At 42.1% G+C, this 70,040-nt stretch overlaps 1 pseudogene; it reads left to right on the top strand.

Annotated features, from left to right (window-relative positions):
* The first annotated feature begins 56,988 nt into the window (after positions 1–56,988).
* Positions 56,989–57,107, top strand: LOC133364637 (5S ribosomal RNA; annotated as a pseudogene).
* Positions 57,108–70,040: the final 12,933 nt, after the last annotated feature.

Below are 70,040 nucleotides of genomic sequence, written 5' to 3'. Positions count from 1 at the left end.
GAAAAGACTATTGCCTGGAATCATGGACAGCCAATACTAGTCCATGTCATCAGTACTGAGCTAGATTAGCTAGATGGTATCAAATGGCCTGAGTCAGTATAAGGTAGATTCCTTTGTTCCTAAAAGTGGAACGAGACCCAAGGGCCACAGTGACTCCAAAATTTATTTATGTATTTTATTTATGTTTATATACCGCTTTATTGTAAAAAAAGAAAAACCTAAAAGGGGTTTACAGAAGAAATTAAAACAATAAAATTATTGGCAAAAACAGTTTAAGAAAGGTATTTAAAACATTCAAAATAATAAAACCAATAATGAGTTAAAAACATAAAAAACACAATAGCTTCTACCTGCCTGGGTAGGCTTGCCTAAACAAGAATGTTTTAGCAGGTGCAGAAAACAGTACAATGAAGGTGTCTGCCTAATGTCAATAGGCAGGGAATTCCAAAGCAAAGGTGCTGCCACACTGAAGGACTGATTTCTTAGAAGAGCAGAACAAGTATTATGTGGCACCCGTAGCATGGAAAGCACACCTTCAACTTGGCCTGGTAGTAAATTGACAACCAGTGCAGATTTCAGAGCAAAGGTATTATGTGCTGATAGGGTCTCACTCCTGTCAGCAATCATGCCACAGCATTCTGCACTAACGTCAGTCCCTGGGTCAGGCTGTGCTGCATGGGGATTTCTGTGACCATGGCTGACTGGCTTCCAGGACTTTTTAGTTTTGTTTTTTGGTTAGGAATCCTGACTGGTTGTGGGATACTCAGTTTTCTGCCTGACTCGTAGGAATGTTGTTGTTAGTATGTTATTGCATTTAGGAAATAATCACTGTCTTTTATTTTTATTTTTCTGTTTGCATTTCATTTACCTTTAACCTCACCCCCTTACATCCATAGAAGCAACAACAGTGGTTCCATGCGCTCAGCTCAACCCCTTTAATCCCACTGATGATGCACTTTGGTTGCATGATGATTTGTTTCTTGCCCAATAGTGGCAAAAGAGATTCACATACTGGAAAGTGTGGCTGCAATTGTTGTTGTTCCCAAGCTGCTGTCTGTGAAGGTAAATCAAACCATGTGTGTTTTCTTTATTACACACTGGAATTGGATTGGCAGTCAAGTGAGTTTATAGCAATCCACAAGGTAGACAGAAAAGGGTACAGAATCGTCTTACTCATTTCTCAGTCCTCTTTCAGAAGTGAAGGGTCAAATCTGTAAAGAAGTTTGGAGCAGCTTTATTAAAAGGTAAGCACAGCATTGCAGGCAGGGGGTTGCCAGCCCTGCTGGGATATGGATGACTTTGCAGAGGATCCCTAGTAAAGCTTTACCAACAGTACAATCCAAACCATATCTACTCAGAAGTAAGTTCTATTGAGTTCTATGGGGCTTAGTAAGTGTGTTTAGAATTGCAGCCTTCAGGGGCAGCCATCTTTACACCTGAGTGCTCCTATCTAACATCTCCACAACACTTTTCTTCCTACAGTGGCCTTCTGGTGACTGGGCTGGCCTGAGAGCATTTAAATCCTTCTTGCCAGAATCAAGTAGGCTAGGTTAAATGTTCCCTACCCAGACTCTATCTTTCAGCTAAGATTTCTATCTACCAATCAGATAAATGTTTTTGTTTGAATTGTATGCTCCAAGCAACTGTGGTTGATGCTTAATGTATTGTGCATAATGACATCACTTGGGCCTGCCCCTGTGACATCACTAGGGCCCATCCCCATGATATCATTATGACCTGCCCCGTGACATCACTATGACCTCCCCCCGTGACATCACTAGGGCTCGCCCCTGAAATCTCAGGCTTTGGGATGCTTCTGACCTGGCAACCCTAGTAGATACAATTCCCAGTGACCCCATCCTCTGGGTCCTAACATCTGATGTAGTCTTATGCTAAGCCAGTGCTAAGCCTACTCAGGTTGGAGCACCTTGATGAGGCCTCAGACCAGAGGTCTTTCCTGGCCCCAGTACCTTTTTAACTGGAGTTGCCAGGGATTGAAGCTGGGGGGCTCCTGTGTCCAAAGCAGGTGCTCTACGACTGAGCTATGGTCATAGTGAGTGAGCGGTGCTCATGGACTGCCTCTACTTATGGCCTTTATAGTTAGTTATTAACCTACACCCACATCCATCAAGATTTACACAATGCATGGCACTGACATTTGGGCTGAGGCCCATTTTACCAAACAAAAATCAGCAGAGCCTCGAGTTACTCACTTTCTTTCTCTTACTGCTCCTGGGTATCATGTGGATGGCTAAGGCAGGGCCAGCTCCAGGATGGAGGAGGCCAGTTAAACAGCGAAAGAGCAACAATGAGTCATCATTTTAAATTTCTCAGGGAGGCATGCCTGGTACCATCACTATCTGTTTTTAGGCGCCAGATAAAAACGTTTTTATTCACCCAGCCTAGGGATGGGAAGATCTGTCCGTTTAGCTTCTCTCAGTTTCTCACTGTTCTAATCTTAAATTTGGTTCTCCACATTTCTGCAGCCACTTGTAATTTTTTTTAAATTCTTCAGCATTTTAGTGCAAATTTTCCTAATAAATACATTTTTATATTGCAGTTTTGACTAATGTACATATTTGTACAAGCAATGTATCCTAATATTAAGAATCTTTGTATGTTACCTTCACCAATATATTCATTTTGTGCACACTTGTCCCTAATATATACATATTTGTAAACATTGCTTGGTTGGAAAACTCCATTGCAATATTTGGATAAGTGTGAATTTCGAAGGATGGCTGTGTTTCGGTTCTCATATTGTTGGAAAGTGCAAATTTGATAAATTCGCTTTAAATGTGAACAGGCCTTTGGAGTTTAATTTTATGCATATTTTTAGTGGGGTGGAAATGAGTTGGATTTTGCTTTTTATTTTGCTTTTTATGCATAGTATTGTGAGTATATTAGGTTGTTTTTATATCTGTTTTTAATGTCTATAAGTGGCTTTGATAATAATAGTTTTCCATAATGCCCTTGGGGACTCCAGTAGGTGGGCACCATTTTAAATTCTTGCAATTAAATTCCCAGAGCAGTGCTATGTCTTTGGGGCATTGTGGGAAATTTAAATTGGTGGTTTATTGTTGCCTGACACTTTATGAGGATGGCCCAAGGCAGGCATCATTCCCAGCAGGGTATTGGGACTCTGGAAGCTGTTCAAGAATGCCAGGGGCTGATGCTATCCCTGGGCTTTGGGTGGGGTAGTTTAGGACCAGAATTAGTGATAGAGGATGTGCTAGTTGCTCACAGTTCCTTTCTCACCATTTTGGAAGAACATCTGAAGTCAATTGATATAATTGCACAATTATACAATTATGGCAAGCAGTTATACAGCCTTTACATGGAGGCACCAGTTCATCCAAGCTTTGCTCTTCCATGCAGTTCTGACTCTGCCATGAGTCTCCTGGTAGCTTCATGCACTCTCAGAGGGGAGTGCTTGTGGGACACCTGACGTACCAAGTCCACTTAAATCTTTAACTGTCACTTTTTCCTCATGCCTGAAAATTGGATCAAGGCTATGTGATGTAGAGAAAGCTTGATTAGGTCGTCTGACGTAATCATATATTCTTGGATTAACTCACAAAAAGTATTAATTTTCTTCCAAAGGAAAAGTCAAGATTATATGATCTCATATTGGATTTTTTCTTTTTTTGCTTCAAAGCTTTTGGGAACATGGATCAGATAATCACAGAAGGCATCAATTCCAGAAGGGAAGCTGTGATACTCTATATATTGTCAGTAACTAATGTGCTCAAAACTAGGAACTTTACTGAGGCATAAATACTTTTGTTGCCTAGAGTTCACTTTGACAGATGTACTCTGTAGTCAAGAAAGTACATAGTAAGAAAAATAGGCCACCCTGCTGAAAAATCCAGCGTTGGCTTTCACATTGTCAACAACTTGCCCATATAGTTAGGTCACGTGCACCAGAAGTGCCAGGAGCTTACCTGAGGGCTTGCTTTCCTTTTGAAGGAGAAATTACTGTGGAGTTTATGGAATATAAGGGTCTAATTTATAAACATACACGTTGAACTTTTTTATTTTATTTAACAAGATGAATATACTGCTTAATCAAAAAGAATATGTAAGCGGTTTTATAAAACTGTATAAAGTATTAATTAAAAATAGCAATAAAAACAGACTGAAAACAGTAGACATATCATTATAAACACAGAGATAAAAACAAGCAGATTTTTAAAACAAATGGACATTTAAAAATTACATGTCTGTAGGCTTGCTTAAATAAAGCTGTGTTAGCAGGTATAGAAAACCGTACAACAGGTATGGGGAACCTTTGGCCCTCCAGATATTGCTGAACTACAACTCCCATCAGCCCCAGCAATCATGGCCAGTGACCAGGCATGATGGGAGTTGTAGTTCAGCAACATCTGGAAGGCCAAATGTTCACCACAGCTGCCATACAATGAAGGCTTCCTTATTCCTTCATATCGGGGTGGGCAAACTAACAGCCCTCAGCCTAATTTCAGAAGCTCTCTGCAAGTGATCAGTTCAGGCATCTAGGAAGAATGATCTGTCCTTGGTAGCCTGCTGGATAGGGAGGAAGAAAGGAAGAAGGCAGTGTCCAGAAAGAGAGAGAGAGAAAAAACAGGTGGCCCCACCCACCACTGACTTCTCTACTCTCTACCAGCATGTGACTCCTGTCAGATTCCCCCAGAGGGAATGAGGCCCTCAAAGTTTCCTCACCCCAGCTTTATATACACAGAGATCTAGATCAGTGCTCTTCAACCTTAGGTACCCAGATGTTGATGGACTACAACTCCCATCATCCCTGACCATTCACCATGCTGTCTTGGGATGATAGGAGTTATCCAACAACATCTGGGGACCCAAGGTTGAAGAACAGTGATCCAGATTACCATCAACTATGAAATCTCCATCTCTCTGAAATATTCCTTCCCAGCTGACCATGGTTTTGATTATGTCTGGGATTGCAGAATGAGATTTGATTTATTCTATTTCCATCATCTTGCTTTGGCCAAGATAGTTTCCAGCTGAGGAGTCATGATGGACAGGGCAGGTGCACCATGAACTCATAATAACTCAGTGGAGAGCAGGTGGTGCTCTATCGGTGACAATGATAAGCATCCACCCAGAGTAGAAGTCAAAATAACAGATGATGGAAGAAACGTCATCTGGGAAGTTGAGAAGAAAGCACCATTAATAGAGAAGGCACTGTTAATTGCATCACCTGCAGAAGTTCACTGGATGATGGTATGGAAGAGAACCTCCTCTATGGTGGCATCTACTGTATGGAATGAGCTCTCCTTGGAGATTAGTTAGGCACCAACTGTTGAGTGCTGCAGGCATCCTTTAAAAATTTGTTTATTTGCTGAGGCATTCCCAGGCTGTGAATGTCAGTTTTAAGCACCTTGATTACTCTAATTGATGCTAATATTTTAGTGATGTTTTTATGGATATGTTTTATGGTTTATTGTTATTTGTGGCTTTGTAAGAGTTGGAAACTGCTTTGGCACTCACTGGAGTGAAAGAAATAGTTTTATTAAATAAATACATACATAGATTTGCATCATCCTCACTTGGTGGAAGACTCATCTTCGCCAAAAAGGCTATCCTTCTAGTATCTCCAAGTAATACCTAGCCATTCTGGGGCATTTATCTATCATTTCCCTGGCATCAGATGTGGCTATCTACCAGAGCTTGGAAAAGTTACTTTTTTGAACTACAACTCCCATCAGCCCCAGCCCCAGCCCCAGCCCCAGATGAAGGAACGCCTCCAGAATCACCGATTGTGCCGCCTGATGAGATCAGCCTCGCAAGACCTTCTCTCGGTCCCACCGGTGAGAACAGCTAGGCTGGTACGGACCAGAGAGAGGGCATTCTCTGTTGTGGCCCCCACCCTCTGGAACTCCCTCCCTTTTGATTTCAGACATGCTCCCTCCCTGTCCAGCTATCGCCAAGCCTTGAAGACCTGGCTGTTCATGCAGGCCTACAAGATTGGGACAGATTAATTTTATGTTATAACTGAATTTAACGGATGGTTTCTTTAGCTTAAAATTTGATTATGTTGATGTATATGGATTGTTTTTATTCTTGTTGTTCGTCGCCTAGAGTGTCCCTAACCCGGACAGATAGGCGGCTGAAAAAAAAATTATTATTATTATTATTATTGTAGTTCAAAAAAGTAACTTTTCCAAGCTCTGCTGTCTACCCAGCCACTGGCTATTAAAGAACTTTAAGTAGTCATAAAGCCCCCTTAAGCCCCTCTCATCCATATCTCAGACTCCGTCACAGCAATTCAGTATGACACTCTGGTCTAAAATGTTTGTAGAACGAATATATCAGCTACTGAAAAACAAATCTTTAGCTTTCAATGTCAACAGCTATTGTATATGAATCAATGCAATAATGATTCCAAACAAAATAGTAAATAAAGGTTCATTCATTTTATTATACCAGAGTGCTCTGATTGTTCCAAAATAAGTACAAGCAATCAGAACCTTGCATCATTCTAAATTAATAGAGGTGATCATCAGCTGAGAGCTTTTCTGCTGTTCTGAAATAGTGTGATGTTCTTCCGGTAGAAAATAGGTCACAATCTGACCTGTTTTAAAATATAGTGATCTCTTCTTAACTAGGTTCTTCAGGGTCCATACATTCTGTCTTCATAGTGGAGTCCTTAGAGGGCTTAAACTGAGGCAGATCTACCTTGACCTGCTCTCAGATCTACCCAGGACTGATTTAAAATGCTAAATCTCAGCCTTGAAATTAAAGGATTATTAAACATTTTATTGGCCTCTGCTCCTTTAAGAGTTGCTTGACCTGCAAACAATAGCCTGCTGAATTCCATATATTGACCACTGTAGTAGGTAACCTTGAGGCTGGATTACTGGCTATGCTTCTCCAATCAAGATTCAGCAGATGTCTTCTATTTTAACTTTTAAATGTTTCCTGAGAATATTTATAGAAAACATCTTCTATAATAGCTGAAATCATGAAACATATAAAATCATATGTTCTGTGATTTTTAGCATGTTTTTAACTGTAATGTATAGATATAATTGTTGTAAACTGCTTTGCTTTTTTTTAGGAAATTGCAGTATACAAATAGTTTTATAAATAAACAAAAATATATTCATGCCATGGAAAGCTTCACCTGCTGATACTTACAGGTCAAGCTGTTATTAATGTGCATGTGTGTTTATCTGTTCAGATGGCAACCATTCCTGGAAATAGTAAAATCAAGAGCAAGAGTTCTTACCAAGGGGATTACTTCCATGAAAATATTATTCATGGAACTCCATACAATACACAGCAGCTATATTAATCAATGAGGTGCTATAAGAACCCTATGACATCACCTCCTCAAGCCACTTTGCATGTGATGACCTTAGAGGCTGGCTGCTGGAAATGTTATCTCAATACCAGGACATCCAAGATAATAATAAGGAGGCTATCTGCAGACATAAGCAGAGTGTCTTTTTCTCACCAATAAGGAAACCAAAACTAACTTGTTCTGATCTGAAATTAAGAAAGATTCCTGATCAGACTATAAATTTCCAAACATGTCTGAATCCTTTTTTCTTTTTTTTACTAATTAAGCAGTGTGTGAGATTGAGATGAGGTAGGATTGCTAGTGACTAGATCACCAATTAGCTAATCAAAGTCATTATGAAGTTCAGTTACATGTTGTTGTTTATCAAGACTTCAAGAGCATATGCATATAATTATATCTATTTATATTTCTACTGCTTTCTTTTAATGGTCTTTGGAGGATATTAGCGAATGGCTTGGAAGCTCTGCCACCCACTCTGCTATGAGGTTACTGCTTTTTAATGAGCGGTGGTTCTGTGCCTTTTATTATTCTTAATTTTTTATCCCACCCTTCCTCCAAAAAATAGCTCAACAACAAGCTGAGCTCAACAAATACTTTTTTTATTACTTCACCTTCTTAGGGCAGAAAAGCTTCATCTGCTGAATACGTACCTACCATATAGTTGTTAAAGATTACAGAGGCCCTGCAGAGACAGAAGTAGCAATACCATCCGGATGTACAGAACACACATCAAGTATGAAATAAAACCACAGTAAACTATCTAGCCTTCATTTGCTAGTCATGTAGTTGGGTTTTTAATGGTCTACAGACATTAATCAAGGGCAGGACTGTGGCAGGTATTTCCAGTGGAAACAGTCAGGAGATGAATGTTTTTTCAAGGAGTTCCTAATCCTCCCAATAACTTTTACTGAATTGTTATCAAAATATATATTTTAAAATCACATAGGTAAGTGAAACATATCCAAAGGAAAAGAAATACTCTGATAATATTTAACATTAAAAATAAAAACTTATTTAAAGACTACTAAAATCTTAGAGGGTATGATAGGAAATGGTGCATCCTCATTAGGAGAGTAGGTACAAAGCTAGACAGGTTTTCCATCCTTTTTTTGCTTCTTTCCTTTGTTACAGGTTGCTTATTGAAAGACCAGCCACTTTTCCAAGCACTGACCCCATCTTCCTTCATTTTACAAGACACAAGCCAATGTTCAGACCATCTATAGGTCCAGCTACAATGGCCAAATGCCCAAGAGGACAGGCTCCTGGGAATTTAATAGCTGTGTAGAAAAGGGAATTTCACTAATCTGCACCTGCTTAACATTTCCTCTTTTACTCAACTATTTAAAGGTGCAGGAGCCCTATTCTGTTTTGTATCTGACCACCCTCGAACCAATATCTGACTTCTTGATTAAGTTTGCCAAATGAGGGATAGTGTAACTGAGTCTTTGTGGGAGCATATTGAGTGTACTTAAGAATATTATGAATAATTAAGCTGACATAGGTGAGGCTGTCTCCAAACATCTAACGAAGAGGCTCCATCTCATGTCCATGGTCTTGTTTAGGATATGCTTTAGGCTGAAATCGTCATCCCACGAAACACTGTGGGGCTTGATTCAGAGCAAACTTGGATAAGATTGGGCTTATGGTATTTTGATCTCTCCCTAGACGAGCCTCTGTGTTTGAACTTATCTCCTTTGCCCACAGTTAGTCTCTTATTGCTCATTTAGGTATGGCTAAAATAAGACAGGTTAGAAAGATACCTGGCAGTTAGGGATGGGAGAGAAATTCACACTTCTCTGAATTTTGCAATGCCGTTCTCTAGCCAAGCAGTGTGTTTGCAAATAAGTATACTGGGAAACTGAAACTAACATATTTGCCAGTCCCTACTAGCAGTATAGCATTAGTTGCATGCAGAAAATGGATTTTTGGCAGATTTTTTTCACACAGCAATTTTTAAAAAGCTACTACAATTTCCTCTTCTGTAATCTATTTGTTTAACTATGAAAAGTACAGCAACACTTTCTTATTTTTCATCTGGTTATCCTAAACCAAAAGCATAGCATAACATCTGATTGACAACCCCCTTGTGTTTGCCGCTACAAAATTGCAAAACATCCACCACAACCAGGAGGATCATTGTGTCCCTTGAGGGATAGGTCCATCTGCATGAAGCTAAGAAACAGAATTAGCCAGCAACATGTACAAATTCTAGAGCTGGGCGATGGAGGTGGAGTAATTGCCATCCCAACTCTTCTCAAAGTTCTCTGTGAATTTTGATGGCAAATATTCTCTGGATGCAGAAATAATGGTCATGTGCCCTGACAATGAAATCTACAATTGTAACCCGTTCTGTCAATGTACAATGATCCATTCAATACTGAACACATGAGAATATTTCTAAGTGTTGTTTTTGGTCACACAGGTGACGTAGTTAAACCATAATTCTGTATTGAGTATCCAAACTGATAGAAAATAGTCCCAAATGGTACTCTTTTGCATCAGATCACCCTACTAGAGGCATACTGAAATGGTCCCAAGCAGACCACTATAAATTTTCCCCAGACAAATTCTTTCTGCTTATACCATCGCTGCATGTCTAAGAAGCGAGCATTTCCAATTTTTACTTTAGTACATATCCAGTGGCTTCCTATATCTTTTGTGATTCCAGTGTAAAAAAACTGCACCTGCTGAAATGATCTCATCTGTGCAACTATTAAAAAGTACAAAGTCTTGGTGGCCACATTGCAACACAGAGGCGAACATGCCTATGTCCACTGAAGTCAATGAGCTTTTGTGTTCTTAACTCTGTATTGAATTTTGATTCCTGCTCATATGATAGTGTACCTACATTTTGGAATTTGCTCATAACATAGATGACAGATATTTTGTTTTTTGAAAAAATGCTTGTAATATAGACCACATCAGTTAATGGCCATTGTTCGAGTGCTTACAAGCACATTGATTTGAACTTATTTGTTTTTCAAAGAAAAGTACTTATCAGATCAATAACACCTAATTCCATATGCATTGATCCTATAATGAACGGAAGGATCAGAGTGTCCCAATAGTAGGAGCATCTTCTTGACTTCACCATGTGTCTTAGGTAAGATCCTGCCACGAGGAGGCAGTCTCTACCAGTGTGAAACAAAAAGCAACAGAGAGCCTTAGAAGAAACACATCTGCGGGAAATTTGATAGCTGGTGAAACAAAGTCCATGTGGTTTGTTTAAGACAATGTATCTAACCTATTTTGGAAACTTCTGTGTTTATTTATTTAGATTTATAAACCTGCTGCTCATCATACATGTCATAAGGAAATCAACATTCCCATTCCACAACCATGGGTATATTTATTTGGAAATAAATTCCGTTTATTTCCATGAAATTTACATCCAAGTCATCTCTTTGAGATCAGTCAGGAGCCAAAATGGGATGTGGTTTTTGTGAATGTTTGCTCTCCCTCCCACCCCATTAAGGCACCCCATTTGCCAATTTTTCAGGGGCATTAATATGGTAAACACATACCTCCATGGCTACTCTTCAGCTTCAGCTTCAGCTTCCTCCCCAGCACACACCTATGCTCCCCTTTGTGCTGCTTCCTCCCCAATACCTTTTTAAAAAAATCTGTTTGCAGCCCCCATTAATTGCTGTGTTAACAACACCGTTAAAAATGCTCTTCTTTCTAAATATCATATAGCCATCATAATTATAACCAATAAGGTGTGATATCTCATTGGACTAGATGTCAATGTCCCAATGCAATCTTCTTAATACTCCCAGCCAAATGTGTGAAATCTAAACAGTACCCAATTCTGTTTGTACTGTTTTTCTTGTTTCTCAATTGTTCCTGTTCATCCATTATATTCCCTAAAGGTGATAATATATGTGGGGGGGGGTAGTAAAGACCTTTATGGGACAGATAGCTAATTTGTTAAATCAGGGGCTCCCTGTGTTCCAAGGGCTTAATTCGTGTGGTCTGTGGCATGTCTGTAAAAATACAATGAAAAATCACACAGCATCTAGCACAGTGCATTACAATTGCTACAACAGGTGGAAAAAACATTAAGCGGTCCACCAAGACTCTCAGAAATTTTCAAGTGATCTATGGGGGGAAAAGTTTGAAACCACTGTATTAAATGGTAATCTTGAGTGCAATTTCTCTTTAAACGGAAATTGACTAACTTGTCAGTTTCACTTGAGGTGCATTGGATGATGGCTGTTGTAATATCAGAGAGGCAATAAAATGTTATTTATTCTTATATAATAAATAAAATAGCCATTCTTTCCTACATTGAAAAGAAATACAGATGTTGCTCATATTAATATAAAAATGATGTTGGAGAACTGAATGGTATTCAGTGACCCCTATAAAAGGCTATACATCTGCAAAACTGTATTATCTCTATATGGACACTTCCCCCATCCATAATTTCTTCCTTCTCCATTTAACCAAGTTAGGTGTTCACCCTGTAAAACTTGAACCTAAATAATTTATTTTGCATGTTGGGCTACTGATGTGTCCCCAGTGGCTCCACAATACAATCAGTGTAAAGACAGCCAGCCCAAGAGTGATGCTCTGGTTTCAGTGCCACCCCACTGCATCAGCCACCTCAAAAGCCATAGCTGCAGAAGGAGTGGAGGGCAGTGAGGACAAGAGTCAGGCAAGCAGAATTCACCGGATACCAGGAGCTGATGAGTACAGCTGATCAGAGAATTCTATAGTTCCAACAACAGGTTCCATGGCCCAAAGGTCACAGACACAGAGGTAGAGAAGCAGAGCACACAGGGAGACTCTAGAGTAGCTAGGGAGACTTTGATAAGAGCCTCACTGAATCGGACCAAAGGGCCATCTAGTTCAGCATTCTGTTCCCTCAGTAGTCAATGAGGTGCCTCTGGGAAGCCCCACAAACAGAGCATGAGCTTGAGTGAGTAGTCCTTTCCCACTCACATTCACCAGCAACTGGTATTAAGTGGCACACTTACAGAGAAGGTAATATATATCTGTCATGACTAGTAGCCAGCAGCAGCCTTGTCCTCCATGAATTTGTCTGTAGCCATCACCACCACACCTTGAGGGAGCAAATTATGTAACCATGCAGTGTGTGATGTGTTACTTCTTCTTGTCTGTCCTAAATCCCCCCTCTCACACACATATACACTACTTGCCTTTTCTTCTAAGCTAAAAAGCCACCACACAAAAGAAGAATGGAACACCTGATGCTCCTGCAACTGGCAAGCGCTGGATGGAGATGGGAATCTATACCAGCCAAAGATGACATGAATCCCAGAGATACTCTAAAGCCACTTCAGACTCTGAGAGTTCCAGAGCCTCTACTCTGTGAGCCCAGCTTTCCAAAGGCCTTGACACCACAGTATCTATGAGGTCAGTGAGAAAGTGGATAGGGGAACATATATCTAAATCCACATGGAGCTCCAAGATTTTAGCTAGCATCAGACTAGGCTCATCATGTGGGATGTTATTGCATAATGCTGCTATGTCCATTGTTAGTAAAATGATATCTTCTAAGAAGTTCAGTCCCCCCTATCTTATGAGTGAAATTGTCAAGTACAACATATGGATGAAATCAGAAATAATCAATATATTTTGAGAAACATTCTAAAATTATCCTGGACCCAAGGCTAGTGGTGGTATACCCAACAGCCAGGGCACTGATGAAGGAAAATATTGATTTGGTCTTGACCAATCTTCTAATTTTCTTTTCATTTTTTAAATGAAACCTGTGTGGCTACAACTGCAATAGTGCCCCGTTTGTCTGCTGCTTTTTTTTGTACAATGGAGGCATCATTTTGTAAATCTGTACTAACAAGAGTGTTTCCCAGCTGGTCATTTTGTGCCTGAACAATCTTGCTTGTCATTCAAGATCCCTCAGAACAAAGCATTTAAATATGCTAATATTAGTGTTGCAGCAAGGAGAAACCAGTTAAAAGGATTTCCAACAGAATCTGGAAAAGTTCTCTAGATGCAACAGTTTAGCAAATTAAATATTTTATTTATGCAAATGTTCGCACTGGAACAAAGAGAAATCAGAAAGCTCAATGGTTTAGTATAACAACCCCCCTTCTCCATTTCATGTTATAATGGGAACTGTGTATTCTGAATTAAAGTTAAGCTCAGGAAGGGCACCTGTTGTCTGAACACCTATTAAGGGGTGATTTGACAAAATATGTCAATTGTTTATAATGGACAATATATCTGTGTAAATTAGGGATGCTTTGCACCCTAATTTCAAGTATGATTTCTACGGGAAATGGTTCCCATTTCTGGTATATGTTGACTCTAAACAGGGGATGTATTAAAGGCTTCAATCACTGATTATATATACAGTGATTTTTTAAATATATTGTGTGTTAAACTTTCAGTGAATAAGATCGATGGTGACTCTGAAAATATAAAATTATTATTATTATTATTTATTGCATTTTTTTTACATCCCCATAGCCAAAGCTCTCTGGGCAGTTTACAATTAAAAATATTAAAAACAAATATACAAATTTAAAAATTTCCATAAAAGTGAAAATTGGTGATTATGTTTGAAATGAGATCATAATATAACATTGCTTAGTGAAATGATTAATGCTCTTTAGTAAGAAAACTCTTCAAATTAAGTTGTTATATGTAAATCCTTTTTTTTAAAAAATGTAGCAAGAACTGAGAAGTCCTTAGAATATTATTATTATTATTTATTATATTTGTATACCGCCCCATAGCCGAAGCTCTCTTTACAACAATTAAAAACATTAAAAACAAATACACAAATTTAAAAACACTTTAAAAAAACAATTTAAAAACACATGCTAAAATGCCTGGGAGAAGAGGAAAGTCTTGACCTGGTGCTGAAAAGATAACAGGGTTGGCGCCAGGCGCACCTCATCAAAAAAATCATTCCATAATTTGGGAGCCACCACTGAGAAAGCCCTCTCCCTTGTTGCCAGCCCTCCCAGCTTCCCTCGGAGGAGGCACCCAGAGGAGGGCCTTTGATGTTGAGAATAGTGTACGGGTGGGTTCGTGTCGGGAGAGGCGTTCCATCGGGTATTGTGGTCCCAAGCCATGGGAGGCTTTATAGGTTAAAACCAGCACTTTGAATTGAGCTTGGAAACATACAGGCAGCCAATGCAAGCGGGCCAGAATTGGTTTTATATGTTCAAACCATCTGGTCCCTGTTACCAATCTAGCTGCTGCATTTTGCACAAGCTGCAGTTTCCAAACCGTCTTCAAAGGCAGCCCCACGTAGTGTGCATTGCAGTAATCTAACTTGTAACCACATATTTGTCAGTCCATTATGTCTCCTTGATATGTAATACAACTATGAGTCAAAATATCAGTTAACATAGAAGGAAAAACAAACCACTCTTTTCATTTCACTAGTACTGAATCATTTGTATAGTTATTTCTTCAATTTCTATCCTGCCCTTCCTTCCATAAACTCAGACATGATCCAAAGGACTCAAACAGAGGCTTAGGAACTCTCTAATTTACTCTAGTTCAGAAGTACACCCCTAGTTTAGATGAACTCTGTTTATAGGTACAAACCAATCATGTGGATGGCAACATCCTCATGAACCACACGGGAACTGAGTTGGTCTATTGCAACTAAAATAAGAGAATATTTTATTCCCCATAACTCCATTTAGGTTGTGGTCCTATACCTACTTACCTGGGATTCAGCGCCACTGAACTCAGTGAGACTTACTACTGAGTACTTACTTCTGGGTACACATGCCTAAGATTGCACTGTATGTCTCTGTCCATTGGTTAGTTACTTGTGTGACACAGAATAGGCAGGTATCAGACTGGAGAGCATGCCTGGTTCCGAGCAGTGAGAGGTGATGCTTCAGGCTGAGATAGGCTGAGTACTTTGGTACTTACCAAGAAACTGTAGCAGGAAAGAACAAATATGGTCAACTGTTCACTTGTAGGCCAAACACAACCTGGAAAGTGAATTAATTTGATCCCCAAAGTTTTAGTCAAGATGTGGTATAAATTATGCCCACAGTTTCAGTCCTAAGGAAAAGAAAAATGACCAGGCAGAGATTTTCCATACTTTTAATATTATGTGTCTTTTTGAGATTTGCATATAACTAATACACTAGTCAATAGCTACTGGAAGACTTATCATAGAACTTGATCACTGAGGACGGGGGATGGCTTGTGAGGAAAGATACACTCAGGACTGGTTCTAAAGGGCGGCCAGGTGGGGCACTGGTCCAAGGGCCCCTGGAGCTACAGGGCACCCTCTGCTCTCCTTCCGTGATCCGAGGAAGCATCCGCAATCCCCCCGCTATCTCCCCACTTTACCTACCTTTCCATTGTTTTTTGCGGTGCACAGATTTGCCATCAATCAAGATGGCGGCCGAGGTTTCCTTAAGAGGCTAAAGCTTCTGCTGCCATCTTGGTTGACGGCAAGCATGCATACTACATGTGCACATTGCTGCCATCAACCAAGATGGCGGCAGAGGTTTCAGCCCCTTAGGCAAACCTCAGCCGCCATCTTGATTGATGGCAAACCTGAGTGTGCCGCAAAAAACAACTGAAAGGTAGGTAAAGTGGAGGGATAGTGGGGGGATGGCGGGCGGTGCAGAAGCTTCTGTCTTGTGGTCCACGGATGCTTAAGTTCTGCGGATCGCAGAAGGGGAGTGGAGGGGCCCAGGGCAGGCTGGTACCCAAGGGCCCCAGCATGCCTGGGGACGGCCCTGGATACACTTCTGGTCCTTCTGCATGTGTGGGTCCACTAGGGCAGCCTTTGGCAGCCTGGTGTCTGCCAGGAGTTTTGGACTACAACTCCCATCAGCCGCAACCAGTGCTGGGCAAAGCCTGTCCTAGAATCAAGAAGTTAATCATCCCTCGTTTACATGTTTCCCATGGTTTAGTTAAGTACTAAACATCAGGGCCTGTGTCTTATTTTATTTTTAAATTTACACTCAGGAAGAATAACAATACTTTTTGTTTTTAGTGATATTGTTTAATGATTAAACATATACAGTCATGCACTTTTTCTTTTAATGGGAACTCAGCGGTATTCATGAGGGGTGGGGGGAAGCCTTAGAATTCCACCTGCAAACCAGGATGTTTTTTTCTATGCATATAATTGTATCAATGAGGTTTATACATTGTTTTCCAACAAACAAGGAACAGTCTGAACGCTGATGTCCACTGATTAAAAGAAGAAGAAAAAAATAGGTAAATAAATTCGCATACAAATTATCCCTCTCAGCAAACACCAGCTGCACAGGAAAAGGAAAACTGTTAGCCATCTCTCACTGATGTGCTGTGCGGATCCAGTTGATGCCTCTTAAGTAACCAGATTGCGGCTGCAAGCTATGCTGTCCGACCCTCTACAGGAAAGGACTATGCAGGAAACAAAGGAGGCGAAACAATGGTGTGAATTTAACCTCCTCTTCATAGTGGCAACATCTGGCCTCCCAAATTTCATTCATGCCTTTATTTATTTATTTGCTTCAAACCAGGCCAATAGGCCGCCAAGCTGCTAGAATGTTGTTAATGGGGGGGAGGGGGGCGGAATGTGGTGGAATTCAGCTGCTGTGCTGGTTTTTAAATTAAGTTGTTGAATACTGGGGGATTATAGCCAGAGAGAGGATGCGTCAGTCGGGACGAACCAGGACAAACAAAACAGCAGCCTTGACTTGCTCTTGACTGTCCTGTGCCTTTAATGGCAGTGAAGTCTGCAGAAATCAGCAGGTGAAGTTTTTTGTAGCATAGAGATAAGCATTATCACGTGCTAATTTTTTTTTCTATGTACATAATTATATGAATTAGACTCATTCATTCCTTCAGAAAGGACAAGGAACAGTTAGGGCACTGGTAGCCATTTTCTCTCAGAGGTGCATTTGTAGTTTTAAACCAGTATCTGGAACAATTTAAGATTAACAAGCTTAAAGTTAAATCCAGACAACATGGAGGTTGGGGATTCTGATAGCCTAAGAGTAGGTATTCAGCTTGTTTTGGATAACACAACTGACAGAGGCAAATGGACCTGTTTGGGGAATAGGCAGGCTTCAAACAATGTAGAATTTATCTGCAGTCCCTTACTCGTTCTGGCTGAGTACTTCCTCATACTGGGTAGCCACATTGTTAATATAAGTGATATTAACCTGCCTATGAAAGAGCCCTGTGTACCTTGAAAACTTGCCATCATCCACCATCAGCAGTTACTTATTATATGATTCCCATATCTTTGGAGTTAATTCAATATGGCACCAGTTTCTTTTACTGACCTATCCCATTCTTGAGGCATTTGTAACTTTGGACTTCAATCAAAGCGAGAGAATTTTGTAGACTGGATAATTCAGAATACTCTGAGCATATCTGTGCCACAAACCTTTTACAACAGTTGAACTGTCCCCTCAAACCATTCTGGGAATTGTAGTTAAGTGGCTGAGAGTTCTCCGTTGCGATTCCTACACAGGGAGAGGGAACCTGTGGTCCTCCAGTTGCTGTTGGACTCCAGCTGCATTCAGCCCCAGACAGCATGGCCAGTGGTTAGGGATGATGGGACTTGGGAGTCCAACAAAATCCAGAGGGCCACAGGTTTCTCATCCCTGCCCTAACAATCCCAGGGCTCCTTGGGGAGAGGAAAATTCTGTAAAGCCTTTAGCACAGATACACTAAAAGTACTGAAAATGACTGCAGAGCTTTGTGAAACTGGGCATCCCTCCTAGGAATTTGTTCTTGCTGATAGACAGATGCAAAAGCTTTCTTTGCTGAGGGGTTAATCAGCTGACTTCCCTAAGAAAGACTGATTCATTTTCTGTAGATAACATAACAAAGCCTGGAAATGCAACCATATTCAGATAAAAAAAAATCCTTTGACTGAAAACTTTTCTGAAAACTATTATGTTACTGAGGCTTAAGAAAAGCCTGTGCTGTGTATTATAAAAGTGTTTATCACCACAGATGTCGATGAATGGCTGACAAGTTTATTTTAAAGATTCCGGACGGTACATTTTCCCAGTTGTTGCTTCTCCTGCTCAGTTGTTTCCACATTGCAAAGGAAAGGGATTACAGCAATTAATTTTTGAGCATGCGGTGGGTTAACCCCTGGCCAGAGGTGGTTGGGAAAACAATATTGGCCTGCAGAAATTAATATGACAGCTCATCAAAGTCAATTGGCTGCCATTGTACTCCACTTTGGCTCTGACAGGCCATTTGGGTTAAGTAGGCAAGTGAAACAGTGTTGAATTTCAGAGTGCTTTTTTTAAAATATAAAGATTAGCTGTTAGCAGAGTCACTCTGCGTAATCTCATCTTCAATCCAATTGAACTGTATCTGTTGTTTTTACCTGCAAAACATCGTAAGAGAGAAACATTTGAATGTTTCCTGAGGGCAGCTGCCAGACATTATGTGGCAATTCTCATTGATTGCATGTGCTCCACTATGGTTTCCTACAGCAAACTCATATTGGAATGTGACTCCAAATGTTTAGGAGTGTGCGTCTACCCTTCATGCAACGGCTGCCTAAAGTATGAAGTGGGGCTTAGTTGTTTGTTCCTAAGCAACAGCTTAAAGACAGGAAGCTGCCTTACACTGAGTCAGACCATTGATACATCTCGCTCAGTATTGTCTCTACACTGATGGCAATGACCAGTCCTTGGGCTCTCCCCAGGCCACACCCCTCTCCAAGCCACACCCACTCTGAATGCTTTGGCTTTGCTCCAATATATTCTTGAGCTGTAATAATGCCTCCTGCTTGCCTAGAAGTATGATGGCTTTTGACTTTTGCAAGGTTGATGTAACTGTACAAAGGTAAGGGTCTCACCTGTTGCTCTGCTCACTTCTGCAGTCTGGCCTGCCCACTACCGGCAAGTGGCCCCCAGAAGGGAATGATGCTCTCAGGCTGAAGAAGTCCCCCCTCCCCACTCTAGGGCTTCAGGGTCTTTTCCAGCACCACTCGAAGATGCCAGCGATTCATCCTGTGAGTTTTTGCTTGCTAAGTATGCACTTTCACATCTTCTTTACCATGCTTGCCCATCTGTTACTCAGATGGGTAATATGCATAAAAACAGATAGAAGAAAATGGTCACAATACAGGACAAATATTAGTTGTGACTAAATTGCAACTAACCATCAGGGCTGGTCCAAGTCACTTTACTGTCATGTACAGATGGGGGGAAATTGGTTCAGTTCAGCTCAGGCTCCCCCTTCAGACCTGACTAAGCCTTCCTCCCTTCCACCCCTTTAGATCATCCTTTCATGAATGTTCCTCTGTATCCTGCCTGAGCCACTCCCCTCACCTTGTCCCTCCTCTGCTGCTCTGATGAGTCACGGAAGCTTCCCAAGGGCCCCCCAGACAGGTGCCCCCCATGGCCTGGAGGAAATGGACACCTTGCAGCAGTGACACCAAGGCCTCCCATGGACCAGCTCTGCAGCTCACCCAGGCGGTGTGCACGACTGCCTGCTCACGCATTTGCCCACCTGCCTTCCCCTCACCACATGGCCTGGAGGAAAGGGAGGTATGATAGCTTGGTCACACTGTAGTTTGCAGTGCCACCTGTCTGTGGCCAAGCAAACTGTAGCATGACAGTTCAGGGCTTACAAAAATATTATATAGGATTAGATTAGATAGATAGATATTAAATAGTTGTGTGCAGGTAAATTAATGTGCGGTTGTGCATGCATTCACCTCTGGGAAAAAAGTGGGGAAAAGAAAAACCAAAATCTATCCTGAAATGACAGTCTGTTTGATGCACATGCATTTACCTGAGTGAAGCAAAGACGTGACCTTTCAAACACCACCCACTTCCTGCTCAATTGCAACTAATTAAACTGATGTGTGATGGATAAGGAAAGATGAGCCCCCACATTTTATTACACAACATACAGCAGTGTGTAGCACAGAAATGTATTATAATCAAGGGAGATCCCTTTGAGTGACAATTGTGTTTATAAAAAAAGACAGTACAGTGATGCTTTGCAAATGAGAAAAGTGTTCATTTTGTGAAAGGCATCAGGGAAGGTCAGAGATAGCTAGATAGATAGCACTAGCTGACCCTCAGTGACATGACTGAAGTGAAAATTGTTGCAATCTCAATTCAGTGGGCTTCAATACTGGCTACTGGGCACCCCCCATCTTGCTGACTAGCTCTACTCATGTAAACATGAATACTCTGACAGCAATTGTAACTGTTTTACTGAATATGTTTCAAAGGCATAATCCCTCCTGCAAAGTACTTTGTATTTCTGGCAATACAAAGAGCTGATGCAACTCCCACTAAAGCCATTGGGAGTCTTTCCAAGACATTCAGTAGGACTTGGACTGAACCTGAAGTGAGTGATTATCACTGGGCACCAAAGAGGGTGTTGTGTGCCAAGCCTAGACAGGCTAGGCAACAAATACCTGATGTCAGTCTTGGAGTACAATTCTGCTGTAATGCATATCCCTCAAGGAATAGCCTCTTTCCACAGTTGTAAGTGAATGCCAGTGCACTTAGGAGTATGAAATTACATTTATGTTCAGACATGAAAGTGAACTGTAGCTGCCTGCCACCATGAACTAAAGTGGTGGAACAAAAGGGATTAACTGCCAGATGTCATTTCATCACGACAGAGCCCAACAGAATATCGATAAGAATGGGAGTTCTCGATAGTACAGACCAGTGGCATAGAAGTACACTGTGCTATCGGGGTGTGTGCACCAATTGTAGGCTTTTCTCAGCACTCATCCTCAGAAAGCTAATATTAAGAATCTTTTCCATGTTAAATAGGGCTGGGGAAGACATTCAGTTCAGTTCACATTTAAAGGCAAATCAACTTAATTTGCATTTGCTAAAACAATATGCAAACCAAGATGCAGCCATTCACAGTACTTCAAATTTTGTTTTGCGGTTATCCAGCTAAGTAATGTGTACTAAAATGCATATACTAGGGAAATGTGTGCATAAAAATGTAGATATTAGTGAAAATAACACACAAAAATGAATTATATAATGGAAATTTGCTTGCAAAATGGGTATACTAGGCCAAATCTAAATAAAAATGTGCACGTTAGGAGAAATTCACACTAAAATGCTGATGAATTTTCATGAGCCCCACCCCCCAAAACCTGATGTGGAAATGTGAAGAACTGAACTTAAGACTGGAAAAATTAGAAACAGAGAAACTGAAATTGGCATATTCACTCACCATTAATTTTAAAAGATACCCTTTATTTGGATCACAAACAGGAAAAAATAATTAATTAGGCAGCCACATTTTAAAATCGTGATTCAGTGGGTGTCTCTAGTAAAGTTATTTCAAACCCAAATCCATCAGTGTATTTGAGTACTGAGGAATTATGAAAATTATGCTAGCCACTTTTCACTGAACAGGGCTATTTTAACAGCTTTTTGGCAGGGCAGTCATTCAACAGGTGAAGTGTTTTCCATCATCGTAATGCCAAGAGAAGAATGGCTGCACCTGTTTTATTTCTATTTGTGGACTTATTCATTTATTTGTGGACTGTTAAAAACACAGGAGTTCTGACGTAAAACATGGCGGATTACAATGTTTCAAGGTCCTGTGAAGCGCCACGCTTCTCTGATTCAGAGAACATGACCATTATTGCAGGAAACAAGTCAGACATATCTCTCCTGCTAGCCAGCCCATCTGCACAAGCAACCTGAGCAGTCGCTTGGGGCAGCAACCTTTTGAACAGCAGCAGTGAATGCAATTCAAGACAAATTTCCCAAAAGTTGCAGCACAGGTCTCAGAAGGTGCACCACTAGTATGCTTGCAAATCCTCTGCAACATTACAAGGCATGCTGGAAGACATGGACCACATTCACACCATATAGTTATTCAACTATTCTTCTTCTTTAAACAGTCATGCCTACCCCCAAAGAATCCTGGGAAGTGTAGTTTGTGAAGGGTGTGGAGAATTGTTAGGGAATCCCGATTCCCTTCACTGAGCTACAATTCTCAGAGTTCTCTGGGAAGAGGGACTGACTGTTAAACCATTCTGACAACTGTAGCTCTGTAAGGTGAATAGGGATCTCCTAACAACTCTTGGCATCCTTCACAGACTACGCTTCCCAGGTTTCTTTGGGGGAAGCCATGACTGTTTAAAGTGGAATAGTGGAATAAATGTGTGGTATGAATGTGGCCACTGTTTAGGTTTTATTCTGCAAGGGCTGGGAGAGGGAAAATATCTAGGGCCAACCCTGAATACCCTTTTATTTCATAGGAAGAGGCAGCTTTTATTTGAGAACTGCAAGGAAAAGCACCCCTCCTTATTCTGCTGTCTTACCTTTGATAACCATGGGAAGAAGTATGTTGTAAGGCTGTAGACACATAGACAGACACAGTCTAAGTAGTGATCCCACTGTGGATTTGCTTTGGTACTCATCCTTTTTTAGTCAAATGTATAGCATCCTTCAGAGAATCAAATTCATCCGCAGCAACTGGTTCTTCCTGTCTGTAGCAGGAGCTAGATGTGCAGGGTCCTGATTGGCTGGCTGTCGGGACAGTCATGAAGCCACCTCTCTGGAGCAAGATTTAATTTTTTTTTAAGGATTAACTTAAAAAAAACAAAACCAGTGGTCCAATAAACATTTTACCAGATAAAAATGCCAGGCCCCTAATTTTTATTTTATTTTTTAGCTGAAAGCCTGCTGGAGAATGGGTAAAGGGTAAAGAATAGCACTGGATTCAGAGTCATTCGGTGCACTGAGTGTTGCACTGCAGTAGGAAATGAGCTCCTGTTTCCTGCAGGTAGCTACTTCTATGTGCTCTCTAACTACTTAGATGAGGTGAAGTAGGGAGTAGATGCATGGGCCTGAAAATGCCCCCTTATACTGATACCACTGGTCCATCAAGGTCAGTCTTGTTAAGGGTGGCTAGATACAAAAGAAGGCAGGGCTCTTACACCTTTAATAATTGGGGAGAAGAGGGGATTTCAGCACCTGGAGCTGGTCTCAGTGGCGGCTGGTCCATTAGCACTATTGGGGCACTGTCCCATCAACTTCAGTGTGGCTTCAGCCAGGCTGCTTTCCTACTGGCAACCAGTCCAGGGGATGGCACTCTGGGTAGGCTGCCTCCTTCTTAGTCTCAGTGTTGCCCTTGTCAAAGTCAGCAGAAAGGAGGATGGGGACGAAAGTAGACTCTGTTTGTCATTGGCTCTGCCTCCACCGACTCCCTGGAAGGGATGGAACGATGTGTCAGTTTCGGGTCTCTCCTTTTCTTATTCTCCAATCTTAAATTCGCTTCTCCACATTTCTGCAGCAATGTGAGCTTTTAAAAAACAAGCCTCATGAAAATTCTTCAGCATTTTATTGCAAATGTATCCTAATAAATACATTTTTTGTATGCCGTTTTGACTAATGTACACACTTTTGCAAGCACGTTTCGGGGCCCCCAATTAGCGTAGTGACGGGAAATGGGAGGTACGGCGTTGTGAGGAGAACATGCCAGGTAAGGGGAACTCGTCCCAGACAAGTAGTGTCTGTGACTTGTTCCGGTTCTCCTCACATCCCCAGGACTGCTGGTTGTTCTATCAGTCAGCCTTCGGATCTCCATGTGCTGTTGTTAAACGCCAGGTCGGTTCACCATAAGATCTCCCTTGTTCATGATTTAATTATGGAGGAGGCTGCCGACCTGGCGTGTATAACTGAGACCTGAGTGGGCGATCAGGGAGGCGTTGCTCTTTCCCAGCTCTGCCCACCTGGGTATACGGTTCAGCATCATGGTAGAACTGAAGGACGGGGAGGTGGGGTTGCTGTGGTCTATAGGAGTTCTTTCTAACTCATCAAGCACCCTGTCCAGGTGACGACTGGTTTGGAGTGTCTCCACCTTGTGCTGGGCCAGAGAGACAGACTGGGAATTTTGTTGGTGTACCGCCCGCCCTGCTGCCCAACAAATTTCCTAACTGAGCTGACAAAGGTAGTCTCGGAGGTATTGTTGCGGTCCCCTAGACTATTGGTACTGGGGGACTTCAACGTCCATGCCGAGACTGCTTTATCTGGGGCAGCTCAGGACTTCATGGCCTCCATGACAACCATGGGGCTGTCTCAGGTTGTTACTGGTCCAACGCATGTGTCGGGACATACTCTTGATTTGATCTTCGCCACTGGGCATGGAGATGGTGATCTGGTGATCGGGGATTTTTCATCTACCCCATTGTCATGGACAGATCACCGCTTGCTGAAGTTTAGGCTCACAGCGACCCTTTCCCTCTGCAAGGGTGGGGGACCTATTAAATTGGTCCGCCCCCAGAGACTAATGGATCCCGAGGGTTTCCAAATGGCTCTGGAGGATTTTCCGACTGAGAAGACTGGCGCTCCTGTCGAAGCCCTGGTTGGATTGTGGAATACGGAGATGACCCGTGCGGTTGACACGATCGCTCCCATGCGCCCCCTCCTATGTAGAGCTCATACAGCTCCATGGTATACCGTGGAGCTGAGAGTGATGAAGCAAGAGAGGAGGAGGCTTGAGTGCAGATGGAGGTGAACTCCTGACGAATGCAATTATGCTTTGGTAAGTGCCTCTTCTAAGCGGTATATAGTAGCAGTGAGGGCAGCAAAAAAGAGATATTTTGCTGCCACAATTAAGGCATCTCTCTCCCACCCGGCGGAGCTCTTTAAAATTGTACGAGGGCTTTTACATTCTGGCCCTCGGGATATTATGGACTCATCTGTAGCCCGCTGTGATGAGTCCGCGAGGCACTTCCAGGATAAGATCGCATGCATTCGTCAGGACTTAGACTCCAATGTTATGGCAGTGAGATCTAATGAAGCATCCAGAACACGGTCTTGTCCTTATTTATTGGATGAGTTTCAGTCTGTACAGCTTGAGGATGTTGACAAGATCCTTGGACTGGTGCGGGCGACCACATCTGTGCTGGACCCTTGCCCCTCTTGGCTGGTGAAAGCTGGCAGGACCGGAACCGCCGGCTGGGCAAAGCAGATAACACCTCTTTGAGAGAGGGAGTGGTCCCTGACTGCCTAAAAGAGGCGGTAGTGAGACCGCTCCTGAAGAAACCCTCCTTTGACCCAGATAACCTGAACAATTATAGACCAGTGGCGAATGTTCCGTTCTTGGGCAAGGTACTGGAATGGGTGGTTGCCGGCCAGCTTCAGGGGCTCTTGGATGACACTGATTATCTTGATCCATTTCAATCCGGTTTTAGGCCCGGTTTTGGCACCGAAACAGCCTTGGTCTGACAAACAGCCAAAGGTATGATGACCTTTGTCGGGAGAGGGACAGAGGGAGTGTGACTCTGTTTATTCTCCTTGATCTCTCAGCTGCTTTTGATACCATCGACCATGGCATCCTTCTGGGAAGACTCACGGAGTTGGGAGTTGGGGGTACTGCTTGGCAGTGGCTCCGCTCCTACTTGGTGGGTCATCACCAGAAGGTAGTGCTTGGGGAACATTGCTCGATACCCTGGACTCTCCATTGTGGAGTCCCGCAGGGATCGGTACTGTCCCCCATGCTTTTTAACATCTACATGAAGCCGCTGGGTGCGGTCATCAGGAGTTTTGGGGTGCATTGTCATCAGTACACTGATGACACGCAGCTCTATTTCTCCTTTTCATCCTCTTCAGGAGAAATAGAGGCAGCATGCTTCTGAAAACCAGTTGCCGGAAGCCTCAGGAGGGGAGAGTGTTCTTGCACTCGGGTCCTGCTTGCGGGCTTCCCCCAGGCACCTGGTTGGCCACTGTGAGAACAGGATGCTGGACTAGATGGGCCACTGGCCTGATCCAGCAGGCTCTTCTTATGTTCTTATGTTCTTATGTTCTAGCTGCCCAACTGGTTGCACGTCTCCAATATATAGACACAGATCTTTATTCATTCCTTCATTCAAAAGCATTTATAAATCACTTTAATATTTAAACATCTCTAAGCAGTGTACAACATAAAAGCAATAAAAAGTGTACAACATAAAAGCATATAAAAACAGGAATTCAGAGAAATCAAATGAATAAAAAACAAGGTCCCATCATATGGATCAGGGAAAACCTGGGCAAGTCATCTGAAGCAACTGATGGCTGCTGCTTCATGTCTGGCTGAGGGAAGGACATTCCACAGTACAGGGGCAATAGCAGAAAATGCCTGTTTTCAAGACATCGCTCTATGATTTTCTGTAGAGGGTCTTTCAAGTCCCAATCTTCCCTGATTGTGTTTCTTTAATAGAGATGTAGGGGACCGAATCAGGGAGGAGCCCTGTACATGCATAGCACAGGCATTGCACTCAGGTATTGCCTGAGACTTTTTTAAACATTAAAATTACATCTCCTTGCTTAAAGACCTTTTTGAAAAAACTGCTGAAATGAGCAAACCTTGCAACTCATCTGGAAGTTCTAGAGGCTCAGACTCTGATGGCCTTCAACACAAAGTTCCACATAAAGGACCACAATATTAACTAGAGGAACCTGCCCTATGTTGTCAGACCATTGGTCCATCCAGTTCGGTCTCTCATCCACACTGATTGGCAGCAGCTATCTAGGGTTTTAGATTGGAGTCTTTCCCAGCCCTATCTGGAGATATCACAAATCGAACCTGGACTTTCGGCTCGCAAAGTGTGTGCTCTGCCACAATGTTGCAGTTCTTGCCTAAAAAAATCTAGCCCTGAGAGAAAAATCACTGCTATTAGGGTGTGAAGAAAGCATATACAGGAAGCCCTGATTTTTTTTTTGACTGAAACTGGTAGTTGCAATGCTTTAGAAAAAGGTGATTCCTCTATATGAATCACTGGTCATGTAGGGCTTTAGCAGGGCAATCCAAATATTCCAACTTTTGCAAGCAATTGCTTGTCATATAATGCATTTTTGTATGTTATTTTTGCTCATATATTCCTTTTTTGCAAGCTTTCCCCTAACATATGCATTTTTATAAACATTGGTTGGCAAACAAATTGCAAAAGTTGAATAAATGTGAATTTTGAAGGACGGCTGTGTTTCACTTCTATATTGTTTTGGAAAGTGTGAATTTGATAGACTTGACTTGAAATGCAAACTGAACGGCATTTTTCACCCATCCCTCGTCAAAAGTGATAACAATGAAGGTATATTCATTGTGGCAAAGGAGACAAGAAGTCATAAAAAGCACATAACTGGCCCAACTCCACAGTATTTAAAGCTGAAATGTTATAAGTTTGCTAGCTGCATTTGGATTTGAATAGTGACAAGTCTTCTTATGAAGTATGCAACAGATTCAAAGAAAGAGACCCAAGGGGATTCTTCAAGGCCAGGCAAGCAGGAAGCATCAAGCATAATATCCTAGACAAAGAGAATACACGCTTCTCTTTCCATTTTGAAAAGTGTTACAGGATTTTCCTGCCTGACAGTACAAGGCTGTCTAAAGTTTCCTTATCACCTCAAGGCACAGAAGAGGCTTTTGACAGGGTCACCCAAATAGCCTGGAGAGAGGGAGGGAGGAGAACAGGGAAGAACCATTGATGATGTCTGGAAGAGAATAGCAGGGTCAAAACCAAGAGTGGTTTTAAATGAAGCAGGTATTTTTGGACACAGAAGAAAAAGAGAGCATATTTATTCAATTTACTGCGACTTTTTATAAGTACAATCTTGAAAATATAAACAGCCTGCCTTGCTGTCATCATCAATGTCAGTTGTACAGTTAGAGCATTCCAGTGCAGTACTGAGTAAAGTACTAAGTACAGTACAGAGTACTTAACTAGAGCGCTGAAGACTGAACTTCACATCTGTCTTTTTTTTTTTTTAAAGGTATGGGTTGGAAATAAGCTCCTTCATGGATTCACCTATCAGATTTACCATGACATTATTATTGCTCAGCTTAACTAATTAGTTGAGAAATGTTCCATGTTGTCAAAATGACCTGTTTTGCCACTATCATGCTCAAATCCATTTCTAGACATCGGTTTTGTCTATTCGTGTTTGTTTTTTATTCCTAGGATTAGATCTCCTCCTAATTTGCCCATGGTGCAGGCAAATTGTTCTGTGACAATGAGTGTGCAAGACTAATTTCACGTGTGCTTTTCCCTAGGTAGAAACAGACTCTTTAAAAAACTCTGTGCATGCTTGGATATAGAACACTTACACCAGTGTAAGGCAGAAAACCTGTGACCCAGTGAAGCTGGACTAGCTCCTGTCATCCCTTACCATTGGCCCCGCTGGCTAAGGCAGAGTCATCCAACAATATCTGGAGGGCCACACCTTTCCCCAGCCTTGGTTTAAAAACAGGGGGAAGAACTGAGCAGTGTCAAAGACCACAAGGAGAATCCTGATCAGAATCTAAAGAGATGCCTGCTGGACAACAAGCCCAATTTTATATCAAATACCAATATCAGTCTTTAACTTAACATGGAACTTGTGAAAGCTTCTCTCAAAACATCATCACCATCATTTAAACTTCTATCTGTCCTTCCTCCCAGAAGGAGCCCAGGGCGGCAAACAAGGGACAAAACACTAAAAACATATTTAAAAATGCAAATGAGCAGGCCATCCCCATGCCTCTTCTTATAAAAGATAACCACATCCTGGCTTAGACAATGTGTGGCCTTATTTTAGAACAAACCGAGTACACAAGCCAGGGAAAAGCAAGCAGCACAAAATCACAGATACATTTTTTCCACCCTCATTAAGAATTTGTCAATTTAGTCAGGCAGGAGTCATGCCACAGCCTCTGATGCCTCTCCGTCTCAAGCTCAGAATATTAGCTTGTGATCCTTCTTCACATGCTCACCCTTAAGCGTAATAAGGCCAAACAATTACCTTTCTTCTCTTCGCATCAACAGCAAGTAAACGAGTGCTTCCATGTGACAGTAGCTTCATGTGGGTACTATAATGTGTTTGAATGGCTCCCTACGCAAGACCTGTTAATAATAATAATAATAATTTAATTTGTGGGTTGCCTATCTGGCCAATGGCCACTCTAGGCGACATACAATTTAACAACAATACATTACATCATAATAAAATACATCATAAAATACAATATAACAATAAAACAATAAAACAGTTCCAGTACAGAGTAGTAGGCTATTGGTCGTAAAAATTTAACCCTCCCCGTAAGTCCCAAAGGCCTGTCTGAAGAGCCAGGTCTTCAAAGCTTGGCGGAATACATTCAGGGAAGGGGCATGTTGAAGGTCATACGGGAGGGAGTTCCAGAGAGTGGGGTCCGCCACTGAAAATGCCCTCTCTCTTGTCCCCGCCAACCTAGCTGTTTTAGTTGGCGGGATTGAGAGAAGGTCCTGTGTGGCTGATCTTGTTGGGCGGCATGGTTGGTGGCACTGGAGGCGCTCCATCAGATAAACTGGGCCGAGACCGTATAGGGATTTAAAGGTTAATACCAACACCTTGAATTGGGCCCGGAAAATAACTGGGAGCCAGTGTAGGTCGAACAACACTGGGGTGATGTGTTCCCAGCGGCAACAGTTTGTAAGTAGTCGAGCCACCGCATTTTGTATAAGTTGTAATTTCCGGACCGTTTTCAAGGGTAACCCCACGTACAGCGCATTACAGTAATCCAACCGAGAGGTGACCAGGGCATGTACCACCAGTGGGAGCTGATGAGCAGGAAGGTAGGGCTGCAGTCTACGAATGAGGTGTAATTGATACCAAGCTGCCCGACTCACTGCCGAAATCTGAGCCTCCATGGACAGCTTGAAATCAAGAACAACCCCAAGGCTGCGGACCTGGTCCTTCAGGGGCAATTTCACCCCGTCGAACACCAGGTCAACATCTCCCAGCCTTCCCTTGTCTCCCACGAGTAGCACCTCAGTCTTATCAGGATTCAACTTCAGCCTGTTCCTTCCCATCCATCCACTCACGGATTCCAGGCACTTGGACATGGTCTCCACAGCAGACTCTGGTGAAGATTTAAACGAGAGATAGAGCTGAGTGTCATCCGCATATTGGTGACACTGCAGCCCAAATCTCCTGATGATTGTCCCCAGCGGCTTCATATAGATATTAAATAGCATGGGGGAGAGGATAGAGCCCTGTGGCACACCACAATTGAGAGGCCAAGGGTCTGAAACCTCCTCCCCCAATGCTACCTGTTGATGCCTGTCGGAAAGAAAGGAATGGAACCACCGTAGTACAGTGCCTCCTATTCCCGATTCCTCCAGGCGATGTAAAAGGATACTGTGGTCGACAGTATCAAAAGCCGCTGAGAGATCGAGGAGGACAAGAAAGGTGAATTCTCCCCTATCTAATGCCCTCCTCATATCATCAACTAGAGCGACCAATGCTGTTTCAGTTCCATGTCCAGTCCTGAAACCCGATTGGTATGGATCCAAATAATCCGTTTCATCCAAGTGTGTCGACAACTGATTAGCCACCACTCGCTCAATGATCTTGCCCAGGAATGGTAGGTTCGAAATTGGGCGAAAGTTATTCAAAACTTGGGGATCCAAGGAGGACTTCTTTAAGATGGGCTTTACAATTGCCTCCTTGAGTGCTAATGGCATTACACCCTCCTCCAAGGATGCATTGACCACCGCCTTAATCCCCTCGCCCAATTTCTCTTTGCAGCTCACAAGGAGCCACGATGGGCAAGGATCAGTTAGACAGGTGGTAGGCTTCACAGTCGAGAGCACCTTGTCCACATCCTCAGAAGGAAGAGGTCGAAACTGATCCCATTTGACTGGATTGCAACTGGCCAACTCTGTTTCATTTACTGTGTCCACGGCGTACGGAATTGAGCTCCGTAAATGTTCGATTTTGTCGGCAAAGTGCTTTGCTAATTTGTCACAGGAGGCCTTAGACTGTTCCAAGGGTTCCTGAGCAACTGGACCGACCAGGCTTCGGACCACTTGGAACAACCTCCTGGGACAGCACTCTGCAGACGCAATAGAGGCAGCAAAGAACCTCTTCTTTTCTGCCTTTATTGCCACTTGGTAGGCAGTTACTGCTGCTCTAACCTGTGTCCAGACATCTTCGGAACGGGATTTCTGCCACCGGCGTTCTAGTCGTCTCACCTCCTGTCTCAGATTTCGCAACCGTGGAGTATACCAAGGTGCTAACTGAGTTCTGTTCAGGGGGAGAGGACATTTCGGCGCCACGCGGTCCAGAGCCCTGGTGATCCCCTCATTCCACTCCATCACCAGGGTATCGACCGTGCGGCCTTCAGCAGGTTCCAATTCCCCAAGCGCAGTCAGGAATCCTTCTGGATCCATTAGGCGTCTGGGGCAGACCATTCTAATAGGTCCTTTTCCCCTACGGAGGGTGTGTGGTATCGAGAAGTCTATATTTACCAGATAGTGGTCTGACCATGACACAGGGGTGGAAGAAGCCACCCCCAACTTCAGAACACTTCCCTCCCCTCCCAGGACAAATATAAGGTTGAGAGCATGACCGGCTACATGGGTGGGCCCAATATTACTAAGGTGCAGTTCCCAGGAAGCCATGGTTTCCAGGAAATCCCGAGGGGCTCCTACGAGAGTGGCCTCAGCATGTACATTGAAGTCCCTGAGAATTAACAGCTCTGGGGACAACGCATGTACAGCCGAGACCATCTCTAGCACCTCGGCCAGGGAGTCTGCTGTGCAGCGGGGTGGGCGGTACACAAGCAGGATCCCCAAACTGCCCTTCGGGCCCAACCTCCAGTACATGCAGTCAACAAACTTAGTCCTATGAAGAGGAGGTCTGGTAAAAACTAGAGACTCCCGATAGATGACTGCCACACCCCCTCCCCGCCTTCCCACCCTCGGTTGTTGTGCATAACGGAAACCCGGCGGACACATGGCCTCAAGAATGGGAGCTGAGGCCTCATCCAGCCAGGTCTCCGTAATACATGCCAGGTCTGCTTGCCCATCCAAGATTATATCATGGATATGCGATGTTTTTTGTACTACAGACCTGGCATTACACAACAACAATCGAAGGTCGGTAGGAATCCTGCATACCCCAGTTGTCGTCTGGTTCTGAACAGACCCGGAACATGGGATGGGTATTACACATCTATCCCGTGTTCCCCTCATCTGGCATGGTCTGCCAACAGTACCATTCCAGCATCTGCTGCCCACTCTTTCTATAGTTTGGCCCCTCACCCTCCCTGTCACATTCCCCCCCTGACTTGCACATGCCCCTGTCCCTGTTCGCCAATCAGACAGGTCACCCACCCTAACACTTTGTGTGGTGAAGCAGCAGGCACATGCCCTCCCCTCATAATATGTGGGGTGGGGTGATCCATGCAAAGGCCTGTTGAGTGAAGGTCCAGTTTGTGCGTCCTCTAAAAAAAGGAAGTGAGGAAAGCAATACCAAGTGAGCTTATGAATGTGCAGGGCTGCAGGCAGTGATGGCTGGTAGCTCCACGTCGGTGGGGCAATGGAATCCGCTTTGGGCTTTAGTCCAATCTTTCAAGGAGCTGAAGCACCTTGGACCACTCGTTGAAAGTTCAGACTAAAACCCCGAGCAGATTCCACTGCCCCACTGACATGGAGCCACCAGCTGCCATTGGCTGCATGTACAGCACTTGTTTCACACATTGCCTTAGGGAAATGGTCATAGCTCAGCAGTAGAGCACATGTTTTGTATGCAAAAAGTCCCAGGTTTAATCCCAGTCATCTCTAGGTTAGGCTTGGAGAGGCCTCTGCCTGAGACCTTAGAGAGCTGCTGCTAGTCAGTCAGTCAGTCAGTGTGGGCAATACAGTGCTAGAGAAACCAATGCACTGACTTGATACAGGGCAGCTTCCTATGTTCTTAGGTATATGTGGTGGGACCCAACAGCTGGCTCCATCACATGAAGACGAAAGCCTGTGGATTTGCCCCCTCATGTCGACTGGGTGACTGTGTGCCGTGCTTTACAGATAAGACAATTTTCTGTTTGAAGGGGTATTGGGTCCAAGTCTCGAAAAAAAGATAAAGAGCCATAAGAAGGGAGATCAGGGGCCTTGAAGCCTGTCAACCGCTTCCAGACAACTGGTTTGTTTGTTTCTGTTTAAGACATTATTATTACACATTTTCAATTTATAGATACGTATATATAAAACAGCAATAGATATTCTGCTAGGGAATAGAGGAGGGACATACAGAAAACAGCGGAAAAGCAACGGAACATACAAAGAAACTAAAAGGAGAAAAGCAGTATTTTAAATATCTCATTCCAAAAAAGATCATAAATTAAACCTACCACAAATTAAATCTGCCACAATTGGATGTAGGCTTGCTGGTGGAGCCTGATCCTGTTCTTTCATATTTGTGAAAACAATAAAATCATACCATGTAACCATAAATATGTCATGCTTACCAATAACACTGTATGTCATCCTTGACGGTACTATGCCTCTAACGTGGCTCCTATTGGCTCTTTTCATGTCCTAGCTATGACTAGCCTATTTGCCGTGAGCAAGGGGCCTATTAGGTCCTTATTCGTCAAATCCAGCAAGCATTTTAAGGAAGTTTTCTGATTAATTTTAACTGACTTTGCCCATAATATGCCTTTTGTAACTTCTATGTACTCCATGAAACTTCAGTGATTAAGTAGTATACAAATAGTTCAAATAAATTATTTAAATTATAGTCAAAGTTTGCATCGATGTCTAAAAGAATATGTCACCCCTTATATACTCAACTGTTTACTGTACTCGGCAGGAGAGGGCTTTCTGTAGTTACCATCTCATGAGGAGGTCCATTCTGTATGATGTAAGAATCAGGCCTTTGGTATGGCAGCTCATACCTTTTAGAACTCCCTCCCATTACATATTAGACAGGCAACATCACTATTGCCTTTTGGGTGCCTACTTAAGGCCTTTTAAGTGGAGATTTTTATCCTAATCTGTATCTGTATTGGATTTGAAATTGGTTTTATATATGACATTGTTTGAATTATTTTTAAAAGCTTTTTGAAGTTTTTATTGTTAAATCACTTTGAATGTTTTATAGGAAGCGATTTATAAATAAATGTACCTAAATAAATAAATAAAAGTTAACATGTACCTAAATAAATAAATGAAAGTTAACATTTATATGCACATTTTAAGCAAACCTGTGTCCTCTTTTGTCATCTTTTTGCAGTGATGCATTTCAGGTTTTTTTAGTAATGTGTACTGTAGGCCATCTGAATCTTCAGTATGTTGGATAGTCTGTCTTTTCAACATACTGATAGGCAATATTCCTGTTCACAGCCGATTTGGTCCTGAAACGCAGATCCTCCATGCAACAGGAGCAATCCACATAGTGCATTACTTGCAAACAGGGATGGGGAAGAAAGTCAATTCATTTTGCATTTCAAGCTGAATCTATCAAATTTGCCCTTTCTGAAACAATATAAGAACCAACACAGCCATCCTTTGAAATTTGCACTTATCTGAAGTTTGTGGTGCAGTTTTCCAACCAAGCAATATTTACAAAAATGTGTAAATGTGTGCATAAATGTGTAAATGTGTAAAAATGTGTGCATAAAAATGAATATATTAGTAAAAATAACACACAAATATGTTTGTTAGGAGAAATTCACACTAAGATGCTTAAGAATTGTCATGAAGATTTTATTTTGTAAAAAAAAGAAATTTATTTATTTATTTATTTATTTTTATATCCCACCCCTCCTCCCGGAAGGAGCTCAGGGTGGCAGAATTGCTGCAGAAATGTGGAGAACCAAATTTAAGACTGGAAAAATGAGAAACTGAGAACCAAAACTGACAGATCCTTCCATCCCTACTTACAAACATTGTAGGTTTGGGCGCGGTGGGGGGGCGGAAAGCTGCCATATTTCTCAGGGACAAAGTAATGAGTATGAGATCCCATGTTATTTTCTCCACATTTTGCTTTTGTTTTTCACCATAGGCAGATTCATAAAGTTGCTGCCAGTTTAAGTAGAGAAAAGCTTGCTTGAAATGGACATGACTAAAGTCCATTAATTTTAGTAAGTCCACTCTGAATAAAACTTAGTTGGATGCAACCTTAATCTTCCCTCCTCAAACTTTCTTCACAATTCTACCATAAACTATAAAGCCGTCTTTAGCTACACTCAGGAAGGCGCAAACCATTTCCTTTTGACTCAGAGCGATTTTGAATGACACAGTTTGAGAGCCTCTGGCTTAAAGGGACAATACCACAAAGGCAAACCTCCAGAGGATAAATGTTTAACAAGGGGTCCTAAATTTTGGAACTTTGTCACAAGAGCAAATGTTGCTGAAAGTTTTCTGTTCTCTGGGAGACAGCAGCAACATGTTAAGAACATAAGAACATAAGAAGAGCCTGCTGGATCAGGCCAGTGGCCCATCTAGTCCAGCATCCTGTTCTCACAGTGGCCAACCAGGTGCCTGGGGGAAGCCCGCAAGCAGGACCCGAGTGCAAGAACACTCTCCCCTCCTGAGGCTTGCGGCAACTGGTTTTCAGAAGCATGCTGCCTCTGACTAGGCTGGCAGAGCACAGCCATCATGGCTAGTAGCCGTTGATAGCCCTGTCCTCCATGAATTTGTCCAATCTTCTTTTAAAGCCGTCCAAGCTGGTGGCCATTACTGCATCTTGTGGGAGCAAATTCCATAGTTTAACTATGAGCTGAGTAAAGAAGTACTTCCTTTTGTCTGTCCTGAATCTTCCAACATTCAGCTTCTTTGAATGTCCACGAGTTCTAGTATTATGAGAGAGGGAGAAGAACTTTTCTCTATCCGCTTTCTCAATGCCATGCATAATTTTATACACTTCTATCATATCTCCTCTGACCCGCCTTTTCTCTAAACTAAAAAGCCCCAAATGCTGCAACCTTTCCTCGTAAGGGAGTCGCTCCATCCCCTTGATCATTCTGGTTGCCCTCTTCTGAACCTTTTCCAACTCTATAATATCCTTTTTGAGATGAGGCGACCAGAACTGTACAAAGTATTCCAAATGCGGCCGCACCATAGATTTATACAATGGCATTATGATATCGGCTGTTTTATTTTCAATACCTTTCCTAATTATCGCTAGCATGGACTTTGCCTTTTTCACAGCTGCCGCACACTGGGTCGACATTTTCATCGTGCTGTCCACTACAACCCCGAGGTCTCTCTCCTGGTCGGTCACCGCCAGTTCAGACCCCATGAGCGTATATGTGAAATTAAGATTTTTTGCTCCAATATGCATAATTTTACACTTGTTTATATTGAATTGCATTTGCCATTTTTCTGCCCATTCACTCAGTTTGGAGAGGTCTTTTTGGAGCTCTTCGCAATCCCTTTTTGTTTTAACAACCCTGAACAATTTAGTGTCATCAGCAAACTTGGCCACTTCACTGCTCACTCCTAATTCTAGGTCATTAATGAACAAGTTGAAAAGTACAGGTCCCAATACCGATCCTTGAGGGACTCCACTTTCTACAGCCCTCCATTGGGAGAACTGTCCATTTATTCCTACTCTCTGCTTTCTGCTTCTTAACCAATTTCTTATCCACAAGAGGACCTCTCCTCTTATTCCATGACTGCTAAGCTTCCTCAGAAGCCTTTGGTGAGGTACCTTGTCAAACGCTTTTTGAAAGTCTAAGTACACTATGTCCACTGGATCACCTCTATCTATATGCTTGTTGACATTCTCAAAGAATTCTAATAGGTTACTGAGACAGGACTTTCCCTTGCAGAAGCCATGCTGGCTCTGTTTCAGCAAGGCTTGTTCTTCTATGTGCTTAGTTAATCTAGCTTTAATCATACTTTCTACCAGTTTTCCAGGGACAGAAGTTAAGCTAACTGGCCTGTAATTTCCGGGATCCCCTCTGGATCCCTTTTTGAAGATTGGCGTTACATTTGCCACTTTCCAGTCCTCAGGCACGGAGGAGGACCCAAGGGACAAGTTATCAGCTTTCCCGTTTGCTTGTTCAACCATGCTGTGTTAAGACAAAAGACCCATTTGCTCATTCACCAGTCTAGAAATCCTGACAAGCCTCCCCTCACCACATCAAATGAGGCCCCTTACTCCCTCTTTGCTCACTGAGCAAGGCCTCCTTCCTCCCCTCCCAGACCCCTTCCTGTCTCATCCCACACTCACAGCAGGGAAGAAGGTGAGATGCAGAGCAAAAAGGTGGAGAGCTTTCATACATGGGAGCTTACCCCAGAAGCTTTGGAGGGACGATCTCTGTTTTGCACTGGAAGAGTAGAGGTGCCCAGGTGAAAAGCAGCCCATGAGAAATCTGTGAGTGGCTTCCAACTTGGTTGCCTCCCCTCCCCCTGCTTTGCCAAGTCAAAGTGCCAGACAAGGAATCAACAGCAGGCCTCTTTTGAGCCCACCACTCACTTGCCTGGCAACTGCCTGTCTTGGCGAGGGCTGCAGAGAGGGTGGGTGGTCTGACTTGGTCATATGGATGCATATATGCATATCAATATAATTGGTGAGTCTGTCCATTTTCTCTTAGGCCTAAAAATTTGCTCAGACATGTATTTATGGACTTTTCAGAGTTCTTGCACAAACGGATAAAAACCTGAAAAGACAAGATATCTAACATGCTTGGAAGTTCCATAAACTTGCAGATTTATGTAGCTTTGAAAGATTTGTATTATATTATCCTGTTGCCCCAACACTCACCCTAACACATAATGCCCTCCTGCTGAGGAAAGTTCATATTCCAGTGGTAAAGCACTTGCTTTGCCAGCAGAAGATCCTAGGTTCAATCTTTAGAATTTCCTGGCAGGAGCTGAGAGAAACTCCTGGCTAAAAATCCTGGAAAGCTGCTTCCAGTTAGTGCAGACCAGGGGTGGGGAATCTTTTTCAGCCCAAGGGCCAGGTTCCCACAGCACAACGAACCTTTGAACACTAGGCTAGTTCTTACACACACCTCTCTCTATCCTCCACCCAAGCAAGCAAGAGTCATTATCAGAGCTCAGGGATACATTTCAGCCAGGCAAAAATACTCAAGGAGAATGTGAGGCAAGGCTGATGAGGGGTGTGGCCTGTGGAAAGAGAGTGTGGTTGGGGATAGCCCCAAGAGCCAGATAGAGAGGCTTAGGGGGTGCATTTGGCCGCCAGTCTTGAGGTTCCCCATCTCTGATGTAGGCAATACTGAGCTAGATGGACCAATGGTCTGACATGGATTTATCAAGAACAAATCCTGCCAGACTATCTTATCTCATTTTTTGATTGGGCAACCTCCTTGGTAGACTGTGGGAATGCTGTGGACATAATATATCTCAACTTCAGCAAAGCTTTTGACAAAGTAATATTCTGATTAACAAGCTAGCTAAATGTGGACTGGATGGACCAACTATTAGGGCTCGGTCCTGGGTCCAATGCTCTTCAATGACTTGGATGTGGAGGTGCATGGAATGCTTATCAAATTTGCCGATGATACAAAACTGGGAGGAATACCCAATAACTTGGAAGACAGAAACAAAATCCAAAGGGATCTTAATGGGCTGGAACATTGGGCTGAAAACAACAAAATGAAAGTCAACAGGGATAGGTTCTACACGTAGGAAAAAGAAAAGTTATAAGATGGGGGATACTTGGCTCAGCAATTCTACATGTGAGAAGGATCTTGGGATTGTTGTTGATCACAAGCTGACTATGAATCAACAATGTGATGTAGTTTCAAAAAAGTCAAATGCTGTTTCAGGCTGCATTTAACAGAAGTATAGTTTCCAAATCATGTGAAGTATTGGTTCCCCTCTATTTGGCACTTGTTAGGCCTCATCTTGAGTACTGCATCCAGTTCTGGACACCGCACTTTAAGAAGGATGCAGACAAACTGGAAAGAGTTCAGAAGAGGGCAACGAGGATGATCAGAGGACTAGAAACAAAGCCCTATGAGGTGAGACTGAAAGAACTGGGCATGTTAAGCCTTGAGAAAAGAAGACTGAGAGGAGATGTGATAGCACTTTTCAAGTACTTGAAAGGTTGTCACACAGAGGAGGGCCAGGATCTCTTGTTGATCATCCCAGAGTGCAGGACATGGAATAATGGGCTCAAGTTGCAGGAAGCCAGATTTTGACTGAACATCAGGAAAAACCTCCTAACTGTTAGAGTGGTACAACAATGGAACCAATTACATAGGGAGGTGATGGGCTCTTCAACACTGGAGGCCTTCAAGAGGCGTCTGGACAGCCACCTGTTGGGTATGCTTTAAGTTGGGTTCCTGCACTGAGCAGGGGGTTGGAGTCGATGGCCTTATAGGCCCCTTCCAACTCGACAATTCTATGATTCTATGACTTGGTATAAGCAGATTCCTCTGCTTCTTGCATGATTTTTGTAAGGGTCAATCATGCCAACCATATTTCTGGATTAAATATTTTGGCATGACAGTTTGGTCTTTTGAACCAGGCACGTTTTTGGTGAATATCATGGCTTTTAAATATTTATTTAAATATTGTGATTATTTGCAAATTTACATTAAAATAAAGTACCTGTAGCTTTTTAAATATTATATATCAATATCGCATTCATTGGATGATCTCATTTTATTCTCACAACAACCCTGCGTGGTACATTAATTATGAGATGACAGCTTGCACATGGACACTCTGTGAGCTTCATAGCTGAGTGTGGATGCAATCTTATATTTTCCACATTGCAATCCAATACTTTAGCCACTGAGCCACACAGGGCAAGCCCTACTGTTAGGCAGAGTGAGATGGCTGCTTCAGGCAGCAGATGCCGAGGGGCCTGCAGTGGACAGAACATGTGTGTCACATGAACTGCCCTGCATCCTCTACGTGAGCCTGCATTCCTCAGGTGTAGTTGAAGACACTGTGCCATCACCAGTACTGAAGCAGGGATTTTGGAGAAATCTGATTTGAAGCTGAATCTATCAAATTCACACTTCCAAAACAATATGAGAACCGAAACACAGCCATCCTTCCAAGTTTTCACTTGCAGTTGTCCAACCAAACAATGATTACAAAAATGCAAATATTAGGGGAAAGTGTGCAAAAAAATGAATATAATACTGAAAGTAACATATAAAAATGAGGTTTCCCTAAGGGGCTAAAGCCTCTGCTGCCATCTTGGCTCATGGCAGGGATGCACACACATAGCATGTGTGCGTGCCATCAGCCAAGATGTCGGCAGAGGCTTCAGCCCCTTAGGGAAACTCGGCCACCATCTTGGTTAAGGGCAGCACTGCGCATGCAACCACACAACAGCCAGGAAAGGTAGGTTGAAGCAAAGGAATGGCAGGGGCTCTGAAGCTCTCGCCCTGCGATCCGCAGCAGCGATCCTGCCATGAATCAAGGAAGGGGAGTGCCAAGGCCTGGGACAGGCTTGTGCCCAAGGGCCCCACATGTCTGGGGCAGCACAAATGCACAAAAGCATTGGAGCTAAGCGTCTACAAGCCCTAGAGATACGAAGCACAGATGGTTTTTCCTTCCTTTTCGGATTAGGATTGGATTGATTTGATGCAGATTTAAAGGGAAAAGCAGCAGCATGCCTTTGCATTCATAGATATGACATGTAAACCCTGTGAATTAAACGGGGCTGCAAATAGTGCCCAATTCATACTAAACCTCCATGTGAACCAGCCCTTAGTTTGGCAGATGAGTGTGGGAGGGATAACACAATGAAACAAAGGGTGTTTGAACATGCATCTGTGTCAACAGCCGAGACATTACACTTCTGCTCATGCTAACGTTTTTCTACATGGGTGAGTTTTTAAATGGATCTTAATTAAAACTTACTATAATCCAGTTTGGAACAAACAGCTTTGATATTCTGGTTTCAGAGAGCAAGAGAAACACCTATAAGATAATGTGATCATGTTTGTTAGTTCTAAATCATGCACATATGTTTGCTCTACACAGTCCTGAATTAGAAAAAGTAAAAAGCCAGTTTCATCTTGCTGAGTACAGCTCTAGGAAGCATAAACTGCAATCCAGGGGCGAGAAACCTTTTTCAGTCCAAGGGGTGTGTTCTATTCTGGGCCGCATTCCCAGAGTAACATGATAGTGGTGGACAAGACCAGAAGCAGAAGTAGGTGGAGCAATTAATGTAAATTTTACCTTTGTATAGTAGGCTAGTTTCTTCACACATACACACACATTCCTCTCTGTCCTCCATCTAGACAAGCTAGAGACATTATTAGAGTTCTGTGTCACATTCCAGCCGGTCAAAAAAACCCATGGAGTGTGCAATGCAGGGCTGGTGAGGGGTGTTGCCTAGGGAGGAGGTGTGGCCTGGACAGAATCCTGAGGGCAGATAAAGAGGCCTGGAGGGCTGCATTTGGCCCCAGGCCTGAGGTTCCCCACCCTTGAGGTATGTTTAACCTCTGAAAGATAACCAGCCCTGAGGATTCTCGTTGCTGCTGTAATACATACCAGGGGGAAGTCCCAGTGAACTCAACTTCTGAGTAGGCATGTATAGGAAAGCAGGCCCTTTCAGTCTTTTCTCAACAATAATTAGTCAATGAGACATAGTAAAATTCCCTATTAACATTTGGAGGTTTTTTGGTGTGTGTGTGTTTTGATGGGCAGGGTATAAAATTAACAAGTAAACTCCAGTTACCACTGAATCAATATTTCAATGTGAATTTGGTGAAACATCTGAGGAATCTCAAGGGAATCAAGCACACAGTTTAGGGAGGACTACTGACATTTCTGATGGGGGGGGAGGTCTTCACATCCCTAAATTGTTGCTGACTTTTGCCTAAAAAGTGTCATTTCAAGGAAAAATTGGAGGCCCTTGTGCAGAAGGAAAAGCCACGAGTTTTGATTAGAGTAGTGAATCAAAATACAGAATGACACACAGCTAAAAGATGATAGTGTTGAAACTGAGATGAATGGGCCACACATAAGGGTCCGATTAGATGAATGGGCCACACATAAGGGTCCAATTAGATGTTACAGGGGACACATGTCTCCGTCACACGCCTCCCAGGAATGACTACTAAAAGAAGCCTGTGATACAATGTCATCGACTTTGTTGTTTCCCTGCCCCCTGAAGAGAGCAGCCAATGAACTAGACAGGGTTGACTCCAGTGCTTGGCAAAGTGCTCTCTGATAGGCCTCCTCCTCTGCTGATGAGCCCTGCTAGGCTTCCCTGGCAGCAGCAATGCTGAAAGCAGCACTGAATGGCCAGGAGTTGTTATATTAATTTGCCACAATGCCCCAGAATAATGCCACATGAAGGCTACTGTGGGAAATTAAAATGGCAGGTAGGGCCAACTACTCCAAGCACCAGTCTAGAGAAAATAATTGAAAAGGGACTTAGGGCAGGTATCCGTGATGAGCCCTGACAGAGTATTAGGGCCCTGACAGCTGCCCAAGGATGCCAGGCGCTGATGCCAGCCCTGGAACTGGAGCAGGGGTTGGGAAATGCTGAATGTAGTGATGTCATCACATTACATGTTTCTTTTCCTAGACATCACCAGGGAGACAAATGGAGAAGACTCAGGTTGAAGGTAGCCACATGTCACACATAATGTCTAGTTAGACCCTTTTTTGTTGTTTGTTTGGCTTGCTTCCTAGCAACACATAAATGAATGCTGCTAGTCCAAACCAATAAAGCATTTTTGTGGCTTATGATGTGCACTTCCTTTTTGTGAGAGGCAAATCAGGTGGGGGCATATTTGGCCTTGGAATTATGTCTAGTGATGTGACAGAAACTGACATGTGATATGGCTTTCTACAAAATTGGCAGGTCTGCCATATGCTCTGAAATCTGGTACTTTCGGCACAAACAGTACAATTTCAAAAAGACAAGATTTTGGCACTCAGTCATTTTTCTCACTGATGGCAACATTTGTCACTCTAGAAAATGCATTGCTTTGATCGAATTTGAGCTCATGCGTCAACAGAAGATTGGGAAAAGTTGATTAGAAAGAAGCAGCTTCCGCTAAATGAAAAGGACGGCACATGAGACAAACAGTAGTTGGAAATATCGAGCTGGGCTATTAAGCAATTTGCTTTCCCACTTGCATCGAGCAATTACTACTATTGGAGAATTATTTGGATTAATATTGGAATCATGATTGTGAACAATACACCTTAGAGAGAGAAAACTCAAACACCCCATCAGATCACTGCACCTTATCAGTATAGATTCAAAAGCCTCTGTACCAAAAGCTCTCTTGAGTTTTCAGATCTGGTGGCAAATGATACATGTCTCTTGGGCTACATCTGGCTCTTAAGGCATATTTGTATGACAGGGTCTTATAATATGGATAATCCCTATTTTTCTTTCTTTTTAAAAATGCTTCTAGCCCACATGATTGCAGATAGAGAACTTTGAAAATGTAGAATTATCAAGAAAAAAAGAAGAAAACAAAGGGGAGCCTAGATTCATATGTATCTTCGTTTTTCCCTAAGTCTGTGTAAACACTATACATTTAAAGCATATCAAAAGCAAATCCTCCCCCAAGAATCCTGGGAACTATAGAGCTACAATTCCCAGCATTCTTAACAAACTACAGTTCCCAGGATACTTTGAGGGGGACATGCTCTCAATATGCTTTAAATGTATGGTGTGTATGCAGCTTAAAGCAAGGATGGGGTACCTGTGGCTCTCCATGTGTTATTGGACTGTTGTTGTTGTTGTTGTTATGTGCCTTCAAGTTAATTATGACTTATGGCGACCCTATGAATCAGTGACCTCCAAGAGCATCTGTCGTGAACCGCCCTGTTCAGATCTTGTAAGTTCAGTTATTGGACTACATCTCCCATAATCCATAACTATTGTCCATGCTGGCTGGGACAATGGGAACTGGAATCCATCAACATCTGAAGGACTACAGATTCCCCATCCCTGCATTAGAGGCTCATAGACATTTCCTTGCAGTGGAAGAGAGACATTTGTATCTGTAGAGAAAAATTTTTCTATGAAGACAGAACTTTTATACACAATCGCAAACAAGTTATTTTGTTTTTTTATATGATTTTTTAATGGACGGTTGTGCCTTTCCGCAATAATCAGAAAAAAATAAGATCCAAAATGAAAAAGCAGTCATGCTCAGTTTGTGCCTAGCGGTGTTTATTATACTGGCAAGTAATTAGAAAGAGATATCTTTTAAAAACCTTTCTTTTCATTTTCTAAGAGCCGGATACTAACTAGTCCTGAACTTCCTGAGTGTCAGCGTATCAGAATTCCATGTACTATTAAATTAGTGCTAAAATTAGTGTCCAGAGAGAAGGCAGTGAAAGCAGAACACTTTCAAAAGAAACAGAAGGAACTGTGTAATCCATTTCTCCAAAAGGCAATTTGTAAATTCCAACACTGTGGCTCTGTGACTTTCTCACAGAGAACGTACGTGCTACTTTGCATGCTGCACAACTTCATAACACAGCTGTTTAAAATCAGATCCAGATCTTTAAAATCTACTCCAAATCTCAGCCCAGGGTGGACAAACAGGAGGCCTAAAAGCACATCCCATGTTTGTTTGTTTGCCTGTTTTTAAAAATGATTTTGTCTCTATATGAGGGTATAGGAATCCACAATGATCTCCAAGAGAGAGTGGTCCAGTTCACACTGCTACATTTCTATGGTGTATATGGGTCCATGGACATGTTGAGAAAGACATGTGTGAAGCACGGGGTAGAAACACACTCGCTGTTCTGCCAGTTCTAGTATGACTCCACCTCTCTACTGAAAATGGAGGCACATGACGCTTAGTCAAACCCAACCCCCTTTTACTATAGAACTTGGTGGAAGCAGCTTGAGTGCATTTTTTAAAATTCAGCTTCAAAGAGATTTTGCAACTGATGGGCAGATCAACCTGTTCCCCCTCCAGGTGTGGCTAATGGAAATGCTTTGTTCTGGCAACTAGTGGGTTTACAGCCAGGATGTGTACATGAGGTGCAACCTGTCATTTCCATGATTGCAGCTGCTGAAAATCTGGCAGAGGATAGGAAGGTTGGGTCTTTTTAAGGGCTACAAAAGCAGCATGACCTCAGGTCTTCCTACTTTCCATAAGGCAAAATGGAGATATGAGACAAGTCTTGGTTTGGCTCTATACCTTCAAAGTTAAGAATGGAGGTCTCTAGACCATCGTCTCTTACAATTCTGCAGTTGTTCCTTCAGCTTAAATGACCTAGCAGCTGTCACTGGCCTGTGACAAGTGGCAATAGCTCTGTGTCCTCTCTGTTCTACAACCTGAAAGGAGAAAACATCTGTTATCAAAATGCTTTGCATAGCAACTCCTCATAATAGGAATTATGCCTGATTTGTCCCATTGCCGGTGTCTATACCAGTTATGGAGGTCTGCCATACCTTTGTCAACAACCCCTACTGAACCATTTGGTAAAAGGGAAGCAAGGTTGACCTCCATAGGCAATAGTCAGGACCTCCAGGCATTGGGGGCAGGGATAGTGTGGAGACTCCTACAGCATTCATGCTTACTAGCCAGGCTGCCATTGCTGAATGGAGAGTGAAGGTAAATAGAAAGAAGGATGAAGCAAGCCACGTGCCTCCCATTCTGTGTGTTCAGACGCTTTGCAGTCTGCCTTCTGTACGTGGAGGACTAGCCTCCTGTGGTGGCCTGACTTACCTATGTGTGGATTGCTCAGAGTTTCATTGTTGCGCATAGTTGTCAGGACCGAGACCTTGACTTGGCCATTTCTGACCCTTTTAGTGCCTCCAGCTGCACTTGTTGCTGGTGATCAGATATAGCCTGACCTAGTTCACATTCCCAAGAAGGAAATCCCAGCCTTTTAGGAGGTGCGTAGTTGCTAGACCCCCAGGTTGCTTGTGTTTCTTTGGCTCTCCACCTTGCCCTGATTTCTCAACTGATGTCTCCCTGCCTGCATTTCCTGTCTGCCTATTTGTCTGGGCCATCTGAACTACTATAATTTCTTATCTGCTCCCTTGTCTGTTGATCTGAAGAGCTGGAATGAAGTTCATCCGGTTGGACTGGTCCTAGATTGGCTCTCTGGGCTTCATCCTTCAAAAGCTGTTGTTAGAGTGACCTTCTGTTTTACTTTGCAGAGGACTTTGAAGGAATATTCTATATGAAGAACTGTTCTGTCTGAAGCCCAGTTCAAAGATAAAGGACCCCAAGGAAGGAGCACAAGGGCCTTGAAGCTGGCACCTGGAGAGCAGACCGAGCAGGCATGTGGGTCACCTGGTCAAAGCCTTCCCCACTATGATGAGACATAGTTCCTTTTAAAGTATAGTAATTATTTCTAAGTCTGCATTTGTAACCATAAATTAGCATTTGCACATTTTATACAAACCTGTGTCCTCGTTTGTTGTCTTCTTTGGTGATGCATGTCCTCACTTTTGGTGATACGTAAGTGGCCAGGCTAGCTGTCATAGTTGTCCTAGAGCAGTCTTTCCCAACCTTTGAGTCCCCAGATGTTGCTCGACTACAACTCCCATCAACCACAGCCAGCATAGCCAATGGTCACGAATTATGGGAACTGTAGTCCAGCAGCATTTGGAGACGAAAGGTTGGGAAAGGCAGTCCTAGAGCATTAGTCTTCAGCCTTTTCAGACCCAAGACCTGCCTTTAACCCAAACATACATTTGGGGATCCATTTCTTATTTTCTTTTTTTACCAGGTATTTGTATACTGGTGGTGCTGCCTTTGCCATTCACCTGAGATCAGGCTGCAACCTGGTCTTGGGTCCCAACCCACCACTTGAAGGCCAGTGCCCTAGAGCCCAGACATTCATCTAGGGATTTGCTCTGGTTTACTGCGGGGTTTATTCTAATGACATTATGCGCAGTGTCAAAAAATTGTGCAGTGTGAAATAGGTTTTCACACTTTAATAAGGAGCTAGGTAGTTTCTAAAAAAGAAATAGATGAGAAAAAATAAAAAGAAATAGAAAATTAAGATAAATACTGGTTCCTTTCAAATCTTCATAACCTTATACTACTAATCAGTGCTTTTTTGGTAAGAAAAAAAAATGAGGTGTTGTTACTCATATCTTGATAAAAGTACTGTGGGTGCCAGCACAGAATGGCTGTCATGGGCAGCAAAAAAAGAGGTGCTGGTACTCAGTACTGTCAACTACTATCACAGAAAAGACTTGCTAATAGTATAATATGGACAAATTACTTGCCAAGTTCAGGGGTGGGCAGTGTGCTGTTTGCTTGTGCAGTAGGGAAAAAAGCTTAGAATCAACCCTGGTCTAATGCTCTGGACTTGAGACCTACTAGTGTGTCCCTGTATATCATATATATCTCTAAACAACACATTGGACCAATGGACAGAGGGATTTATTACTGGATCTGGATCTTCCAACTGATTACACTAAATATGGATTTGAGGTGAATAATATGTGTTTTTAAAAAGTGGAGCATCACACATCCATCACACATGAAAGTTTATTAGCTACAAATGATGCATAATGTCAGAATCAATTAGCCAGAGATCAATGATGAAATGGCAGTCAACATCTGATTTCAAAGGGGTTTAAAAGCTTTCCTAATATGCCTATAATTAAAGCCATCAAGCTTCTCTATGAAGTTGTGCATGACTATCTGCCAAGGCTTTTCCAAAGATACCTTTTTCTTGGCAGTGACCACATTGTCCCTCTTGTCATCAAACATTTTCTACTCTTAGTTTATCTAGGGATGTGCAATTCTTGGATAGTGACTGGACTTATTTATACTTAGCTTTAAGAATGCACACATGAGTCCTTCAAATTCTCAAGTGAAAGCCTTGAGCCTTTAGTGAGTGATACTTAACACAGTGATCCCCAAGGTATAATGTTGGCAGCTAACTTAAATGCATATTTGGTACACATGCCAGGGGTTTTCTAAAATGCAATTGTACTTTAGTCTTTTAGAGTGGAGACAGATGTAATTTTTAAGGGATTTGATAGCACCATCACTGTCTCCATATCTGTTAAGCCCCTTCTCTCCGCCCCCTCCCCCACATTCTGCTGCAACGAGTTCTGCAGGTTTTCACCATGATTCAGGGAAACAACAATCCCTACTATCTTTTTTTTAAAAAAATAATTTTTATTCAACGTTTCAGAAAACAAAACAAAACAAAGTCAAAAAACAAAAACATAATAGTACAATAAAAATCTTGACTTCCGATTTGTCGCAGATCAGCTATAAGTATATAATATATATCAAACCTGTCCCTTAATACATACAAGATCACTTTTCTCCATAGGCTATCTTAATTAATCGTCAAATCCCATTATCATAATTTCATTTTGATATTTCAGCAAAAAGTCTAAGAGAGGCTTCCATTCCTTAAGAAATGTATCTATCGATTTTTCTCTAAGTAAGCATGTCAATTTATCCATCTCTACTAAGTCCATTAATTTCAATAACCATTCTTCCGTTGTTGGTGTTGATTCCATTGTCCACTTTTGTGCATATAATAATCTTGCTGCCGTAATCATATATAATATTATTCTTCCATATTTCTTTTCTACTTGTTTATCCATAAAACCCAATAAAAAAAATTCCGGCTTTAACTGAATATTTATCTTTAGAATTTTTTGCATCATCCTACCTATCTGTGCCCAAAATGATTTCGCCTGTTTACACAACCACCACATATGATAAAATGATCCTTCTTGATGTTTACATTTCCAACAAACATTAGGAACATTGCTATACATTTTTGACAACTTTTCTGGAGTCATGTACCAACGATACATCATTTTATAAAAATTTTCTTTAAGATTGTAACATAGTGTAAATTTCAATCCTTTTTTCCACATATTTTCCCATTGATCCATTTGTATGTTATAACCAAAATTTTTTGCCCATTTTACCATACACTCTTTTACTTGTTCTTCCATTTCCATTTTTAACAAAAGTTTATACATTTTCGCAATTATACATTCATCATTTGTACACAGACATATTTCAAAATCAGATTTACTTATTTCAAAACCATACATTTTCTTATCCATTTTATATCTTTCCAACAATTGTAAATAGGCAAACCATTGAGAACTATATCCTTCCTTTATTAGTTGTTCTCTCTGTTTCATTATATATTCTCCATGCACATTTTCTAATAGTTCTTGATAAGTTAACCATTTCTCTTTTCTGGCCATTTCTCTTCTATAGAACGCTTCTTGACTTGAGACACATAATGGTATTTTGGAACAAAACCTTGATTTATATCTATTCCATATTTTCAACAAAGGACGTCTTATAAAATGATTATTAAAGTCCACTTTAACTTTTACTTTGTCATACCATAGATATCCATGCCATCCCCACTTCAGGTTGTGGCCCTCCAAATCCAATAGTCTTTTGTTCCTCAGTAAAATCCATTCTTTTATCCAGACCAAACAACAAGCAGCAAAATAAAGTCTCAGATTTGGTAGTCCCAATCCTCCTCTTTCTTTGGAATCTTGTAATAGTTTAAATTTAACTCTTGGTTTTTTCCCCTGCCATACAAATTTAGAAATATCTTTTTGCCATTGTTTAAAAGGTAAATCAGAGGATATTACAGGTATTGTTTGAAACAAAAGCATCATTCTCGGTAATACATTCATTTTTATCACAGATATTCTACCCATTAATGACAACTGTAGTTTATCCCATCTTGACATATCTTTCTTAATCTCTGTCCATAATTTTTCATAATTATTATGAAACAACTTTGAATTTTTATTTGTCATAATAATACCTAGATATTTCAACTTTTTCTCTATTGTGAAATCTGTTTTGTCCATTAACTCTTTTTGTTTCCTTAGAGATAAATTTTTCACCAACATCTTTGTTTTTTGATTATTAATCTTAAATCCTGCTAACGGTCTGAATTCTTTTAATTTATCCATCAATACATTAATTCCTTCCAAAGGGTTTTCTAATACAATCATCAAGTCATCAGCAAATGCTCTCAGTTTATATACTTCTTTTTTTATCTTTAATCCCGAAATCCTTTTATCTTGCCTTATATCTCTAAGCAGCACTTCTAAGACCAAGATAAATAAAAGGGGAGATAGCGGACATCCCTGTCTTGTACCCTTTTGTATTTCACATGAATCCATTGACAATTATCTGTGTCTTCTGAGATGTATAAACCGATCTAATCCATTTAATAAAATTATCTCCAAAATCCATTTGCTCCAGGACCTTAAACATAAATTTCCAATTCAAATTATCAAATGCTTTCTCAGCATCTAAAAAGATCAAAGCTGCTTGTTTATCATTTCGTTGTTCTAAATATTCCAACACATTCAAAACATTCCTGACGTTATCACGTAGTTGTCTTTTAGGTAAAAAACCCGATTGATCTTCCTGGATAAATTGTTGCAATATTATTTTCATTCTTTCTGCCAAAATCATTGTAAATATTTTATAATCATTATTCAATAAAGATATCGGCCGATAATTTTTTGTTTTAGTTAGGTCCTGCTCCTCTTTAGGTATTAATGTTATATTAGCATTTTTCCAACTATCAGGAATCTTCCCATCTTGCAAAATAGAATTCATTGTATACTGTAAAGGTAACAAGAGTTCCTCCTCTAAACATTGGTAATACACTGCTGATAACCCATCCGGTCCTGGCGCCTTTCCTAATTTAATTTTACTTATAGCTTCAGATATCTCTCTTGACGTGATAGGGCCATTAATAGCTTGTCTCTGAAAATCTGTAATTTTAGGCAAATTCTGTTTAGATATGTACTCTTCTATTTTTTCAGAGGGAATTTCCTGACACTTGTATAAAGTTGAATAATACTGATGAAAAACCTTTTGAATTTTTGCATTATCCCTCAACATCTCATCTCCTTCTTGTATCTTTAAAATAAGATTTTTTTGTCGTTCTTTTCTTAATTTATATGCTAACCATTTCCCTGGTTTATTTGCAAATTCAAAAGTCCTTTGTTTAGCAAAATTTATTTTCCTTTCAATTTCTCTCACTGTCAGCATTGATACTTGGTTCTGTAACATTTTAATTTGTTTTACAATAAAAACTTTAGTTGGATTCTTTTTCAATTCTTCCTCTTTTTGTTTTATTTCTTCCAAGATTAATTGCATTTTCTGTTGTTTCTTCTTTTTTAATTCAGAGTTGCATTTAATAAAATATCCCCTCATGAATGCTTTACTTGTATCCCAAACAATATTTTCATCTGTTCCTTTATGTAAATTATGTTCAAAAAACTCTTTTAATTTCTTCTTACATTCTTGTACTACTTTATCATTCTGTAATAAAGATTCATTTAGTCTCCATCTAAATCCAAGATTTTTCTTTTTAAAAGTTAATATCACAGGATTATGATCAGAGAAAGTTTTTGGTAATATGTCCATATTGGAGATGTCTTTCACTAGATTTTTAGACATCCAAATCATGTCAATCCTCGAGAATGCTTTGTGTCTTTCTGAAAAATAAGTGAATTCCTTTGCGTTATCATTTATGTATCTCCAGGTATCCACCAATTCTAAATTTTCCATCAACTCAAAGCAAATCTTTGGTAATTTACCCTGTGTCTCTTTAATGTTTTTCTCAGAAAGTCTGTCAATTTGTGGTGAGATTACTCCATTCCAATCACCCATAACACACCAGTGATCATATGAGAAATCTAACAATTTTTCCATAAATCCCGTGTAAAACCTTGTTTTATCTTCATTGGGGGCATAGATACCCACTATCATGGACTTCATGGCCTCCATGACAACCATGGGGCTGTCTCAATTTGTTACTGGCCCAACGCATGTATCGGGTCACACTCTTGATTTGATCTTCGCCACTGGTCATGGAAATGGTGATCTGGAGGTGGGGTGTTTTTCATCTACTCCATTGTCATGGACAGATCACCGCCTGCTGAGTTTTAGACTTACAACGACTCTTTCCCTCTGCAAGGGTGGGGGACCTATTAAGTTGGTCCGCTCTCGGAGGCTTATGGATCCTATTGGTTTTCAGACGGCTCTGGGAGTTTTTCCAGCTGATAGTACTGGCGCTCCTGTCGAGGCCTTGGTCGAACTGTGGAATACGGAGATGGCCCGGGCTATTGACACGATTGCTCCCGCGCGCCCTCTTCGATGCAGAGCTCATACAGCTCCGTGGTATACCCCGGAGTTGAGAGTGATGAAGCAAGAGAGAAGGAGGCTGGAGTGCAGATGGAGACGAACTCCAGACGGATGCAGTTATGCTTTGGTAAGTGCCTCTACTAAGTCGTATATAAAAGCGGTAAGGGCGGCGAAGAAGTTTCACTTCGCTGCCTCTATCAGGACATCTCTCTGCCGCCCTGCAGAGCTTTTTAGGGTTGTACGAGGACTCTTACATTCTGGTCCTAGAGATACTATTGAAACATCTGAAGCTCGCTGTAACGACATTGCAGGGCACTTCCAAAATAAAATCGCATGCATCCGTAGGGACCTAGACTCCGATGTTATGACAGACGAATCCATTGAAGTGTCCAGAACACGGTCTTGTCTTTCATTATTGGATGAGTTTCAGTTGGTGCAGCTTGAGGAAGTGGACAAGGTACTTGGATTGGTGCGGGCGACCACGTCTGCTCTAGATCCTTGTCCATCTTGGCTAGTGAAGGCTAGCAGGACTACTACCACCGGCTGGGCCAAGGAAGTGATAAATGCCTCCTTGAGTGAGGGAGTAGTCCCTAGTAGCCTCAAGGAGGCAGTAGTAAGACCTCTCTTAAAGAAACCTTCCTTAGACCCAGATGACCTGAACAACTATAGACCGGTGGCGAATGTCCCCTTTTTGGGCAAGGTTCTGGAGCGGGTGGTTGCCGGTCAGCTCCTGGTGCTCTTGGATGAGACCGATTATCTGGATCCGTTTCAATCCGGTTTTAGGCCTGGTTTTGGCACTGAAACAGCCTTGGTCGCCCTGTATGATGACCTTTGTCGGGAGAGGGACAGAGGGAGTGTGACTCTGTTGATTCTCCTTGATCTCTCAGCGGCGTTTGATACCATCGACCATGGTATCCTTCTGGGGAGACTCGCGGAGTTGGGAGTTGGAGGCACTGCTTGGCAGTGGTTCCGCTCCTACTTGGCGGATCGTCACCAGAAGGTAGTACTTGGGGAACATTGCTCAACTCCTTGGACTCTCCATTGTGGAGTCCCTCAGGGGTCGGTTTTGTCCCCCATGCTTTTTAACATCTACATGCAGCCTCTGGGTGCGGTCATCAGGAGTTTTGGAGTGCGTTGCCACCAGTACGCTGATGACACGCAGCTCTATTTCTCCTTTTCATCTTCTACAGGTGAGTCTGTGGATGTGCTGAATCACTGCCTGACCGCGATAATGGACTGGATGAGAGCTAATAAACTGAGACTCAATCCAGACAAGACTGAGACACTGTTGGTGAATGCCTTCCCTGCCCAGATGGTGGATGCTTACCCTGTTCTAGATGGGGTTACACTCCCCTTGAAGGAACAGGTTCGTAGTCTTGGGGTTCTTTTCGATCCTTCCTTGTCTCTGGAGGCGCAAGTGGCCACGGTGGCAAGGAATGCATTCTACCACCTTCGGTTGGTAGCCCAGCTACGCCCCTATCTGGACAGGGATGACCTCGCCTCAGTTGTTCATGCTCTGGTAACTTCTAGGTTGGATTACTGTAATGCGCTCTACGTAGGGCTGCCCTTGAAGACAGTTCGGAAGCTTCAGCTAGTGCAAAACGCAGCAGCCAGACTGCTGACGAGGACCAGCCGGTCAGCGCATATAACACCTGTTCTGGCCCGTTTGCACTGGCTACCTATTTGCTTCCGAGCCAGATTCAGGGTGCTGGTTTTGACCTATAAAGCCTTACACGGCGTGGGACCGCAGTATCTTGTGGAACGCCTCTCCCGCTATGAACCGACCCGGTCACTTCGCTCAGCGTCTAAGGCCCTCCTCCGGGTACCAACCCATCGGGAAGCCCGGAGGACAGTTACTCGATCTAGGGCCTTTTCTGTAGTGGCCCCCGAATTGTGGAATAGCCTCCCCGAAGAAATACGCCTGGTGCCGATGCTTCTATCTTTTCGGCGCCAGGTTAAGACCTGGCTATGCTCCCAGGCATTTTAATGCGTTTAATGTTACAATTTTAAATCTCTTTGTTTCAGTTTATTTATTGTGATATTTTGTATTTCTGTACTTTTAATCTTTTGTACACCGCCCAGAGAGCTATTCACTATGGGCGGTTTAAAAATGAAATAAAATAAATAAATAAATAAATATCAAAATTTTTATCCCCTGTAAGGTAATTTCAACCCCCACAAATCTGCCACTGTCATCCGATAATATCAATTTAGGAGACAATTGTGGGTTAATATAGAGAACAACACCATTTATTTTTTTCAATCCAGCCGAAATAAATTCTTCACCCAAATTTTTACAAATCAAATATTTGGAATCTTTCTTCTTGATGTGAGTTTCTTGTAAACAAATTATATCCAATTTTAATTTTTTCAAATAGTGAAACACTTTCTTTCTCTTCTGCGGAGTATTGGCTCCATTTATATTCCAAGTTAGATATTTGTAATCCATCTTCAAGCGTGTATTTTAGAAAAGTCTGTACCTGTTGCTCCCATTGATCCATCCTCTTCTTTTCCTTCCTCTACCTGTTCCTGTTGACTTTGTTTAATTTTGTCTTCTACCATGTTTTTTGAAGCTTTTCTCAAGAAATCCCTTGCTTTTTGAAGTGTATTCAATCGATACTGCTGTTGTCTAAATGTAAAGATCACTCCTTCAGGAACATCCCATCTAAATTGGATTTTGCATTGTTTACGTTTTTCTGTAAAGAAAGCATATTCTTTTCTCTTGCATAAAAGTCTAATAGGAATTTCCTTCATCACAAGTATTTCCTTGCCATCAATTTTAAGGGCATTGTTAAAATGTTGTTGTAAAACCATATCTCTGGTCCTCTTTTTTACAAAATGGACAAGCACATCTCTTGGAATTTTTTTCATTGTTGCATATCTGGAATTAATTCTGTAAACTTTGTCTATTTCAAATTCCATCAAATCTTCATTCCAATCCAAACATTTTACCAAGGCGTTAACAATTTTATCTCTGATATCTTCACCTGTTTCCTCAGGAATTGCACGAAATCTCAAACAATGTTCTTTATCTCTAAGTTCCATGACAGCCATATAGTCCAAGTTTTTTTCCAGTTCCAAATTTAATATATCTGTTCTGTTCTCCAAGGTTTGCACCTTTCCTTTAGTATTTTTTACATCCTCAGTTACTTGTCCAATTGTACCTTTAATCCCGTCCACTTCTTTTCTCATATGGTCCTTTATATCTTTCAATTCTTGTTGCATTTTGCCAAATTCAGCTTTCATCTCCTGTCTGTCCTGTATTATTTCTTGTTTCAGGTCATTAATCCCATCCATTATTTTCTGAAGCATATCTGGGGAGATAGCCCCTTCCTGTACATCAGTTGAACCTCTTCACTCCAGAGCCTTAGCTGTTTTCCTGGTTGTCATTCTTAAAAGAAGCCTTTAATTTCTAATATTAACCACTGTTCCCAAACATAAAGGCAGTCTATTTCTTTTTTTTCCCCAACAACAAAAGAGTTAATATTCCAAGCCTGTTGACTTCTGGCCAGCAGAGTTCTTATCTCCCTCATGTCCAAGAATGCAAAACAAATTTGGTTCACAGCACTGAACAATTAGTAACATACACGAACAGCAGATTCGTCCAAAGAAAGTAGTCCAAGAAAAAATAGTCCCAGATATATATCAATCAAATAATCACCTAAATTAGAGTTTCTCATCGGATAAGTTGCCCCTCATCCGTTTTAATCTTTATAATTCCAAATTCAGGCCAGCTTTTTGCCATAAGAAAATTAAAATAAGTTGTTTAAATTTTCTTTCCTCCTCCTTAATTCCTTGTATAAAAGAGAAAGTGTAACTCACCCAGGTATTTTAGTTGCTGATTCTTTTAAACAAATCTCTTTTGCTGTAGTAATTTATGCCAAATGATAAGATTAGACAGAAGGAGGCTCGCTCGTTATAGATCATTTAAAAAAAATAAACGTCTCGCTTTTTTTCAGCCCAGCTTGCTGGAAGTCCTGACTCCGTCCTCGGCTGTTAGGTATACCTTCCTTTCCCAGGAGATTCCTGATCAATTCCAGCCACCGACAGCCCAACGAAGTTTCTGTGGGAAATCTCTTTGGTTCACCCTTGCCTGGGAGAACATTACACCAGTCAAAGTTTCCTTTTGACTGGTTTTAAACTGAAAAAAGCTTCCTCTGAGACAGAGCTCTCTCAGAGGCAGCCACAGGCGGAGCAATCCACAACAATCCCTACTATCAAGGGGAGACTTAAAATCTGTCTCAGCTCTCAGATATACAGTTGTTAGGGATACCGTTTTGCTAGTGCTCACAATTTCACTGGAGCTGGTGCTAGATTGCACATGATACCACCAAGAGCAGCATCGCTGTAGTGAGCTCTCTCACCTGCTACAATGTCTAATGTCTCAATGCCTCACTGAAATTCCTGTCCCTGTTCTATGTCATTTGCTGTCACAAGCATGTGGGCCAGCCCTACCATTAGACGGCGTGAAGCAACCACTTCAGGCAGCTGATTTTGGGTATCATGAAAGGGCAGCATGTATTCTTAGGTGGCAAACGAAAAGAACTAAATTATATTAGAAACAGAAATCAGTCCTTAGTACTGATTAGCCCTTAATAATGAATAAAGTGTCCAAATGGAGATGGACAAACCTGACAATTTTGGTTTCCCCCAATTTCTCATCTTTCCAATCGTAAATTCAGTTCTAAAAAAAAACATGTTCTCATGAAAATTCATTGGCATTTTGTGCATTTTTTTCCTAATATACATGCTTTTGTATGCAATTTTGCTTAGCATATACATTTTTGCAAGTAATTTTCCTAATATATATGAATTATTTTCAATGCTATATGATTTTATGCATATTTCCCCCTAATATATGCATGTTTATGCAAAATATTTGATTGGAGATCTGCATCTCAAAATTTTGAGAAATGTGGATTTCATAGGACAGCATTTCAATTTGTGTATTGTTTTGGGACTATGGCCATACTACCCTGAACATGCCTGATCTCGTCTGATCTCGAAAGCTAAGCAGAGTCAGGCCTGGTTAGTACTTGGATGGGAGACTGCCTGGGAATACCGGCTACTGTAGGTTTAGAGGAAGGGAATGGTAAACCACCTCTGAATACCTCTTACCATGAAAACCCTATCAATATATATATATAAAAGATTCATAGGGTCACCATAAGTTGTAATTGACTTGAAGACATATAACAACAACAAAATTGTTTTGGAAAGTGCAAATTAGGCAGCCTGGACTGAATCCCACCCCACCCCCACGTCCAAACCAGAAGTATTTCACAGCTGGATGTAGACTCTGCCCAAATGCAGCCTTTTAAACAAATAGATCACCCAGTATTCTTCTGTTCCAGCTGAGTAATTATTCTGTAAAAGAACTTTAGGATAAAAAGCATAGCGCTTATAAGCATGAAAGCAAATACTCAGTCTTCTGGAATATGTTGAATATGCATTTTTGGATTGCATAACAAATTATTCACAAAGAATAATATATTATGAATGGGTATGCAATGTAGAACTACCAATTAAGTCAAACAGTTGCTAAAAATAGATGATTGACCAGGACTTGATTATTTTTGGTCTCAGATAATTAGAGTTCTGGCTGTATTTTTGGGGGGTGGGGATGAGGAGGCTGGTTGTGAAAATGTTAAGTGAAATTTTAAAATCAGTCATGGGCCATTTAAGGAACAAATCTCTCTCTCATAACCCCCCCGCACTTTCCCTCATTTAAAAACTGTTTACAATAACCAGACTTCTCTAACTGTGCCTTTCACATGGTGTGGCAGTTATGTACTGTTAATTATTTTATCCTTTCCTAAGATCCTCTGAGGTAAGTGGTTTGTTATGCAACAAAGAGCCAAATTGCCACATGTCACATGAGAGTACAAGGAAACCAGGCAATGCCTTAGATAAACTGGGATTTTGCCGAGTTACAGTTGTTGTTGTTGGGCACACCAGCAGCTAGTGAACTCGCCCTTCTTTTGGAGAGGACAATATATTAGTTCAGAGGTTCCGTATAAGCAACCCACACAAGTGCCACATTTCCTGAGCATCTGTTTCATGACACCTTCAGACCTCCTAGATTTCCTTGTGAAGGCCTCTAGCTTCCTCTCTGTGGACTCAAAACCTAGAAAACTACCTACAACATTGTTGCAACATTGCAGAAGGCCCCCAATGTGAAATTGAATAGTAGCTTCAGTTGGGCCGTATTTCACTTTGAGGTAAACATTGTAACATTCAAAAGGCCATAGAAACCTGATGATACTGAACCACAAGACGGAGCCTCGGGATTGAATATTAATTGTTTCAGCAGTCTGACCACTGAAATACATTCATTCTCATGCCCTGTGATAAAACAATAGTGATATCAGTTCATGTGGCTTGGGCAATAGCCTTCTGATTTACAGAACAGAATCCTGGAAGATCATATTTATCCTTCTTCAATTCTGTCTCTGCCCTGCTGAGTCCCTAGGCCAGGTGTAGGGAATATTTTTTGGCCCAAGGGCCACATTCCCTCTGTATGCCTGTGATTGGCATGGCCAAGACAAAAGTGGATGTAGCCACCCACCACATAAACCGCACACATACATATATACACACATTTATCATACAGAATGTTTGCACATAAACACACACACACACTCACCACCACTCCCCAAGCAATTAGGCATCAAAAAAAGCATTTTGACTAACTGCTGGAGCAGGTGATGTTCATGGAGATTACAGTTGTGAAGGGAAGGGTTAACTGCTCTCTACAATTATCTCCCCTCCCATGTCAGGATTAGGCTTGAAAACAGCCTTCTATTTACCCCAATAGAAGGCTGTTTTCGAGCCTAATTGCCAATGTGATTTTGAACCCAAGGGGTAACAGAGCATGAAGGAGGAGGGCTAACCCTTCCCTCCCCATGAAGAGTGGAAGAATCTGTCAGTTTCCATATTTCTGCTGCAATTTGCAACTTTTTAAAAAAAATTCTCATGTAAATTCTTCAGCATTTTCAGTGCAAATTTCTCCTAATAAAATATTTTTGTATGCTGTTTCTGATTAATGTACACATTTCTGCAAGCAATTTCTCCTAATATGATACATTGTCATACATTCATTTTTATGCACACTTTCCCCCAACATATGCATTTTTGAAACCATTGTTTGGTTGGAGAACTGCATTGCACAATTCGGAGATGTGTGAACTTGGAAGGATAGCTGTGTTTCGGATCTCATACTGTTTCGGAATGTGCAGATATGATAGATTCAGTTTTAAATAAGAACTGAATCAAACTTCTCCCCATCCCTACTCCCCACCCATCCAAAATTCCCTCATGCTACAATTAGGCTGGAAAAAAGCCTCCCAATAGTAGTTTTTCCCCCAGGCCTAATTGCAGAGATGGGAGAGGCGAGTAGGAGAGATGGGAAAGCTGCACAGGCTGCATCTAACCCATGGTCTGCCACTTCCCCACCCCTGCACTGTTTAAACACTTAGCTCCAGTTGGTGGATCTCAGGGATCCAGTAAAAAAACACACAAAATACATCCAACAACCGTGAAGTCTGACCACTCCCGATATAGAAATTCCTTTACCTACTACTCAGATAATGCATACAAATTAAATTATCTGCTAGAAGTCATGAGTAGCAGATAAGACCTCTTTTTGTTAAGGAAAGTTCATTCAGAACACACCAGCACGGGGGGGGGGGAGGAGTCTTTACATTTTTGTCCCCTAAGGGGGAAAAAATCAGGACTTCTAATTTAGTAACAAAACCATTTCCCTCATGAATGCTAGACTTCAAAGTCAAGCAGCATGGCAAAGTCCGTTTGCCTCTGAAGTCTTTTAAGTGTTCAGAGCAGCCGCTTCTCGGAGACTGGTGATTTGCAGCAATGTAAAGCCCTGTGACAGCCAGGCAGAGGGTTGCTTTCAGGGCTGTCTTTTGGAGACAAGCCTTCCCCTCCCCATGGCAGAAGAAGCAATAAATAATGGAGATGGGGTCAGAGGCGGGCAAGTGGAAGAAGATTGGCCAGATGGGTGGACAAGGGCCAGCCCAAGGCATTTTGCTTGTACAAAGATCAAGATGACGTCCCTTCTCCCCATTCTTTGTCCAGAAGGAGACTAGATTGCCCATTGAATCTTCCTTTGATGCAGTCATCAGGATGGTTCCCTACACTGAAGGCTAGTCCACACAACACCATCTTCTTAGCACCCTGCTACCTGCTAATGCCCCACCACCACCACTACCCCATTGCCTGAGAAAAAGCTGCCTCGTTTGCCCTGATGGTACTGCTGGCTCTGCAAGGGACAGAGCTTAAAGAGGAGCACCAGTACTATAGCCAGCATTGCCTGGGTCACCTCCAGCTAGGTCAGTGGTGGGAAACCTTTTTCAGTCCATATTCCCACATGGGCAACTTTCCAGAGGCCACATGCCAGTGGGGGCAGGGGGGCAACAGATGTGACTCTTAGCCTTCTACAGTAGGCTACAGTCCAGACATGCAAAGGTCAGAGGTGTCTACGTGCAGATTTCTCCATCCAGGCAAGCTAGAGACATTCCAGCCACACGCACAAACTGGAGCAGGCCCAGTGAAGGATGTGGCCTGAGGAGAGTCCCTAGGGCCAGACAAGAGAGTCTGGGAGAGTGTCTTGCTCGCTCGCTCTCTCGCTCTCGCTCTCTCGCTCGCTCTTGCTCTCTCTGTGGAAACATGGCTCAGCTGGGGTGTAGGACAGTGAAGCTCATGGACACAAGGCAAGGTGGGACAAAATACAGACAGGACACAAGGGAATGCAGGATGCATGGCAGCCTCTGGGAAACACAGAGCTCTGACATTGCGCCAGCAAGAAGCAAGGTGAAACTGAGCCCTTTTATAGCAGTAGTCCCCGTGGCACCTGATTGTTAGCATCACCTGTACTGCAAGATGCTGTTCTACTTAAAGGGACACCACCTTCTCTAGTAACTTTCTACTGCAACAGAGCAGGGAAGGCTCAGGTCTGCCTTCTACAGTGGAGTCAGTGACATATCCTTGGGGCTCCACAGCATTGGCTCCACAGCAGAGCTTGGAAGTAATCATGTGCCTGAAACTGGGCTTCTGTGCAGCACTGCTCTTCCCTCATGCTCTGTGGGTGGGTAGGAGGTGACGAGGGAGGAGGTGGAGAATGAGACGGGGTGGAGCGGCGAAAACAATTGTTTAAAAAAATGGATGGTGCTGGTGAAGAATGGAGTGGAGGGGAAAAGGAGCTGGAGGGCAAGAACATGGATAAAGGAGGAGAAGGAGGCAGCAGCAGAATGGAGATAAAGAACTATGGAGGTGAAAGATGGACAATGTGTGTGTGTGTACTGTGTTTTCACTTGGCACATAAAGTAGCCTCCACCACCCTCTCTGGCTACTGTGCTGCATTTGCAGTATTTTAACTTTTTTGCATCTCAGGGGAAAATGTTTGCTTGGGTGGGTGTCCCTTAGTTGGTGGCAGGGCAGGGTCTGGGAGGTGGTTAAGTGAGAGAGATTATGCTTGCTGGCTGAGTGTGGGGGGGTTGCACTTGGTTTGACGTGCAAAGATCTGAGTAGTGGCCTCTGCCTCCCTTCCCACCTCCCTTACCAGCGGAGAAACCACCATTGCTAATTTATGGATAAAAAGAATTATTCTACTACCTCTGTATGTGTTTGTTTATTTTTAATGTTGTTTTAGGCTACTTAGATGTGCAGCAGCCAAGGCCAGCACCTTGCAGGCAATTTTTTAAAAAAGTAACTGAAATGTAGTTGTAGTGATTACTTTTGAGAAAAGTAAAGTAATCAGTTACTTTCAGAGCAATTGTAATTGTAATGGTAATTACTACCTTTTGGGGCCATGTAATTGTAAGAGTAATTTATTACTTTTTAAAAGTAATCTTCCAAGCTCTGCCCCACAGGTTCATCTGGTGGCAGCACCTCTGAGGCTGGCCCTGCATGCCTTTTCCCTTCAGGTTTGGAGTCCTCATCTCCACCACTTGATGAAGAGGAATCTGATTTCTTGTTCCCTGACACAGGGCTGCATTTGGCCTCTGCCCCTGACTTGGGGGGCTGAATAGGTTCAGTGACAGCAGAACAACTTTGTAGAGGGCAGCTAGGATGTCAAAACACATGAGGATCCCTGAACCAGCGGTTGGTGTGGTTCACAGAAGGCCTGATCAGCAATGGGAGTTTGCTCACCCATGTGCTTCCCCATGCAATTTAATAGAGTTATGGCTCTTTAGATAGGGATTCTCAGTGGAGCTCTCTCAATTGAAATGGACTGGGGACACACAACACCCCCACAAATAGGACAACCATGTACACATTAATGTGCGCAGTGATGTTTTCTATTTCATATCAAACAATTAACATTTAATGTAATAAAACCAGGGCAAAGAAGAAAGGGATATTTGTGGATTTCTGTAACTGCTTAAGAGAGTGATTTAATATTCATTGACCAACACCTCACATTATTTTTCTAGAGTTAAGGTTCCTATGCAGGTCACATTTCAAACGTGACATGCACTAGGACAGGAAATACAGCTAAGCCAGAAAACATTATTTGTGTGATAATTCTTGTGCATGAATGATGTCCTTTGAAGATTAGACATGATTAGATGACGTTATTTAAGGATCAAAACCTATGCAGTATATATTTATATCTTGTTGCCTTAGTTTTTCAGTTGTGGAATTCATATTCTTAAACTGAATTATGTGGTCATTAGACCACTTACTCAGTGACACTCAACCACATATATCAACAGGCTTACCACAGAGTAAGTGATTAAAGACAGAAATTTGCTTTCACAAATACACAGTGTTGGTTCATATGATAACCCAGCCTGATAATCTTCTTCCCATGGTGGGAGAGTGGTCATATGCTCCCTCTATTGCACTCTTTACACAACATGTGGCAACGGCAGTCTACGTGGAGGCACAATCTTCCCCCTTGTTTTATGGGTCTTTGCCCAGAATATTTGTCTCACAAGTTTACATTAGGTGCATGGCAGAGGGAGACACTCACATTTGTTTCTCCACAGTAGGCCACATAAGCAGGTGAATCTGCCCTCAATGCTGCTTCATGGCTTCTCTGAAGTAGCGTCTCTGTATTTTCCTTCTAGCACAGCCTTTCCCAACTAGTGGGCCACCAGATGTTGTTGGACCACAATTCCCATCTTTCCTGACCATTGGCAATGCTGGCTGAGGCTGATGGGAGTTGTGGTCCAACAACATCTGGTGGCTCACTAGTTGGAATAGGCTGTTCTAGCACATCTCCTGTCCATTTTGTTATAGTTATTTGTTTCTTCAGTCTCATTGTCATTGGTCTACTTCTTCAAAGCAGAATTTCCATGGAAATTGGCCCTCCTCCAAATGGAAAATTCCAGGATGAATTATTGTCCAGAATGCTAGTGCAGGTTCCACCTATTACAGTTCACATGATTTTTTTATGATCCAAAGTTCATATTCCACTTTATTTAAATCCCTATCTTCCTCCTCCTGTTTATGTATGCATATGTTCATGGCAAAGACTCAATATGCTAGAAAACTGGGGGAACTTCATTCTACAGAGCTTCCAGCCTGAAAGTTCCAGGAAAACCAGACCCGCTCCCATTATGTACAAATACAGAGAAAATCTATATGAGATATGTAACAATCCTGTGTTAAAGTACAGGTGCCCCCTGCTGTGTTCTGGTCCAGTGCTAAATACTATGAAGAAAGCAGCAAGGCAAGGGTTACTGGACCATGCATAGCTCCAAGTGAGCAACTTGCTCCAATGAAGGTTGGGAGCAGACTGAGGCCTCTTAAGCCTCTATCTCCAGGCTATCTCCTCCAGACTCCACCACCTTGCAGAGAACTTGAGAGCCTTAAAGAGCCAACCCTCTGACCTGAAGGTGAGCACTATTCCATAGCTTCCATCCTGGTGCACTCCCTGCACTGTCTGACTGGTGGTGTGTGGTGAGAGGCACCTGGTTCTTCAAGCATAGGGGAAGGTGCCTGTGAAGGTCTTGGCTCTGACCCTATCGGACATGAGAGGTTTGTCGGGGGGGTCCTCTTCAACAGTCTCAGGTGCACTGGTCTCCCTATGTTTAGCAGTCAGCTCTGGGCCCTGAACCTTACCTGGCTCCCCATCTGATGCTCCTGCCATCTCTGTGTCCACATCACTGCTAAATTCAGGGCTCATGACACCCCCACTAAAAACAGTATTGTGCGTTCACCTTCCCCAGCTTGTCCAACAAACAGAAGTCCGCCCAGAAATGTTAACCACTTCTTTACTATGTACTTAGAAACCTCCCCACGATCCAGAACTCTGATAAGACAGTATTCTAAGTGTGTTGAACCAAATACTCCTAAAAATCCCCTTCCGACCTTCATGCTAAACATACAAAGGTCTGAATAAGAGTCCACACTCCAGGGACATTGGAAGTAGGGCTTGCATGCATGCTCCCAATCTCACCATGTTTCAAGCGTTCACATGAACAGAGCTACCATAAAACAGCTATTGTGGTGTGATGAGCTTCCCCCATGATTGGAGGGGGGTGGCATGTAGACCTCAATACCTTGAGTATACCATTTTCTCCATTCACAATCCTCTTCTGGTGAAATTCGTCAATTTAAAACAAACTTGCAAATAAAAACCTTTAAAAAGACAATGGTGAAGGGACTGGAAAACCCCCAACCCCGAGCAATTTATTTCTGTATTGGTGGAAAATGCATGGAGGATGAAACTTCACAGTTAGAGAGTAAGGTTTTACACTTTTTTAAATGTGTGAAACTATGTGATATATCCCCAGGTCTTTTCAAACAGACTGACATTCAGCCAGGGATTGCCTGTTGGATTTATGCGGGCTACAGAACACACTTCCAAGAAACATTATTCAATGAATGAACCTCTTTATGCTGGTCAAGTAACATGACATTTCAAGTTCAACGAGACTTTTAGCCAAAGTAGCTTAAGGAGATTTTTGGAGTATACAGATTTGTATTCCATGAAAGGTAGCATTCATGGGCAAGATACTTCAAGTAGTGTTATCATGGGCCTGTAAAACAACCACCACCCTTCCTTCCAGCAAGGGCCTCTTTCTCATTAAATCAGCAGTAGAACTCCATCTGGGTTCAGTAGAATAACAGTTACACCGCGACCTTCTTCCCTTATCAGTGTGTGGTGAAAACTGCTCTCTCATTACGATGTAATGGACAGTGGGAGGCCTTATCCCTGCTCATTCATAAATCCACTGAGTCGTTAGAGAGCCAGGTTATCATCCAGAGAAGGGTGGCTACTTAAGCATTACCAGAGAAGAGGAAATGCATCACCACAAAACAGATTTGCATAAAATCTGCATATGCAAACATATGTGTATCGATACATATTTTGACATAATGACTATAATTTAAATAGCAATAGAATAATCTCACCACAGTAAGGAAGACTTTGGGAGAGAAAGTGGCCTGTGTGGCTGCTTAGTCCAGGTGCCTGCTGTTGATGGACAACTTCAAGGCCCATTCTAATGGTTCCTTATCTTTAAACCTGACATGGACCTGAGAACCCTTAAAATATTACATGTTCAGGCCATGAAAACATTGATTTCAGGGAAGATAAACCAGGATTAACAATTTAACACTTTTTATTCATGAGAGAATGGAAAGCAAATATCAAACTATGCCTGTTGGTGAATGCAGTGCTATTTATGCCATGAACGTCTTTTTACAAAGAAACCTTCAGAGATCTCATCTCTTAAAATGGAAATGGACTGCCCTCAAGTCGATCCCGACTTATGGCGACCCTGTGAATAGGGTTTTCATGGTAAACGGTATTCAGAGGTGGTTTTACCATTGCCTTCGTCTGAGGCTGAGAGGCAGTGACTGGCCCAAGGTCACCCAGTGAGCTTCATGGCTGTGTGGGGATTCAAACCCTGGTCTCTCAGGTCGTAGTCCAACACTCTAACCACTATGCCACACTGGCCCTCCCTTAACCCAAGGACCCCATCTACTCTCCACCCTTGTTCCAGAGAGCCGCTGACTGCTTTAACTTGACTTATCCAAGCTGCACTTTCCCCAACACTCTGCCCTCTGGTAGACTCCCCCTCCTCCTTACTGAGAGACTTCCACTCTCCATGCAATTCACCCTCTCATCCAGACACACTCCAAAACATAGTTCAGCACAGAGGATACAACTGTGGCTTTCCGCAGGCTGGTCACCCCCTTGCATGTGGTGTGGGGCAAAATGAGAGTCCTGATTGTTGCAAAATGGAGCCAGAGGGTCAGTAACAGGACTGGAAAGAAGGGGAGTGGAAGCCACAGCAGCAGGCTTGTCAAAAACACAGAGGGCTAACCAGATTGGAAGCCTATCTGGTAAATATGAGAAGGTCCTCTATTTGAACCTCAGATGACTGCATTGCCCTGAAGACATTTCGGTTTCAGATCTAAGGGTGACCTTGGCAGGGCTGGCCTGGCACTACCACTGAACTGATATAACACAATAAGCATAAAATTAACTACTTGAAGTTGCCTTATGTCACTAGCAGCAGTGGCTCGGTGGGAGGGGGCGCAGAGGTAATGGCATTCTTCTGGTGGCAGGTTGGATGGAGATGGGTGGTAGTGGCCACTCAGGGTCACCACTAACCCAGGGCTTCCCTAACCTCATCACCACCTCACCCCATTTTGAGTAGCACAGTGCCATTGCCACTGGGAGGACACCACTGCCTTTGCCCCCTCTCATGAGCCACCGCTGGGTCCTCAGCCTTAGTTGGGCATTCAGTGAGTCACTTTCTTTTCTATCTTTCTTGAGTCCTCCACAATTTGAAGGGCAAGCCTCCGAAAAAGAGAGCCACCTGTACTTGTGGAGGCTCCCTGCACCATTTGGAATCCCAAATAAGCTCTGCATACTGGACAGCACGGCTAAAAGGGAGTATCAGCTTGGTGCAGGGAACTGTATTTCCCCAGCAATAAAGTCATGTGGATGATGTTGTGCGGCATTGTTGTGGGGTGCTGTTGTTTTCAGCACAGCAAACACAATGCTCTGGACCTTTGCTTGGAGCCTCTGCAATGACTGTGCAGCTCTAGCATGGTAAAATGGCCAGTTGGAAAAGATCTGCGCATGATGACTATCCAGATCTGTTCTTCCTCCCTCCCTTTCCATCAAATCTGATGGAATTTTAAAACCAAATATGGCACCATTTCTTGCACATTTGTGGCTGGGTTATCATACATGCCAGAAAAGATGCTTTTACAGAAACATGCCCCCTCCCCTCTACAGAATACAAATTAATAATGTATAACCATAATTTGAAGATAATGCAATAATTGCTTGCCTGATTATGTAGCCAAAAGAATCATTTCTGAGATGTTTGATTTCTACATGGTGACTGCATTTTGTATAATTTGGTGCAAATAAAGGGCTGGGAAGTGGGGTGGAGAGAAAAGCAGGTGCTCATCTATTTGTAATGGTCCAGAAAGCAGCACTAAATTGAACTAGAATTACTTTAAAGCTTTCCAAGCACCTAATTTTACTTTTAAAAAATCACAACATAAATGGTATTATATCACTTTGCGAAAATCTATGTAACATTTATGGATGAAGAGAACAATTTCCTCTGCTTAATAATCAAAGTAATGTGGATAAAAAACAACATGAATCTTAAAGCACCTCATTTCTTCCCAATCCTACATCCCCCCCCTTCTTATCTTGGGACCAGGTATATGTTTGCATTTCACTGGAAAGAAGTCTAATTAAACTCATTGAAACTTACTTCTGAGTAAATATACACTGGGCTGGGCCCATTGATTTCATCTGAGGAGGATAAAGTACAGACTTTGTTCTACCATGGAGCTGGTGGGATTTAACTTTGGCAGGATTGCACCCTATATTTGAAAGCAGAAGTGCTGTATACAATTTTCTGGCATGATTACTCAGTAAGTCCCAGTTCAGATTGCAGTCCAGCCCTCTGCATGTCCTCTGCAGTAGGCTACACTCTACAGAGGAAAATGTTATTGAAAGGTCTGTCAGAGGCCTTCAGGGGTGTCTTGTTTAAGTCTGGTTTAAAGATTTTAAAAAATCGTAAGGGAGAGCAGAAGTCTTGAAGTTGCTCATCAACAGTTAGAAGGATGAGCAGGCAGGCAGGTTACCAGGTCACAGTCTTCCCCATGAGGATGAGACCTGTTTCTGTTTAAATTATAGGACTATTTCTGCATTTGTGTCTGCACCTATAAATTAGCTTCTGCAAATTTTATGATGAGTAGTTGTAAGGACCCTGCTCTCCCTTTTTATGGTTCTTTATCTTTAAAGTGGACTTGGACCAGAGTCCTAGGGATGGATGAGAAATGTGATTCCATTCGTATTTCAAGCCGAATCTATCATCTTCAATATGAGAACCGAAACACAGCCATCCTTCAAAATGTGCATGTATTCAAATTTTGCAATGCAGTTCGCCACCCAAACAATGGTTATAGAAATGCATATGTTAGGGGAAAGATTGCATAATGAATATATGAGGGAAAATAACATGCAAAAATGCTTTATATTATGAGAAATGGCTTGCAAGAAATGTGTTCATTAATCAAAACTGCCTACACAAATGTGTTGATTGGGAGAAATTTGCACTCAAATGCTGGAGAATTTTCATGAGGATTTTAAAAAACAAATCACAAATTGCTGCAGTAATGTAGAGAACTGAATTTAAGATTGGGAAAATGAGAAACTGAGAGAATTGAAATTGACTGATCTTTCCATCCCTAGACAGACAGCCTTCAAACAGAGCACCATCATCTGTAAAGTATGGCATGTGTCCGCCCAGTGCTTTACTCATGCTTTTCCAGTGTTCTGAACAGGGACTAGGGCCAAGTCCCCACATTGCCTACGTAAGTTGTGGTCACCTCTGATCATCGGTGAAAGGAACCAGGAAGGTGAGGTTGGTCATCCCATTTTCTATACACAAAGGCAGTCAGATGTGGAAACCTCCTCATCTTTCAAGGGCACATTGGATGAAGTATTAAAAAGGTAGAAGCTTAGGAGGATAATTAAGAATGCATCAAAGCCCTGTAGTAATTACAGTCAGAAAGGAGTTTTTGTGGTAGAAAGAAAGACTGCTGGGTCCAGGAAGTGGCCAATTTGGTTTCATGAAGGATAGCTCCAAGCCTGTTGCTAAAAAGGAACTTGCAGTAGTGATGGGAAGGTGTGTAGTAGAAAAACAAGCAATGAATTATGGCCAACGCTTGCAGGATAAAGATAACATCAAAAATGAGAATTAATACATTACACGACTGAAGGGAAACAAAGAAGCATTTCTTCCCACTTGGATTTATTTAAAGGAAGGTGGCATATAAACTTTGGATAAAAACAATAGTTCCTGCACTAGTAATCACATGCATACACTTATTGCTGTTTTGTCATACTGGGGTAATTAAATAGAGCTGCAATTAAGGATTTTATTTATTTATTTATTTGTTATTTTATTTATATCCCGCCCTTCCTCCCAGCAGAAGCCCAGGGCAGCAAACAAAAGCACTAAAAACACTTTAAAGCATCATAAAAACAGACCTTAAAATACATTAAAGCAAAACAACTTTAAAAATATTTTTTTAAAAAGCTTTAAAGACATCTTTTTAAAAAGGGTTAAAAAATATACTGTTTTTAAAAAAAGTTTAAAAATATATATTAAAAAGCAATTCCAATACAGATGCACACCGGGATAGGTCTCAACTTAAAAGGCTTGTTGAAAGAGGAAAGTCTTCAAAAGGCACCGAAAAGATAACAGATGGCGCCTAATATTTAAGGGGAGGGAATTCCACAGGGTAGGTGCCGCCACACTAAAGGTCCGTTTCCTATGTTGTGCAGTACGGACCTCCTGATAAGATGGTATCTGCAGGAGGCCCTCACCTGCAGAGTGCAGTGATCAACTGGGTATATAAGGGGTAAGATGGTCTTTCAGGTATCCTGGTCCCGAGCTGTATAGGGCTCTGTACACCAAAACTAGAACCTTGAACTTGGCCCGAAAGCTGAGCTTTAAACAATAGTAGGGGAAGGGCGGCAGCTCAGAAATTCTGT

This window comes from Rhineura floridana, chromosome 9 (assembly GCF_030035675.1).
Source record: "Rhineura floridana isolate rRhiFlo1 chromosome 9, rRhiFlo1.hap2, whole genome shotgun sequence".
NCBI lineage: Eukaryota > Metazoa > Chordata > Lepidosauria > Squamata > Rhineuridae > Rhineura > Rhineura floridana.
Note: the sequence above shows the minus strand (reverse complement) of the source record. Positions and strands in the feature narration are given on the sequence as shown.